At 45.7% G+C, this 72,089-nt stretch overlaps 1 protein-coding gene across 1 annotated transcript; it reads right to left on the bottom strand.

Moving 5' to 3' along the window:
• Window positions 1-12,559: 12,559 nt before the first annotated feature.
• On the bottom strand, window positions 12,560-53,727 carry LOC123755723 (putative uncharacterized protein DDB_G0271606). Its single transcript, XM_045738464.2, has 2 exons — window positions 53,339-53,727; window positions 12,560-15,452 (listed from the first exon to the last, which is right to left on the bottom strand). The coding sequence occupies exon 2, from the start codon at window positions 15,418-15,420 to the stop codon at window positions 13,474-13,476; it is 1,947 nt and encodes a 648-aa protein (XP_045594420.2). The 5' UTR covers window positions 15,421-15,452; window positions 53,339-53,727; the 3' UTR covers window positions 12,560-13,473.
• Between the last annotated feature and the right edge of the window lie 18,362 nt (window positions 53,728-72,089).

Below are 72,089 nucleotides of genomic sequence, written 5' to 3'. Positions count from 1 at the left end.
GACATCTGCTTGTAGTTTTTCAATGTCTTCAGCAGAGGTAATTTTCATGCTGATTTTTGTGTCATCTGCAAAGGACAACACGAAGCTGTGACTTGTATTTTTGTCTATATCAGATATGAAAATAAGGAACAGTAGCGGTGCAAGGACTGTACCTTGAGGTACAGAGCTTTTAACATAGCTTGGAATCGATTTTATCTGATTGACTGTTACTCTTTGTGTCCTGTTCGACAGGAAATTGAGTATCCAGCGTCCTACTTTTCCAGTTATTCCCATTGACCTCATTTTGTGAGCTATCACCCCATGGTCACATTTGTCGAACGCCTTTGCAAAGTCTGTGTATACAACATCTGCATTTTGCTCTTCTTCTAGAGCTTCTGTGATTTTGTCATAGTGGTTGAGTAACTGTGACAGACAGGATCTTCCCGCTCTAAATCCATGTTGTCCTGGGTTGTGCAATTCATTGTTTTCCATAAAACTAGAAATTTTCAGCGCGGACGGGGAGCGGCAGCCTGGTGGGCGTGGCTTCCCACAAGTGATTGCCCGCGAGCCGGAAGTTATTAGCAAGTCACACCTTCCGGTATAAGACTGGCGTCCCACCTGGCCGGTCAGCGGCTACTGTGGCAGGGTAACATGCCCACCTGGCCTGTCAGCGGCTACTGTGGCGGGGTAACATGCCCACCTGGCCGGTCAGCGGCTACTGTGGCGGGGTAACATGCCCACCTGGCCTGTCAGCGGCTACTGTGGCAGGGTAACATGCCCACCTGGCCTGTCAGCGGCTACTGTGGCAGGGTAACATGCCCACCTGGCCTGTCAGCGGCTACTGTGGCGGGGTAACATGCCCACCTGGCCTGTCAGCGGCTACTGTGGCAGGGTAACATGCCCACCTGGCCTGTCAGCGGCTACTGTGGCGGGGTAACATGCCCACCTGGCAGGTCAGCGGCTACTGTGGCAGGGTAACATGCCCACCTGGCCTGTCAGCGGCTACTGTGGCGGGGTAACATGCCCACCTCAACACCAGCCACACCCAGTATTACACCCACCTCAACACCTGCCACACCCAGTATTACACCCACCTCAACACCAGCCACACCCAGTATTACACCCACCTCAACACCTGCCACACCCAGTATTACACCCACCTCAACACTTGCCACACCCAGTATTACACCCACCTCAACACCTGCCACACCCAGTATTACACCCACCTCAACACCTGCCACACCCAGTATTACACCCACCTCAACACCTGCCACACCCAGTATTACACCCACCTCAACACCTGCCACACCCAGTATTACACCCACCTCAACACCTGCCACACCCAGTATTACACCCACCTCAACACCTGCCACACCCACCTCAACACCTGCCACACCCACCTCAACACCTGCCACACCCAGTATTACACCCACCTCAACACCTGCCACACCCAGTATTACACCCACCTCAACACCAGCCACACCCAGTATTACACCCACCTCAACACCTGCCACACCCAGTATTACACCCACCTCAACACCAGCCACACCCAGTATTACACCCACCTCAACACCAGCCACACCCAGTATTACACCCACCTCAACACCTGCCACACCCAGTATTACACCCACCTCAACACCAGCCACACCCAGTATTACACCCACCTCAACACCTGCCACACCCAGTATTACACCCACCTCAACACCAGCCACACCCAGTATTACACCCACCTCAACACCTGCCACACCCAGTATTACACCCACCTCAACACCTGCCACACCCAGTATTACACCCACCTCAACACCTGCCACACCCAGTATTACACCCACCTCAACACCAGCCACACCCAGTATTACACCCACCTCAACACCTGCCACACCCAGTATTACACCCACCTCAACACCTGCCACACCCAGTATTACACCCACCTCAACACCTGCCACACCCAGTATTACACCCACCTCAACACCTGCCACACCCAGTATTACACCCACCTCAACACCTGCCACACCCAGTATTACACCCACCTCAACACCTGCCACACCCAGTATTACACCCACCTCAACACCAGCCACACCCAGTATTACACCCACCTCAACACCTGCCACACCCAGTATTACACCCACCTCAACACCTGCCACACCCAGTATTACACCCACCTCAACACCTGCCACACCCAGTATTACACCCACCTCAACACCTGCCACACCCAGTACTACACCCACCTCAACACCTGCCACACCCCAGTACTACACCCACCTCAACACCTGCCACACCCAGTACTACACCCACCTCAACACCTGCCACACCCAGTATTACACCCACCTCAACACCTGCCACACCCAGTATTACACCCACCTCAACACCAGCCACACCCAGTATTACACCCACCTCAACACCTGCCACACCCAGTATTACACCCACCTCAACACCTGCCACACCCAGTATTACACCCACCTCAACACCAGCCACACCCAGTATTACACCCACCTCAACACCAGCCACACCCAGTATTACACCCACCTCAACACCTGCCACACCCAGTATTACACCCACCTCAACACCTGCCACACCCAGTATTACACCCACCTCAACACCAGCCACACCCAGTATTACACCCACCTCAACACCTGCCACACCCAGTATTACACCCACCTCAACACCTGCCACACCCAGTATTACACCCACCTCAACACCAGCCACACCCAGTATTACACCCACCTCAACACCTGCCACACCCAGTATTACACCCACCTCAACACCAGCCACACCCAGTATTACACCCACCTCAACACCAGCCACACCCAGTATTACACCCACCTCAACACCTGCCACACCCAGTATTACACCCACCTCAACACCAGCCACACCCAGTATTACACCCACCTCAACACCAGCCACACCCAGTATTACACCCACCTCAACACCAGCCACACCCAGTATTACACCCACCTCAACACCTGCCACACCCAGTATTACACCCACCTCAACACCTGCCACACCCAGTATTACACCCACCTCAACACCAGCCACACCCAGTATTACACCCACCTCAACACCTGCCACACCCAGTATTACACCCACCTCAACACCTGCCACACCCAGTACTACACCCACCTCAACACCTGCCACACCCAGTATTACACCCACCTCAACACCTGCCACACCCAGTATTACACCCACCTCAACACCAGCCACACCCAGTATTACACCCACCTCAACACCAGCCACACCCAGTATTACACCCACCTCAACACCTGCCACACCCAGTATTACACCCACCTCAACACCAGCCACACCCAGTATTACACCCACCTCAACACCTGCCACACCCAGTATTACACCCACCTCAACACCAGCCACACCCAGTATTACACCCACCTCAACACCTGCCACACCCAGTATTACACCCACCTCAACACCAGCCACACCCAGTATTACACCCACCTCAACACCAGCCACACCCAGTATTACACCCACCTCAACACCAGCCACACCCAGTATTACACCCACCTCAACACCTGCCACACCCAGTATTACACCCACCTCAACACCTGCCACACCCAGTATTACACCCACCTCAACACCTGCCACACCCAGTATTACACCCACCTCAACACCAGCCACACCCAGTATTACACCCACCTCAACACCTGCCACACCCAGTATTACACCCACCTCAACACCAGCCACACCCAGTATTACACCCACCTCAACACCAGCCACACCCAGTATTACACCCACCTCAACACCTGCCACACCCAGTATTACACCCACCTCAACACCTGCCACACCCAGTATTACACCCACCTCAACACCAGCCACACCCAGTATTACACCCACCTCAACACCTGCCACACCCAGTATTACACCCACCTCAACACCTGCCACACCCAGTATTACACCCACCTCAACACCAGCCACACCCAGTATTACACCCACCTCAACACCAGCCACACCCAGTATTACACCCACCTCAACACCTGCCACACCCAGTATTACACCCACCTCAACACCTGCCACACCCAGTATTACACCCACCTCAACACCAGCCACACCCAGTATTACACCCACCTCAACACCTGCCACACCCAGTATTACACCCACCTCAACACCTGCCACACCCAGTATTACACCCACCTCAACACCTGCCACACCCAGTATTACACCCACCTCAACACCTGCCACACCCACCTCAACACCTGCCACACCCAGTATTACACCCACCTCAACACCAGCCACACCCAGTATTACACCCACCTCAACACCTGCCACACCCAGTATTACACCCACCTCAACACCTGCCACACCCAGTATTACACCCACCTCAACACCAGCCACACCCAGTATTACACCCACCTCAACACCAGCCACACCCAGTATTACACCCACCTCAACACCTGCCACACCCAGTATTACACCCACCTCAACACCTGCCACACCCAGTATTACACCCACCTCAACACCAGCCACACCCAGTATTACACCCACCTCAACACCAGCCACACCCAGTATTACACCCACCTCAACACCTGCCACACCCAGTATTACACCCACCTCAACACCAGCCACACCCAGTATTACACCCACCTCAACACCAGCCACACCCAGTATTACACCCACCTCAACACCTGCCACACCCAGTATTACACCCACCTCAACACCTGCCACACCCAGTATTACACCCACCTCAACACACACCTACACTCTACATACCAAGTAATACAATACACATTCCTCCGTGTAGTCATGGAGCACAAATAGTTCTTTTCTTTTAATGTTATGGTCTGGAAAATCAACCTAAAAAAACTTGAACGTTGGTGTGCGTAGTGAGCACATGTGTGTAGTGTGTTAAGGTAGCGTGTAGTAGGTCTAGGCTTGTTAGGAGAGACTAGCGTCAATGGTACGGGGGTGCTGGGCTTTATTACTAGCACCCGGTACTGGTCTTTATTACTGGCACCCCGGTACTGGTCTTTATTACTGCCCCCCGGTACTGGTCTTTATTACTGGCCCCCGGTACTGGTCTTTATTACTGGCCCCCCGGTACTGGTCTTTATTACTGGCCCCCCGGTACTGGTCTTTATTACTGGCACCTGGTACTGGTCTTTATTACTGGCACCCCGGTACTGGTCTTTATTACTGGCACCCGGTACTGGTCTTTATTACTGGCACCCGGTACTGGTCTTTATTACTGGCACACGGTACTGGTCTTTATTACTGGCACCCCGGTACTGGTCTTTATTACTGGCCCCCCGGTACTGGTCTTTATTACTGGCACCCGGTACTGGTCTTTATTACTGGCACCCGGTACTGGTCTTTATTACTGGCACCCGGTACTGGTCTTTATTACTGGCCCCCGGTACTGGTCTTTATTACTGGCCCCCGGTACTGGTCTTTATTACTGGCCCCCGGTACTGGTCTTTATTACTGGCCCCCCGGTACTGGTCTTTATTACTGGCACCCGGTACTGGTCTTTATTACTGGCCCCCGGTACTGGTCTTTATTACTGGCACACGGTACTGGTCTTTATTACTGGCACCCCGGTACTGGTCTTTATTACTGGCCCCCCGGTACTGGTCTTTATTACTGGCACCCGGTACTGGTCTTTATTACTGGCACCCGGTACTGGTCTTTATTACTGGCACACGGTACTGGTCTTTATTACTGGCACCCCGGTACTGGTCTTTATTACTGGCCCCCCGGTACTGGTCTTTATTACTGGCACCCGGTACTGGTCTTTATTACTGGCACCCGGTACTGGTCTTTATTACTGGCACCCGGTACTGGTCTTTATTACTGGCCCCCGGTACTGGTCTTTATTACTGGCCCCCGGTACTGGTCTTTATTACTGGCCCCCGGTACTGGTCTTTATTACTGGCCCCCCGGTACTGGTCTTTATTACTGGCACCCGGTACTGGTCTTTATTACTGGCCCCCGGTACTGGTCTTTATTACTGGCACCCGGTACTGGTCTTTATTACTGGCACCCGGTACTGGTCTTTATTACTGGCACCCCGGTACTGGTCTTTATTACTGGCCCCCGGTACTGGTCTTTATTACTGGCCCCCGGTACTGGTCTTTATTACTGGCCCCCGGTACTGGTCTTTATTACTGGCCCCCCGGTACTGGTCTTTATTACTTGCACCCGGTACTGGTCTTTATTACTTGCACCCGGTACTGGTCTTTATTACTTGCACCCGGTACTGGTCTTTATTACTGACAAGACCATCTTGTGTGGTTCAAGAAATATAGATGACTCCATATGTAGGGAGGAGAAAAGCTCGGCCCCTGGCAGCAGCTGACTAAAGACCTACGTCAACCCACAACGTTGTGGTATCAGCGAACACAAACAAATAATGTACAAATAATTCCAGACATGCTTAAAACTGTGCAGATACTGCCACTTCCTCAAAGGAGGTAGTAAAGCTCATACAAACTAAGTACAAGGCAATAGCCTTAACATCACACATCCAACCCGTTCTCGCAAATTTAATAAGTCAATATTGACTTATTGTGTGCATAGGTGACATACTAAACATAATAGTTTCCCTTGAAAAGCTTCATAGAAAACACCGACCTTACCTAACCTACTTAGTATGTTAAAATAAGCATCTTATAGCTTCGTAATTACAATTGTTACTTAACCTATTATAGGTATAGGTTAGGTAATAATTGTTATTACGAAGCAATAAGATGCTTATCTTAACATACTAAGTAGGTTAGGTAAGGTCGGAGTTTTCTATGAAGCTTTTCAAGGGAAACTATTATGTTAAGTATGTCACCTATGCACATATTTAATAAGTCAATATTGACTTATTAAATTTGCGAGAACGGGTTGCTACATCATAGCTGCCATGGAAGACAAACAGATCTAATATACAAGGAGTCCGCGAAAGCTTTCGATAATGTGGGAACTTGGTGCTACTGCACACAAAATGTTCACAACAGGAATTACTGGCAAAGTACGGAGACTCATCTTTAACTTCCTAACCAACAGAGCCTTCAGTCTAAGAGTCAACACAGTCAAATCCGGATCATTCAAAGTGAGAAGCTCAGTCCCGCAGGGTGCTGTGCATTATCTTATACTGTGCATATAATCTCTATCTCAACAACTACCACCCCAGTCTGCGCCACCTGAACAATTACCACCCCAGTCTGCACCACCTGAACAATTACCACCCCAGTCTGCGCCACCTGAACAATTACCACCCCAGTCTGCACCACCTGAACAATTACCACCCCAGTCTGCGCCACCTGAACAATTACCACCCCAGTCTGCGCCACCTGAACAATTACCACCCCAGTCTGCGCCACCTGAACAATTACCACCCCAGTCTGCGCCACCTGAACAATGACCACCCCAGTCTGCACCACCTGAACAATTATCACCCCAGTCTGCGCCACCTGAACAATGACCACCCCAGTCTACACCACCTGAACAATGACCACCCCAGTCTGCACCACCTGAACAATGACCACCCCAGTCTGCACCACCTGAACAATTACCACCCCAGTCTGCGCCACCTGAACAATTACCACCCCAGTCTGCACCACCTGAACAATTACCACCCCAGTCTGCACCACCTGAACAATGACCACCCCAGTCTGCACCACCTGAACAATTACCACCCCAGTCTGCGCCACCTGAACAATGACCACCCCAGTCTGCACCACCTGAACAATTATCACCCCAGTCTGCGCCACCTGAACAATGACCACCCCAGTCTACACCACCTGAACAATGACCACCCCAGTCTGCACCACCTGAACAATGACCACCCCAGTCTGCACCACCTGAACAATTACCACCCCAGTCTGCGCCACCTGAACAATGACCACCCCAGTCTGCACCACCTGAACAATTATCACCCCAGTCTGCGCCACCTGAACAATGACCACCCCAGTCTGCACCACCTGAACAATTATCACCCCAGTCTGCGCCACCTGAACAATGACCACCCCAGTCTGCACCACCTGAACAATGACCACCCCAGTCTACACCACCTGAACAATTATCACCCCAGTCTGCGCCACCTGAACAATGACCACCCCAGTCTGCACCACCTGAACAATGACCACCCCAGTCTACACCACCTGAACAATGACCACCCCAGTCTGCACCACCTGAACAATAACTACACCAACCTGCACCACCTGAACAATGACCACCCCAGTCTGCACCACCTGAACAATAACTACACCAACCTGCACCACCTGAACAATAACTACACCAACCTGCACCACCTGAACAATAATTACACCAACCTGCACCACCTGAACAATGACCACCCCAGTCTGCACCACCTGAACAATAACTACACCAACCTGCACCACCTGAACAATAACTACACCAACCTGCACCACCTGAACAATAATTACACCAACCTGCACCACCTGAACAATGACCACCCCAGTCTGCACCACCTGAACAATAACTACACCAACCTGCACCACCTGAACAATGACCACCCCAGTCTGCACCACCTGAACAATAATTACACCAACCTGCACCACCTGAACAATGACCACCCCAGTCTGCACCACCTGAACAATGACCACCCCAGTCTACACCACCTGAACAATGACCACCCCAGTCTGCACCACCTGAACAATTACCAACCCAGTCTGCACCACCTGAACAATGACCACCCCAGTCTACACCACCTGAACAATTACCACCCCAGTCTGCACCACCTGAACAATGACCACCCCAGTCTGCACCACCTGAACAATTACCACCCCAGTCTGCACCACCTGAACAATTACCACCCCAGTCTACACCACCTGAACAATTACCACCCCAGTCTGCACCACCTGAACAATTACCACCCCAGTCTGCACCACCTGAACAATGACCACCCCAGTCTGCACCACCTGAACAATTACCAACCCAGTCTGCACCACCTGAACAATGACCACCCCAGTCTACACCACCTGAACAATTACCACCCCAGTCTGCACCACCTGAACAATGACCACCCCAGTCTGCACCACCTGAACAATGACCACCCCAGTCTACACCACCTGAACAATTACCACCCCAGTCTGCACCATCTGAACAATTACCACCCCAGTCTGCACCACCTGAACAATTACCACCCCAGTCTACACCACCTGAACAATTACCACCCCAGTCTGCACCACCTGAACAATTACCACCCCAGTCTACACCACCTGAACAATTACCACCCCTGTCTGCACCACCTGAACAATGACCACCCCAGTCTACACCACCTGAACAATGACCACCCCAGTCTGCACCACCTGAACAATGACCACCCCAGTCTGCACCACCTGAACAATGACCACCCCAGTCTGCACCACCTGAACAATGACCACCCCAGTATGCACCACCTGAACAATGACCACCCCAGTCTACACCACCTGAACAATGACCACCCCAGTCTACACCACCTGAACAATGACCACCCCAGTCTGCACCACCTGAACAATGACCACCCCAGTCTACACCACCTGAACAATGACCACCCCAGTCTGCACCACCTGAACAATGACCACCCCAGTCTACACCACCAGAACAATTACCACCCCAGTCTGCACCACCTGAACAATGACCACCCCAGTCTGCACCACCTGAACAATGACCACCCCAGTCTACACCACCTGAACAATTACCACCCCAGTCTGCACCATCTGAACAATTACCACCCCAGTCTGCACCACCTGAACAATTACCACCCCAGTCTACACCACCTGAACAATTACCACCCCAGTCTGCACCACCTGAACAATTACCACCCCAGTCTACACCACCTGAACAATTACCACCCCTGTCTGCACCACCTGAACAATGACCACCCCAGTCTACACCACCTGAACAATGACCACCCCAGTCTGCACCACCTGAACAATGACCACCCCAGTCTGCACCACCTGAACAATGACCACCCCAGTCTGCACCACCTGAACAATGACCACCCCAGTCTGCACCACCTGAACAATGACCACCCCAGTCTACACCACCTGAACAATTACCACCCCAGTCTACACCACCTGAACAATTACCACCCCAGTCTGCACCATCTGAACAATTACCACCCCAGTCTACACCACCTGAACAATTACCACCCCAGTCTGCACCACCTGAACAATGACCACACCAGTCTGCACCACCTGAACAATGACCACCCCAGTCTGCACCACCTGAACAATTACCACCCCAGTCTGCACCACCTGAACAATTACCACCCCAGTCTGCACCACCTGAACAATTACCACCCCAGTCTGCACCACCTGAACAATAACTACACCAACCTGCACCACCTGAACAATAACTACAACAACCTGCACCACCTGAACAATGACCACCCCAGTCTGCACCACCTGAACAATGACCACTCCAGTCTGCACCACCTGAACAATGACCACACCAGTCTGCACCACCTGAACAATGACCACACCAGTCTGCACCACCTGAACAATGACCACACCAGTCTGCACCACCTGAACAATGACCACACCAGTCTGCACCACCTGAACAATAATTACACCAACCTGCACCACCTGAACAATTACCACCCCTGTCTGCACCACCTGAACAATGACCACCCCAGTCTGCACCACCTGAACAATGACCACACCAGTCTGCACCACCTGAACAATGACCACACCAGTCTGCACCACCTGAACAATAACTACACCAACCTGCACCACCTGAACAATAACTACACCAACCTGCACCACCTGAACAATAACCACCAACCTGCACCACCTGAACAATAACTACACCAGTCTGCACCACCTGAACAATAACTACACCAACCTGCACCACCTGAACAATAACTACACCAGTCTGCACCACCTGAACAATAACCACCAGTCTGCACCACCTGAACAATAACTACACCAACCTGCACCACCTGAACAATAACTACACCAACCTGCACCACCTGAACAATAACTACACCAGTCTGCACCACCTGAACAATGACCACCCCAGTCTGCACCACCTGAACAATAACTATACCAACCTGCACCACCTGAACAATGACCACACCAGTCTGCACCACCTGAACAATAATTACACCAACCTGCACCACCTGAACAATAACTACACCAACCTGCACCACCTGAACAATAATTACACCAACCTGCACCACCTGAACAATAACTACACCAACCTGCACCACCTGAACAATAACTACACCAACCTGCACCACCTGAACAATAACTACACCAACCTGCACCACCTGGACAATAACTACACCAACCTGCACCACCTGAACAATAACTACACCAACCTGCACCACCTGAACAATAACTACACCAACCTGCACCACCTGAACAATTACCATCCCAGTTCACCACCTGATCACCACTCTAGCCTCATTCCACCTGAATCTAAATTGTCATCTAAATCTTGAATTCTAAATCTAAATTCTCGTTGCTGGACCAGTCCAGCAACGAGGCCTGTGTAATTTTTTGTGTAATATTATACATTATTTGCATAGGCCTAGCCAGCAATGAACTACATTCAGGCTCACTAAATGATGAGAGTCCACTGGCAAAGGCTAATTTTTTATGGGAATGAATTCTCTATTATTGTACTTGCTTCAACCTTCAATTTTGTAACATTGTGCGAGTTATGCACAAAAATTAAACATAAAAAGTATATAAATATACAATAAAAAGCGTCTTGTAAAATATATGTCAGGCTGCGATCATCCAACAGCCTGATTGACCAGTCCAGCAACGAGGAGGCCTAGTCGAGGATCAGGCCGTGGGGACGCTAAGCCCCAAAATCATCACAAGGTAACCACAAGGTAGGGTACAGTACTTGGAAAATATACAGCAACTTCTCTACAATGTTCCTGTTATCCTCGTTATCTTTACGACAATTGTGACTGTTACACAGTCATCCTCGTAACAGACAGACAGGTACCATCAAGCCATCCACTCATAATTGATGGTACCAGAAACAAGTTCAACGAGCCACTGAGGGCTGCCTCCCAGAAAACAAAGAGAACCGACTTATCTAGGCCTAAAGTCCTAACCACACATATCCTAACACTAAATTAACATATCTTAGGCCAAATATTGTCCACATATGCACTGTGTTAGGCCAAGGTTACAGTATGTTTGGATAGGCCCTAGATAGGTTGGCTTGGTGGTGTCTTATTTTGAGCCACTTTCCCATACTAACCATGAAATATTTTCTCCTTACTCTTGTACATTTTCTTGGATACAATTACACTTATTTAACGTCAAGCTTCATACCATACTTCTACTTTGTCTTCAGCAGGCATCTGCAAAGTACTACTTTTTAACTTCCAAGACTTTTGTAAAATCTAAATATATAATTTACATGCAACATGTTCTCATTCCCGGCTGCAATTCATACATCAAGCTGTGAGCAGTTGCATGTAACAGCCTGGTTGACCAGACTACCTTACATTACTGCCAGCATTGCTACACGAGGTACAGGCAAAAAGATATCTGCACCATGTGCAAAATTGGTTAACATGTGTGAACAGCATTTAAAGGCAAAAATGTTACACAGAGAATATGTAAGGTCGGTTCTAGACTGTGCCTGTGTGGAATCACCATTCTTTAGGTTTCTCTTTTTTATATTTTTAGCAAAGTCCAGTACCAGAGATATGAGAGTGGGTTTATGAGAACATATTAAGAAAATCCAACCTCAACACAATGAGAGAGAGAAAGACTAGAGATCATATGATCAGAATGCAATAGATACCAAAGGAAATGTGTAGATGAAATGGATAAGATGGTCTTTTTCAGATGGGGGGTCTCCAGAACAAGATGACATACACACTGTATCAGGAAATACTAAAGTTCCAGACACAAAAATCCAGCTAATATATAAAGTCCCCTGGAGCTAAATCTACTTCCCCAATAACACAAGTAAGGACATCAGTCAGTCTCCTTCACCATATTCACATGCTCCATATTCACTCCACCTCTGTAGCATCCTTCATATCTCCTCCATGTAGTACTGTATTTACTTTCTCCTCCTCCTCCTCCTCCATCTCTCTCTTTCAATACACAATTATATTCTTAAAAACAAAAAAAGTTTCTTTAAAAAAAAAAAAAATTACTAATTTTCAATAACTACCATACTTTTGTGACTTAAACTATACTTATACTTATACTATACCCTTCCATACTTATACAATATACTGTATTAGGGTTGAACTAGAAAGACTAAAGATTTTGTCCCCATTGGGTTACTCTGCCGATAAAAAAAACCTTAGCATTATAATCACACATCATTGCTGTCAGTTTCAAGTCAATAAAATAAGGACTCAAGATATTGCTTGGAAAAAAAATGAACTACACTGAGGCAACATTACTAATTTTCAATAACTACCATACTTTCTGACTTAAACTAAAGCATTTCAAGCATTAGTGTATGAGGCATTGGACAAAACCTTTACAGAAGAATGTAATAATAGGAATAAACCTGACAAAACAATAAGGTATTCTTATCAGGAATACCTAAATAGGGAACAATTACTTACCTTATGTAGACAACTTGTCCGTTGTTGACAACTCTTCTCCATCCGAAGGGTACAACGAGAGGCATAAAATTCTTGTTGTCTGCAGTTGTGTGCACTGTTGGGGTGCCTGCAGGTAAATTTCCACACATGGCATTTACAACTCCTACAGGGCCACCTGAGCATCCCATCATATTGGCATGATTCATGTTAGCACTAGCCATCTTTGTTCCTACAGGTACCATGGTCATGTTACCTTGCATAGCACTGTTCATCATCACTGCTTGCTGCTGATGATCAGGAATCATAGTTCCAGTCATCATGTGCTGCTGCTGTTGCTGTTGTTGTGGATGATGATTTTGTATCCCCATTATGTTGCCACAGTGGCCACTATTTTGCCCTCCCATCACTAGGTTACTTTGACCCACCACACCTTGCCCATGCCCTGTGTGGTATTGACCACTCATCACATTTAGGTTTCCACCTTGTTGCTGTGCAATATTCATAGGCTGCCCCTGCATCATGTTCATGTTGTGACCTTGCATAGTATTAATCCCAGACTGTCCAGCTACCATGTTCATGCCTTGGCCTGACATCATGTTGACATTTGGAGTACAAGTGTTTTGACCTTGCATGACTTGTCCATGCATTGTATTGCTCCCCTGTCCCTGAACCATCCCCCCAGTTTGCATCATGCATGGCCTTTGCATATTGTTTACACTCATTCCAGGTCCCTGCTGCATCACATTCATATTCTGGCCTTGCACATACTGGTATTGCTGTTGCATTATTTGTAACTGTCCCCCTTGCATTTGCACATGCTGTACTGTATTCACTTGATGGAAGGCCTGCACAATGTTTTGATTGTTGTACACACCTGTTTGATTCACCCCACTCGGATTGTTCCCACCAGATGACTGACAGGCCATGTAGTTTGGGTAACAATTGTAACTGTTTGGATTCATTGTTTGCATATGGTTGTTCATATACTGTGGGTTGTTCATTAGGTTGACTTGATATTGCTGACTGTTACTGAGCTGATTATTTGTTTGTTGTTGTTGCTGATGATGCTGCTGTTGTTGTTGTTGAGTATGTTCCGTTTGACTATCAGAGCTTAAACTGCTGCAACTAGATTCTGCAGTTTCTGACCTCACTGAATCACACCGGGAGCTAGTTCTTGGACGAGCGACTACCATATTATTATTTATCATTGGAGCACTGTTGCAGCTGTTATTGGTCACTATCTGATTATTCATCATCTGAGTGTTACCAATCATTGTAGGATTGCTGCTCATATTTGCATTATTGACTTGCATCATCACACCATTTTGCACATACCCATTCATGGTGCCCATCACATTGACTTGATTTTGTAGGTGTTGTGGTTGTTGTTGATGGTGCTGCTGTGGTTGTTGCTGCTGCTGCTGTGGTTGTTGCTGCTGCTGTACCTGTTGTTGCTGTTGATTTACTGCTCTTGGGTGCTGGTGCTGCTGTTGTAGATTGTGTTGCTGCATTTGTTGTGACTGCTCCGAGGCATGCACAGTAACAGTGGTGACATAGTTACCACCAGGCAAGTATTGCAGCTGTTGTGGTGCCTGACTTGTTGGAAAACAGTTATTGGCTCCATCCAACCCATTCATTTTATTCATAAGGAACTGTTGTTGTTGCTGCTGCTGCTGTTGTTGCTGCTGTTGTTGCTGCTGCTGTTGCTGTAGGCTGTCATTCATCTGCATACTGTAACTAGGTTGCTGCTGTTGGTGCAACGGGTTAGCAACTCTGAAGCCATTGACCATGTGGGGGTTGGTGGGCTTGACCGGATGAGGTGTGATCATGGGACGTTGTGGTCCCTGTGCACCTCCCGGCCCGGCCTGACCACCCCCCTCGCCTGCCACATACACCACCACATTGTGTGGTGGCTGCAGCTTACCACCACCACTCTCTGCTGGTGTTGCTGGTGCCTGGGACATGCTGCACTGACCCCATCTGCACCATCACGGGTCTGAAAAATAAAAGAGATTATAATTATTTTCTAAATAAGAAGAGTGCCAGAAAAGTACACTGTACTGTTAATCAAAACACCATACATGGAACAACACTTTATTTTGTGAAGTATTGTAGGCTATTAGTGTATAATATAATATACTGTATAGTCAATATAATGAGATTTACAGTACTGATAATGTAAGAAATTGCTATGATATATTGTTGTCCAAGGTTAACTAACACTAGAGCAGGTTTGAGCAGCATAAGATGTTGAGGCATACATTTGAATATGGGCAGTATGCTTATGATGTACTTGCTACTACTTGCTTATGCTCTCATAAAAAGACTACAAGTTCCAGGTGGGTGTTATCTTGAGGTTATCTTCAGATGATTTCGGGGCTTAGTGTCCCCGCGGCCCGGTCCTCGACCAGGCCTCCACCCCCCAGGAAGCAGCCCGTAGCAGCTGTAACTCCCAGGTACCTAATTACTCCTAGGTAACAGGGGCATCAGGGGGAAAATCATTTTGCCTATTTGTCTCCGCCTCCACCGGGGATCGAACCCGGAACCTCAGGACTACAAATCCGAAGCACTGTCCACCCAGCTGTCAGGCGGCTGATGTATTGTCAGGCGTCAGGGTGTATCTACTGTACAGAACCAAGTCTGAAGACACTCTGTCACCAGTCTCCAGACAATAACATATATCACTAATTTGTAAGATGATTTCACAAGAATAACTATGTTCAGTATACTTTAGGAGCTTGCCAATTTACATTCCAGAAACCCAGTGTAACCTTTTTTGTTCCATGCCCAACCTGTGCACTTAAAAAGATTTAATGTCCCCTTGGTTGAGGAGCTTCAAAAAAAAAAATCTCCATGATCAGGAGACTCTGGAGAACCAAGTTGCAATTTCCCAGCCTATTTAAACCTCGAAAGTCAAACTTGTACAAAAGAATGCAATAAAATGTATGATTTCAATTACAATAGATAAAATATATTGTATTGCAATACAGTAGATACTGAAAAATAACAATAATAAATGACAATACAACAACACCCGCACCCATGGGTGTTGGTGTTTTGCACCTGCAAGATACCGTAAGATTTTAAGGGTTGACGAATGTTAATCTTCTTGTTTGATAAACTGTTCACTCGAGACAGATAAGCAAGTCCCAGCTGTGTCTGGTTACAAGTGACAGGATGAACACCCCAGTGGTTTTCTTCCTATTGGGGAGTGACATGGTGCTATGGCGGTGTGTCCACTTAAAGGATGAGTGGCACTGCCCAATAAACTTGCCCCTCAGGGCAAAACTAAAATTAAATTAATACAACAACAGTAAATGACAATAAATAAAATAAATTTTTGTTAGAATAAATAAATTCTAATACTGTACATGACATCGAGCTTGGGGCATCCAAAACATAAATTTAACTCGATTCTGGAAAATAAAAATTAATATCAATGTGATCCATGCACTTGGTGTCTGCTGCAAAGCATTTTTGAGGTGGTAATGTGGTTAATTTCAACCCTTTAAGGGCACAATACATATATAGCTGGGGCGAGTAACTATTGCGGGACGGCGCACAACAGTATGTATGGTTGGGAGTACCGCGCAAGATTTAAAAATCCTGCAGCTATATAGGGTTCACATCAGCTTCCTCAGGGCTCTTGCAAACAAACGCCATTTAAAAAAAAATTGTGGGCAACATTCCCAGATGTGAGAGCCTCAGTACTGACTGAGCAACCAAGCCTGGCACACACAGTATGAGCTAACAGCACTGCTGTTCAGCTTGTGACCACAGCATTGCATAAAAATGTAAAAAACATATGTAACTGCTATTATTTAGCGATGATATTATTACAGAAGAGTCTGTGATGAAGACACTACAATGTTCAGATATCAGTGAACACAATTCTGTTCAAGATGTTCAAAGCACTAGGCAGGCATCCACAGCATACTGCCATTGTTTGGTCGATCTAAGAATCTTAAAATGACTTCTCATATTCCTTTACAAAATATACTTGTGTAAAATTATTCATTTACAGGATTTAGTGACCAGGATTCTGATAACAGCAGCATTGTGGTGAGAATTAGCAATATGCATAGTATGCTGGGGAAGAGCAATGTTGGTGAGGGAGGTCACGTCATCAGCCAACTGTGTGGTGGCTGCTATTATTGTTTGGACCTTACAAGCAAATTTACATGGAAAAGAAGAATAAAGTTGTGAGAAGTACTTTAAGAACATGCAAAAAAAAAATTCTTCAGCTCAGCAATCACCTCTTAACCCTTAAACTGCACATATACGACAGGTCCCGATGACACCATAAGTTAAATTGTTCAAACTTGTTCAAACGCTTTCAAATTTTTTGTGCATAATCCACTAGGCAAACACTCCAACTTTGTCTAAATGATCATCAACATAACTTGAAAAACAAGAAAATTAAAAATAATTACCAAATTTAATATTGAAAATTTCAGATTTTCAGATCAGCTGCAAAAATATTAAATATCACCAATTGTTCATTAAGTGTTATTATGCTCTCAGAATAGTATATGATCTTCATTTTAATAAATTTAGAATATAGATTTTCAGTTCAGTTTACTAAAAAAAAAAAAAAAAATTGTCAATATGGCATTTGAAATATTCACCAAATTCAGACAACCAGCAGCTGAGCAGACAGAACACTGGACGCGTGATCCTGTGGTCCCGGGTTCGATTCCGGGTGCCGGCAAGAAACAATGGGCAGTTTCTTTCACCCTGATGTCCCTGTTACCTAGCAGTAAATAGGTACCTGGGAGTTAGTCAGCTGTCACGGGCTGCTTCCTGGGGGTGGAGGCCTGGTCGAGGACCGGGCCGCGGGGACACTAAAGCCCCGAAATCATCTCAAGATAACCAAGATAGATAACAAAATTTATAACTCAAAACATTTAGAGATTATGAAAAATCCATTCTAATAGGATTATAGAACAGACTGCGGTGCACACTATATGTAAAAATGGTGAGAATCGGCCAGAAACTGGATTTTTTTTTAAGCTGACCCAATGTTGAAACTCTAGTTTTAGAGATAGGTAATTGAAGTTGAAGATACAGTATCGACAATGTATAAGGTAGTTCTAATTCATTAATTTACTTGTATGTCTTAACAAACATTGTTTGGCATTCGTGAAATATGTGAAAGTTGTAGGTCAATATGTGTTGAAATGAAGTCAAGAAAAAATAACCCTCCCAAAAAAAAACTAAATATAGGGATAATTATAATAATTATAATAATTTAGGGGATATGTTTAGGGTATACTTTATATAAAAGTCAAAAAGCCCTAATCTGGTCCCCAATCATCAAAACAATCTAAAGAAACGAGGAAAATAGAGTTTGAAATTTGTGAAAAAATCAGCCCAAAAAAATTCAAAGTACAAAGCTGTGCCAGTTATGACTGATTTATTTGTTGACCAATTTAAATCTATCTTCACATAGTTATGGAAGGGTATGCATTCTCCCACATGTAGACGTTACAACAAAATTGGATAATAATAATAATAATAACAAAATCTCCCCTAAAAAAAAAAATTGTGGACATTGGTGAAAGTAACAGGTATTAATTACCACTGGACAATGTATTTGTATGATATATAAAAAATAGAGCATAATAACATACATACTCATTATTATGTGTTACTATCTTGAGGTTATCTTGAGATGATTTCAGGGCTTTTAGTGTCCCCACGGCCCGGTCCTTGACCAGGCCTCCACCCCCAGGAAGCAGCCCGTGACAGCTGACTAACACCCAGGTACCTATTTTACTGCTAGGTAACAGGGGCATAGGGTGAAAAACTCTGCCCATTGTTTCTCGCCGGTGCCTGGGATCGATCCCAGGACCACAGGATCACAAGCCCCGCGTGCTGTCCGCTCGGCCAACCGGCTCCCGGTAATTATGTATTACGTATTATGTAATTATTATGTATTAATATATAATTATGCATATAAATTATAATTATGTATATAATTATGTAGTTATGTATATAATTATGTAGTTATGTATATAATTATGTAATTATGTATTATGTATTACAGTAATTATGTATTACTCAGCAATGCTATAAAGGCACAAGCTGCATATCCACTTTGTGGGCACTTCTAACTACTATTCTTCTTCTTTGTGCATCAGACAGGTGCTTGCATCTCCTTATTACTGCATTATCCCTCAGTTCCAGTTAATAGGAGTTGTTCTCCTTATCAACAAAACGTTCTTCTTTAGAATTTTTTTTTTAAATCCATTTCTGAAAATATTGGGATTAAACTTTCACAACGCTGAAGCCAATAAGTTGGAGATTTGTTTAACATTTAATATTAATTTTCTCATAATTCAAATATATTTTCACCCAACTCCAGCTTATACCCTCATTTACAGCCCAGGCTGTAGCAGTGTAAGGGTTAAGAAGTCGCCATCAAATGCCTCAACAATCTTTGAGAAAATATCTGACCCAAAATTATAAACTTCTGCAGCAGCTAAAACTTCCTGCATAAACTTCCTGCAACAGGTACTCTGAGAGAGAACTCTATCAACATCAGAGGCCTGAGACTGTTCAACACGCTTCCACTACACATAAGGGGCATAACTGGCAAACCCCTCACAGTGTTCAAGAGAGAACTGGATAAACACCTCCAAAGGATACCTGATCAACCAGGCTGTGACTCATACGTCAGGCTGCGAGCAGCCGCGTCTAACAGCCTGGTTGATCAGTCCAGCAACCAGGAGGCCTGGTCGACGACTGGGCCGCGGGGACACTAAGCCCCGGAAGCACCTCAAGGTAGCCTCAAGGTAGGTAGCTAGTGACAGTAATGATGACCCACTGGTGTTTGCCACTAACCCATCATTTCCCACATCAAATAGCCAATGACACTGAAAATAACCAGCCACCCTCTCCCACCTGTGCATCGCCACCCTCCAATACATTGCATTGCTATTTCTTGCCATCTTCTCCAGCAATCAGAACTCATCACTTCTCAAAAAGAGCTAACTTTGACCAGCAGGATAAGCCTATTATTCAAGGTAAGTAATATGCTGTATTTGTACGAGTCCCGAATTATTGGTTTTGTGATGATTTTTGGTGGGTTAGGAATGCATTCCCTATTTATAGCATTTATAAATACAGTGGTACCTCTAATGACGATCGCCTCAAATGGCGAACATTTTGGGTAACGACCAGCCCGATCGCCGACAATTCGTCTCGTATGGCGACCGCTCGTTTGAATAACGATGACACCACATGATGGGGTCGCTCTGCTTCTTGCACATTCTCGGATGCCTCCGACAATGCAAATAAATTATGTTGTTTTTGTTTAAAGATGCTAATGATGCTGGGATATAGAGGGTGTGACTGCTGAGATGTTGCAAAGCATTGACTTTTTTGTATAAAAAAGGAATGAAATGTTTTGAAATACAACAAATGTCAAAAAGGTTTGTTCGGTGGTCAGCAAGTAGGCTGCTCCATGTTTCTTAAATAAAAAAATGAAAATAAAAAAAAATAAAAATTGTGAAAAACAGGACAAATGTCAAAAAGGTTCGTTCGGTGGTCGGCAGGTAGGCTGCTCCATGCTTCTTAAATAAAAAAATGAAAAATAAAAAAACGGTTGAAACAATTTGAAAAACAGACAAATGCCATAAAGCTTCATTCAGTGTTTGTCGGGTAGGCTGCTCCATTATTGAGACGTAAATGAAAAATACAAAACAAATGGAACACATTTGAAACAAAGAAAGATTGCTATAATGGAGCAGCCTACCCAACAAACACTGAATGAAGCTTTATGGCATTTGTCCGTTTTTCAAATTGTTTCAACCATTTCTTTTTATTTTTCGTTTTTTTTTATTTAAGAAACATGGAGCAGCCTACCTGCCGACCACCGAACGAACCTTATGCTATAAGACAAATGAAAAAAAATATTGAACAAATTTGAAGAAAGAAAAATGTCATAAAGGTTTGTTCAGTGTATGTAAGGTAGGCTGCTCCATTATTTAAAACATTGAATATCATATTGATGTTTTTCGGTGGTACCGTAGAACGGATTAATTTTATTTCCATTATTGTCAATGGGGACAGTCGTTTTGTATGACATCTGTTTCACATGACGATCACGGCGCCGGAACGGATTAAATTTCGTTATTCGAGGTTCCACTGTACTAAACCTTTATAGCATTCAGCTTTTATAAAATCAATCAACTTTTAATACTCTTGAACTCTGTTACTTAACTAACTCAATGTCAATAGTTAACTTTCACAACCTGGAAATAAATCCACTGTGAAGATTGAAACTAGTATTTTTCCTGATTATATATACCTTAACACTGATTGGCCCCAAGCCAGAAGAAACTATGTTCCAATCCAGGTATTTGGTGTAAATTACTTAATTTAACTATAATTGTCAGACAAGTTCTATATTTCCATGTATCATCAGTACAGGCGGGTGTCGATACCTCATTCTCCGATACGAGTGATATCCAAAGTTTGTGTCTATAGAAAACTTAAAAACATGCGCCTTTACAGTTGGTGGTCTGGTTAACCAGGCTGTTCGATCCGGTTGATCGCAGTGTGATGTATGAATCACAGTCTGGTTGATCAAGTATCCTTTGAAGGTATTTATGAAGTTCTGTTTTGAACATTGAAAGGTCAGCCAGTTATATCTCTTATGTGTAGAGGGAGCATGTTCAAAATCTGTACACTTAAATAATTCTTTGAAACCAAGAGGTATGGTACAATGTTAAAAATAGCCCCATTGGAAAGTAGAGATGCACCAAGTGAACATTATGAGTAAGACTTTTCGATAACTTTCCTCTAAATATAAGATTACAAACTGATCCCTAACAATGCTCTAGAGCAGCGATTCCTAGCCAAGATTCTACGTGCCTGTATCCAGGTTTCCGTGAGAATTTGCAAAAGCATGCGAAAGAGTACTACTGTATTTGCCACTTTTTTTTTTACTGAGTAAAAATAAAATTATTTAGCTTTTAACATGAACTTTAATACAACAACAAAGCATTTATAAAGCTTTGCTTGGTTAGATATTTTCATAATACTGTAGTTGGGGCACTCCATGTCACTTCACCTAGGTGGTTTACAGCACTCGTACTTACATACTTTTCAAAACGCTTGTGCTCTCTAGAGTGGAGTACTGCTGCACAATGACAGCCCCTTTCAAAGCTGGAGAAATTGCTGACCTGGAGAGCATGCAGAGATCCTTTACTGCTAGAATCCACTCGGTAAAACATCTAAACTATTGGGACCGACTAAAGAGCCTAAATCTGTACTCCCTTGAGCGCAGGCGGGAGAGATACATAATAATTTACACGTGGAAAATATTAGAGGGGCTGGTCCCAAACCTGCACACAGAAATAACATCACATAAGACCAGAAGACACGGCAGGATGTGCAGAATACCCTCGTTGAAAAGCAGAGGTGCAACAGATACTCAGAGAGAACTCTATCAACATCAGAGGCCCGAGACTGTTCAACACGCTTCCGCTACACATAAGGGGCATAACTGGCCGACCCCTCACAGTGTTCAAGAGAGAACTGGATAAGCACCTCCAAAGGATACCTGATCAACCAGGCTGTGACTCATACATCAGGCTGCGAGCAGCCGCGTCCAACAGCCTGGTTGATCAGTCCAGCAACCAGGAGGCCTGGTCGACGACCGGGCCGCGGGGACGCTAAGCCCCGGAAGCACCTCAAGGTAACCCGCTTCAAATTTGATGCTATTTGGTACACTGATAGAGCTCAGCGAGAGAAATTGAATGACTTGTCTCACATATGTAGCTAAAATGGTACTGGAGATACGCAACCTCGAATTTTTCAAAAAGAGTAAATTTTCCAAGAACATGCTTTATTTCAGGAGAATGTATCTCAGCACCTAAGGCACATACAGAGTTAATACAAATACAATTTTAAAGTTATTGGGTAGCTCTCCAACTTTTATTCTATGCATATTTTAGATCAGGGTTCAAATAAAAAAAAAAAATGACTTTTACCTTAACCTTTTAACTTGGAAAGTTCATTTGACATCAACCTGGATTTTTGGAAACTCAAACCATTAATTGGTATAAATGTGTATATTAGTAGAAATATAACTCATTCTCTGGATAATCCTCTAGATTAAAGAGCTATATTCATTTTAATGGACCAAATTTAAGCTGAAAACCTTGACCTTGAGTATATAAACAAACTTTGGAGAGCCATAACTCTTGAACCATTTGAACTAAAGTGATGAGACAAATGTTGTTCTATTTCTCTCACTAATTTATATATATACTAAAATTTGTTTAAACACAATCATTCCACTGTATTTAATCAATGTTGTATACAGTATTTTCAGGTCAATAAAATGTTCCTGAATTAGAATGTCCTTAATCTTGGCCACTTCTGCTGCGCACCTTTAACAAAACACGAGCACATTTTTAAAGACATTCATCCCTTAATTATAGATCTGATACAAAAATCCATCACTTAAACTCACAACAGACCACAAAGTACAATATGTAAAAACTGTCAATGGAAGTTAGCAAAATCTCTGGATCCACAGTGCAATATACAGTTAAGAATCTGAGGCTGAAACCATAGAAGATAATGCAGCATGATTTGAGGCTGAAGATACAGACGATAATGCAGCTGATCAGTATGAGCTTGCTCAAATGAATAAGCTACTGGCCAAAATACAAAATGCCCTAATAAAAGCAAGGAGAGTACAGTACCTCACAGCCCACATTATGCAAAGAAGAAACTTAAGAGTGGAAGGAGCTTTGAAAAGGAATCTCAAACGCTTTGCTAAGCATTCAATTTCATTCACAAACTATAATAATACCAACCACCCCTCCTGAAATTAAAGTACTTACAGTAACTACTTGATTGAAAGTACCCATATGTCCCAATGGACCACCAGTAAACCACTTTTTGGTCTACTGTATTAATTTTATAGTCTGAAAAAATATGTCTAAAAACCAAGCTTAAATATTCCTAGGCCTAATATAGCTGGCCTCAGGCCGGGCTCACCGAGTAGAATAACTCCAGAACCCTCTCCAAGTATGTGCCAGGTATAGCACATTTATGTATTTATACTAAATATACTTGTTCCTGAAAATTGTATATACCAACATAGATGGAGTGAGATCAAAAACTTTGGAGTTGCAAGATATAATCCAGCTTAGGGTCCCAGATATTGTTGCATTATCAGAAACGAAACTTGAAGGAAATATAATAAATGAAGTCATATTCCCAAGAGGCTACTCAGTTTGGAGACGTGACAGGAAAACTAGGAAGGGAGGAGGAGTGGCTGTACTGGTGAAAAAACACCTGAAGGTAAAAGAGTTAATATTTGAAAACCCTCGAGATATTGACATAATGGCATTGCAGGTCTGGAATCAGGATGATAACCTGATAATTGTAAATGCCTACAGCCCACCAGCAAGCAACACGTGGACAAAGGAAGAACTGGATGACAAACGAGAGGGCCTCATAATGGTCATGAGAGATATTATTGTACAAGCAGATAAAGATAAATCACGACTGTTGATACTGGGGGACTTCAACTTTAGAGCAATAGACTGGGAGGCCTATGAAGCAAGAACGGAGGACTTTTGGACATGCAGATTTGTGAACCTCATTCTGGAGACATTCTTGTATCAACACATAAAGCAAGCCACAAGAATGAGGGAAGGAGATATACCGTCAGTACTGGATCTAGTATTCACCAGGAAAGAAGAAGAGATTTTTGACATCCAGTACCTTCCTCCCTTGGGAAAGAGTGATCACGTCCTGTTAGACATTAAATATGCTTTAAGATATCATCTAGAAGAAAATGGGGACATTGAAACAGTTGATAAACTCGATTTAAAGAGAGGCAACTATGGGGAACTTCGAAATTTTTTTAATGAGTGTAATTGGACAGAATTGTTGCTAGGCAGGGAAGTAAATGAAATGTATGCCAAATTTTTAAAACTATACGAGGAAGGCACACAAACATTCATACCAAAACAGAGATGCAGGACCAGAAAACAGGATTGGTTCGACAGAAATTGTGAGAGGGCAAGAGACCAAAAGACACAAAAATGGAATCAGTATAGGAAGAGGCCAAACCCCCAAACATACCAGCGATACAAAGATGCGAGAAACAATTATACAGCAGTAAGGAGAGAGGCAGAAAGAAATTTTGAAAAAGGGATAGCAGATAAATGTAAAACAGAACCGGGCCTATTCTACAAATTCATAAACAACAAATTGCAGGTAAAGGATAATATCCAGAGGTTGAAAATGGGAAACAGATTCACGGAAAATGAAAAGGAAATGTGTGAAACATTAAATGAAAAGTTCCAAAGTGTGTTTGTACAAAATGAAATCTTCAGAGAACCAGACACAATAAGAATTCCAGAGAACAACATAGAGCGGATAGAGGTGTCTAGAGATGAAGTGGAAAATATGCTAAAGGAGCTCGGGAGGAACAAAGCAGCTGGCCCAGATGGCGTTTCACCATGGGTTCTGAGAGAATGTGCATCTGAGCTCAGCATTCCACTTCACCTGATCTTTCAGGCATCCCTGTGTACAGGAATCGTAGCAGACGTGTGGAAACAGGCTAACATAGTTCCAATCTACAAAAGTGGCAGCAGGGAAGACCCCCTCAATTATAGACCTGTATCATTGACAAGTGTAATAGTGAAAGTATTGGAAAAGCTAATCAAAACTAAATGGGTAGAACACCTGGAGAGAAATGATATAATATCAGACAGACAGTATGGTTTTCGATCAGGAAGATCCTGTGTATCGAATTTACTCAGTTTCTATGATCGGGCCACAGAGATATTACAGGAAAGAGATGGCTGGGTTGACTGCATCTATCTGGACCTAAAAAAGGCTTTCGACAGAGTTCCACATAAGAGGTTGTTCTGGAAACTGGAAAATATTGGAGGGGTGACAGGTAAGCTTCTATCATGGATGAAAAATTTTCTGACTGATACAAAAATGAGGGCAGTAATCAGAGGCAATGTATCGGAATGGAGAAATGTCACAAGTGGAGTACCACAGGGTTCAGTTCTTGCACCAGTGATGTTTATTGTGTACATAAATGATCTACCAGTTGGAATACAAAATTATATGAACATGTTTGCTGATGATGCTAAGATAATAGGAAGGATAAGAAATTTAGATGATTGTCATGCCCTTCAAGAAGACCTGGACAAAATAAGTATATGGAGCACCACTTGGCAAATGGAATTTAATGTTAATAAATGTCATGTTATGGAATGTGGAATAGGAGAACATAGACCCCACACAACCTATATATTATGTGAGAAATCTTTAAAGAATTCTGATAAAGAAAGAGATCTAGGAGTGGTTCTAGATAGAAAACTATCACCTGAGGACCACAAAGATTATTGTGCAAGGAGCCTATGCAATGCTTTCTAACTTCAGAATTGCATTTAAATACATGGATGGCGATATACTAAAGAAATTGTTCATGACTTTTGTTAGGCCAAAGCTAGAATATGCAGCTGTTGTGTGGTGCCCATATCTTAAGAAGCACATCAACAAACTGGAAAACGTGCAAAGACATGCTACTAAGTGGCTCCCAGAACTGAAGGGCAAGAGCTACGAGGAGAGGTTAGAAGCATTAAATATGCCAAAACTAGAAGACAAGAAAAAGAGGTGATATGATCACTACGTACAAAATAGTAACAGGAATTGATAAAATCGACAGGGAAGACTTCCTGAGACCTGGAACTTCAAGAACAAGAGGTCATAGATTTAAACTAGCTAAACACAGATGCCGAAGAAATATAAGAAAATTCACCTTCGCAAATAGAGTGGTAGACGGTTGGAACAAGTTAAGTGAGAAGGTGGTGGAGGCCAAGACCGTCAGTAGTTTCAAAGCGTTATATGACAAAGAGTGCTGGGAAGACGGGACACCACGAGCGTAGCTCTCATCCTGTAACTACACTTAGGTAATTACACTTAGGTAATTACTAGATAATATAAGCCTAGAATTATTAAGATAGGTTAGGTCCTATATTTATGTTGACCTTAAAAGTTTCTGGTTTGTCCAAATTCAATATACAAGTCAACTTTCTGGGGGTCCATCACTACATATTGGCACTTTCCACCAAACAGTTACCAAGTACTGTACAGTACTGTATTTTCATTTTAGGAGGGTAGACTGGATGATAGAGATAAAAAAAATTCAACAATTATATGAGAAGTTCAATAGAGAAACAGAAATGAAAAAATAACAATTCTGACACCCCTACCAAAAACATGGAATAGAAATAAAATCATGAAGGAATTTAAGTGTTCTGAGTACATGACCAGGCAAGCAAAGTGTTTGGTGGCAGAATTTGGAGGAGTTTCAACACTAAATCCACAACTGGGGAAACGTCTGCCCAATGCTGCTGCAGCTAAAGTAATTGAATTCTATTGTTCTCTAGAAGTGAGCAGAGAAATGCCAGGAATGAAAGACTGTTTCCTTAAAAAAGAGCTGATGAAAATTGGGAAAGAAGGCAAAAATGTTTAGTATTGAATAATTTGGTAAAAGCATATGCAAATTTCTATTAGAAATATCAAACAATGAGAATAAATTCTCAAAGTTTGCTCATCAGAATCACCTAAAGGTAGATAGGTAGGCTACAATGTTATTTTGGTAGGAATAAATACATGGTGAGCATATATTTATGCACATATATCTGTACTGTATGTACTTATATTGAAATATATAGTTAGTCTTAATGAACACCACCTTTGACACATCAACACAACCTGTTAGTATGAAAAAATAAATAAATAAATAGAGAGAAACAATTAAAATAAATTGACAAAGTTATTCCCATGTGGGACCTCACCAGATTTCTACCAAAAAACATAACTTTTCTGAGCCACTACAACTAAACCACAAGAGGCAGAGACTTTCTATCTGGGTTTCATGTCTCGTGAATGCCAATTAACACTGTCCAAAGAAAAATCATTATTTTTTTTGGCACCCCATGGAGTTGTCAACATTTAACAGGTGACCAGTGCAGTGTTAATTTTACACAGTCAAAAAACAAACTATAAATCGAACAATCCTAGGCCTCATATAACACACAGTGTATGTACTATACTGTGATTACCCTGAAAATGGCATTTCATTACATTCAACATCTAAAATTAAGGCCTAAGATACTGTGTATTAGGCCTAGGATTTCTAGGTGAGGCAAGTTAAGCTTGGTTCTATATTCATATTGCAGTTAAAACCAGTTTCCCATTTATCCAAATTTAAAAATACAAAATGTCAACTTTCTGGGGGTGCTTCTCTATATATTGTACTTTTAATCAAATAGTTACAACAAGTTACTATAATTAATATAGTTACTATAATTTTAACAGGATGGACTACAAAATACAGTAGCTTCATGTGTGTGCAAGTGCAGAGTTTTATATTTACTGTATAATTAAAAATCAGCATTGAATGTAGTGAAATGCCATTTTCTAGGTGAGCCCCAAGAGGCTCCCTGAAGCTATTTAAACTGATACTGTATGTGCTATATTAGTTTGGGGTTACAAGTCAGAGTCCTGTGTCTACCAGGGACCACGAGCCAGGACCTGGCTTGTGGTCCCTGGTCCCTGGTCACGAGCTCACATGTCACCGGGTGTACTCTTCAGCATTGGGTGCATGAGCACTTTACATTTAAAGTATGTCAAAATTGCCATCAACCACGGAATGACCCAGAAAGGTAGGCGAACCAAAACAGAACACTATCTTGTTACACTTTGTAATCTAAGTCCTAAAACTGCAAAATATCTCCCTTAAAAAGAAGACAAGCAAGCAACACTTCATGCAACTAGCACTCCCGCTCGTTAGCACTACTCCCCAAAGTGGCAGCCCACCACTCCAGTTCTTGAACGATGAAGGCCACCAACTGGAGGGAAGGAGGGTGTCAGGGAGCTTCCAGGGCTCACCCAGAAAATGGCATTTCATTATATTCAATACTGGGTTTTCTGTGGGGAGCCCAGTTGGCTCCCTGAAGCTAACTACTGTATGCACAGATAAGTTAAACAGGGATTAATGCTGGAGGCAGCAGCACCACAGGTCTCAAGATGAATAAGAAACAGACGGCCATAACAGGTGAACCAAGGCCAGACACGGCCATGAAGGAACCAGAACGTTCACAAGATACCTGGCGGCCAGGACCCTGTTTGACCTCCAAAACCCCCAAGACATTGTCAAAGACTGCTACTAGAGCTGCACACTTCCTATCATCATGGGCATGAGGGTAGACCACAGGCTGGCTAGACTTAATGACACTGGGGACAACCCGAGACACACAAGCCCTGTAACAAGGAACCATGGAAACCAGATCCACCCAGGAGTGCTTCCATCATTACAGAACCAGTGGCCTGCAGGTAGCAGCATAAAGTTGCCACCGGACACAACACATGATGCACCCCAGCCTAACCAACCAATCATACACCACCAACTGACCCCTCCAGAAGCCTGCCAATATCAATCTTTGCCAGAAAAGGAGAAGGATACAAACGAACAAAACGACCCCCAGAACCAAACTAGCAGAACCCCCGGCATCGGAGAAGAGCATGAAGCTCCTTAACTTGACCCATAGAGGCCATAGCCAACAAAAACGAGGCTTTCCAAAGGCAGTCACGAACCGAAGGAGGAAGTAGGAAGCGAAAATTATACCAATGCCTTACAAAGATATCTATATCCCTATATGCAAGTAAGACCTTGCATATAAAGCAAAACAATACACATCACACCTATCAAATCAACAAAACTACCATGAAGCATATTGAAGAAGAAAGGGTCCTAGAAATCAGAATTCACCAATTATTGAAAGTTGCACAAGTGGGAGCTGCAGTAAAAATAAGCCAACAAAACCTCCGAGCCAAAAAAGTATCTGAGCATGGAGGCATCTTCAAAAGGCCCTATCTGCAACAAAAATCATCCCAGAACCAAGTTATACTCTCAAACCACGAAAGGCTGAGGCTCACAGTACTAATACTGCAAACCAGACATGACAGGACAGATTTCATAGAAGCTTTCAAAATACGGGGCTATTATTCCACGTCATTTTTTTTCAAAAGGTCATGTGTAGCACATACAAGGGGGAATAGCTTTAAGCCAAACAAACCCAACAATGTAGGAGAGAAACAAACCAACAAACCTTTAGGCCCAACAATGTAGGTCAGAAACAGAGATACTTTCTACCCAAAGGGCCTTGAAACCATCTACCCGCCAAAGCCATAAATGCCAAGACTGATTTTGACTGCAGTTCAAAATCTAGTTTGAAAATTTTTTCAGAAAAATGGAGTGGGGGTGACTTGACAAACAGTTGACTTCCTATCTCCGTCATGGCCACAGGATAGTAGCCCTCAGGTCGTAAATAAAATCAAAGTAGTGTTCCATTGTTTATGCCTTACAGGTATCTTTTCTGTCTTAACGACTAATGAGCAGCAGTGTGCCGTGCAAAACAATTACCTCACCAACAAGAGACGGGAATCAGGTTTCTTCTTTATGATTTTGTATAATACCAGTTATTAAATATTTAAATGTATTTGTGACAAGTAAATATGAAACAGCTCAAATGCATAGTCATAATTTAATAAGAATGTAAAAAGTGAACACAGAATACCCTCACCACGCGTGACCGGGTGTACCCCTCACCACGCGTGACCGGGTGTACCCCTCACCACACGTGACCGGGTGTACCCCTCACCACGCGTGACCGGGTGTACCCCTCACCACGCGTGACCGGGTGTACCCCTCACCACGCGTGACCGGGTGTACCCCTCACCACGCGTGACCGGGTGTACCCCTCACCACGCGTGACCGGGTGTACCCCTCACCACGCGTGACCGGGTGTACCCCTCACCACGCGTGACCGGGTGTACCCCTCACCACGCGTGACCGGGTGTACCCCTCGCCACGCGTGACCGGGTGTACCCCTCGCCACGCGTGACCGGGTGTACCCCTCGCCACGCGTGACCGGGTGTACCCCTCGCCACGCGTGACCGGGTGTACCCCTCGCCACGCGTGACCGGGTGTACCCCTCGCCACGCGTGACCGGGTGTACCCCTCGCCACGCGTGACCGGGTGTACCCCTCGCCACGCGTGACCGGGTGTACCCCTCGCCACGCGTGACCGGGTGTACCCCTCGCCACGCGTGACCGGGTGTACCCCTCGCCACGCGTGACCGGGTGTACCCCTCGCCACGCGTGACCGGGTGTACCCCTCGCCACGCGTGACCGGGTGTACCCCTCGCCACGCGTGACCGGGTGTACCCCTCGCCACGCGTGACCGGGTGTACCCCTCGCCACGCGTGACCGGGTGTACCCCTCGCCACGCGTGACCGGGTGTACCCCTCGCCACGCGTGACCGGGTGTACCCCTCGCCACGCGTGACCGGGTGTACCCCTCGCCACGCGTGACCGGGTGTACCCCTCGCCACGCGTGACCGGGTGTACCCCTCGCCACGCGTGACCGGGTGTACCCCTCGCCACGCGTGACCGGGTGTACCCCTCGCCACGCGTGACCGGGTGTACCCCTCGCCACGCGTGACCGGGTGTACCCCTCGCCACGCGTGACCGGGTGTACCCCTCGCCACGCGTGACCGGGTGTACCCCTCGCCACGCGTGACCGGGTGTACCCCTCGCCACGCGTGACCGGGTGTACCCCTCGCCACGCGTGACCGGGTGTACCCCTCACCACGCGTGACCGGGTGTACCCCTCACCACGCGTGACCGGGTGTACCCCTCACCACGCGTGACCGGGTGTACCCCTCACCACGCGTGACCGGGTGTACCCCTCACCACGCGTGACCGGGTGTACCCCTCACCACGCGTGACCGGGTGTACCCCTCACCACGCGTGACCGGGTGTACCCCTCACCACGCGTGACCGGGTGTACCCCTCACCACGCGTGACCGGGTGTACCCCTCACCACGCGTGACCGGGTGTACCCCTCACCACGCGTGACCGGGTGTACCCCTCACCACGCGTGACCGGGTGTACCCCTCACCACGCGTGACCGGGTGTACCCCTCACCACGCGTGACCGGGTGTACCCCTCACCACGCGTGACCGGGTGTACCCCTCACCACGCGTGACCGGGTGTACCCCTCACCACGCGTGACCGGGTGTACCCCTCACCACGCGTGACCGGGTGTACCCCTCACCACGCGTGACCGGGTGTACCCCTCACCACGCGTGACCGGGTGTACCCCTCACCACGCGTGACCGGGTGTACCCCTCACCACGCGTGACCGGGTGTACCCCTCACCACGCGTGACCGGGTGTACCCCTCACCACGCGTGACCGGGTGTACCCCTCACCACGCGTGACCGGGTGTACCCCTCACCACGCGTGACCGGGTGTACTTCTCACCACGCGTGACCGGGTGTACCCCTCACCACGCGTGACCGGGTGTACCCCTCACCACGCGTGACCGGGTGTACCCCTCACCACGCGTGACCGGGTGTACCCCTCACCACGCGTGAGCGGGTGTACCCCTCACCACGCGTGACCTGGTGTACTCCTCACCACGCGTGACCTGGTGTACCCCTCACCACGCGTGACCTGGTGTACTCCTCACCACGCGTGACCTGGTGTACTCCTCGCCACACGTGACCGGGTGTACTCCTCGCCACACGTGACCGGGTGTACTCCTCGCCACACGTGACCGGGTGTACTCCTCGCCACACGTGACCGGGTGTACTCCTCGCCACACGTGACCGGGTGTACTCCTCGCCACACGTGACCGGGTGTACTCCTCGCCACACGTGACCGGGTGTACTCCTCGCCACACGTGACCGGGTGTACTCCTCGCCACACGTGACCGGGTGTACCCCTCGCCACACGTGACCGGGTGTACCCCTCGCCACACGTGACCGGGTGTACCCCTCGCCACACGTGACCGGGTGTACCCCTCGCCACACGTGACCGGGTGTACCCCTCGCCACACGTGACCGGGTGTACCCCTCGCCACACGTGACCGGGTGTACCCCTCGCCACACGTGACCGGGTGTACCCCTCGCCACACGTGACCGGGTGTACCCCTCGCCACACGTGACCGGGTGTACCCCTCACCACGCGTGACCGGGTGTACCCCTCGCCACGCGTGACCGGGTGTACCCCTCGCCACACGTGACCGGGTGTACCCCTCGCCACACGTGACCGGGTGTACCCCTCGCCACACGTGACCGGGTGTACCCCTCACCACACGTGACCGGGTGTACTCCTCACCACACGTGACCGGGTGTACCCCTCACCACACGTGACCTGGTGTACCCCTCACCACACGTGACCGGGTGTACTCCTCACCACACGTGACCTGGTGTACCCCTCACCACACGTGACCTGGTGTACCCCTCACCACACGTGACCGGGTGTACCCCTCACCACACGTGACCTGGTGTACCCCTCACCACATGCTAAGATAATTACGAGAGCCAACACAAACTACTATGAAAATATTGTAACTAATCAAATAAAGGGTAACATGAAGACACGGAGCACTATTTCCCCAGATACCTGTATTAGCATCAAAGAAGAATTTCAACAAGACACCAATATTCTTAGCAATGATGATGGAGAACTATCAGTCTCTGACACATATTAAATTCAATAATTTTCTCTCATGCTCTGGCACATCCCTTGCAAAAGAAATCCCAGCATCCCAAACCAGTGCTAATGACTACCTCTCTAGAGTGGAGTACTGCTGCACAATGACAGCCCCTTTCAAAGCTGGAGAAATTGCTGACCTGGAGAGCGTGCAGAGATCCTTTACTGCTAGAATCCACTCGGTAAAACATCTAAATTACTGGGACCGACTAAAGAGCCTAAATCTGTACTCCCTTGAGCGCAGGCGGGAGCGATACATAATAATTTACACATGGACAACAGTAGAGGGGCTGGTCCCAAACCTGCACACAGAAATAACACCACATGAGACCAGGAGGCATGGCAGGATGTGCAGAATACCCCCGTTGAAGAGCAGAGGTGCAACAGTTACTCTGAGAGAGAACTATTAACATCAGAGGCCCGAGACTGTTCAACACGCTTCCACTACACATAAGGGACATAACTGGCCGACCCCTCACAGTGTTCAAGAGAGAACTATCAACATCAGAGGCCCGAGACTGTTCAACACGCTTCCACTACACATAAGGGACATAACTGGCCGACCCCTCACAGTGTTCAAGAGAGAACTATCAACATCAGAGGCCCGAGACTGTTCAACACGCTTCCACTACACATAAGGGACATAACTGGCCGACCCCTCACAGTGTTCAAGAGAGAACTATCAACATCAGAGGCCCGAGACTGTTCAACACGCTTCCACTACACATAAGGGACATAACTGGCCGACCCCTCACAGTGTTCAAGAGAGAACTATCAACATCAGAGGCCCGAGACTGTTCAACACGCTTCCACTACACATAAGGGACATAACTGGCCGACCCCTCACAGTGTTCAAGAGAGAACTATCAACATCAGAGGCCCGAGACTGTTCAACACGCTTCCACTACACATAAGGGACATAACTGGCCGACCCCTCACAGTGTTCAAGAGAGAACTGGATAAGCACCTCCAAAGGATACCTGATCAACCAGGCTGTGACTCATACGTCAGACTGCAAGCAGCCGAGTCCAACAGCCTGGTTGACCAGTCCAACAACCAGGAAGCCTGGTCGAAGACCGGGCCACGGGGACGCTAAGCCCCGAAACCATCTCAAGGTAACTTCAAGGTGAGGTGGCACTGTCAGGTCCTGTGATACTGGCAACAGCACTGTCACGTTGTGTGATGCAGCCTAACATGTTTTATTATTATATATATATATATATATATATATATATATATATATATATATATATATATATATATATATATATATATATATATATATATGATATAGGACGTGTTGCAGTGGCATGTGAAACGAGGCAACATGAGTGGCAGTGACATGTGAGTCAATATGGGGCAGTGACATGTGAGTCAATATGTGGCAGTGACATGTGAGTCAATATGGGGCAGTGACATGTGAGTCAATATGGGGCAGTGACATGTGAGTCAATATGGGGCAGTGACATGTGAGTCAATATGGGGCAGGGGCAACATGTGTGGCACTGACATGTATTGCGAAGCAACATGTATTCACCTAGTTGTGCTTGCGGAGGTTTAACTCTGCTCTTTCGGCCTGCCTCTCAACTGTCAATCAATCATCTGTTTCTACTATTTCCCCCCCCCCCTAGGAAGCAGCCCGTGACAGCTGACTAACTCCCAGGTACCTATTTACTGCTAGGTAACATGGGCATCAAGGTGAAAGAAACGCTGCCCATTTTTGTTTCTCGCTGGCGCCGGGAATCGAACCTGGGTCACAGGATTACGTGTCCAACGTGCTATCCATACAGACACCGGCCCCACGCAGTGACATGTGAGGCAAGGCATCATAAGTTGCAGTGACAAGTGAGGCAAGGCATCGCGTGTGGCAGTGACATGTGAGGCAAGGCATCGCGTGTGGCAGTGACATGTGAGGCAAGGCATCGCGTGTGGCAGTGCCATGTGAGGCAAGGCAACATAAGTTGCAGTGACATGTGAGGCAAGGCATCGCGTGTGGCAGTGACATGTGAGGCAAGGCATTGCGTGTGGCAGTGCCATGTGAGGCAAGGCAACATAAGTTGCAGTGACATGTGAGGCAAGGCATCGCGTGTGGCAGTGACATGTGAGGCAAGGCATCTCGTGTGTCAGTGACATGTGAGGCAAGGCATCTCGTGTGTCAGTGACATGTGAGGCAAGGCATCTCGTGTGTCAGTGACATGTGAGGCAAGGCATCTCGTGTGTCAGTGACATGTGAGGCAAGGCATCGCGTGTGGCAGTGCCATGTGAGGCAAGGCAACATAAGTTGCAGTGACATGTGAGGCAAGGCATCGCGTGTGGCAGTGACATGTGAGGCAAGGCATCGCGTGTGGCAGTGCCATGTGAGGCAAGGCATCTCGTGTGTCAGTGACATGTGAGGCAAGGCATCTCGTGTGTCAGTGACATGTGAGGCAAGGCAACATAAGTTGCAGTGACATGTGAGGCAAGGCAAGGCATCTCGTGTGGCAGTGACATGTGAGGCAAGGCATCTCGTGTGTCAGTGACATGTGAGGCAAGGCAACATAAGTTGCAGTGACATGTGAGGCAAGGCAAGGCATCGCGTGTGGCAGTGACATGTGAGGCAAGGCATCGCGTGTGGCAGTGCCATGTGAGGCAAGGCAACATAAGTTGCAGTGACATGTGAGGCAAGGCATCGCGTGTGGCAGTGACATGTGAGGCAAGGCATCTCGTGTGTCAGTGACATGTGAGGCAAGGCAACATAAGTTGCAGTGACATGTGAGGCAAGGCAAGGCATCTCGTGTGGCAGTGACATGTGAGGCAAGGCATCTCGTGTGGCAGTGACATGTGAGGCAAGGCATCGCGTGTTGCAGAAAGGAGACGAGAGAGATACCAAATAATATACACATGGAAGATACTGGAGGGTCAGGTCCCAAATCTACACAGTAAAATAACAACGTACTGGAGTGAACGATATGGAAGAAAATGCAGAATAGAACCAGTGAAGAGCAGAGGTGCCATAGGCACAATCAGAGAACACTGTATAAACATCAGAGGTCCGCGGTTGTTCAACGTCCTCCCAGCAAGCATAAGAAATATTGCCGGAACAACCGTGGACATCTTCAAGAGGAAACTAGATTGTTTTCTAAGAGAAGTTCCGGACCAACCGGGCTGTGGTGGGTATGTGGGCCTGCGGGCCGCTCCAAGCAACAGCCTGGTGGACCAAACTCTCACAAGTCAAGCCTGGCCTCGGGCCGGGCTTGGGGAGTAGAAGAACTCCCAGAACCCCATCAACCAGGCATCATGTGCGGCGAGGTGTTGCGGGATGGGGGGGGGGGGTTTGGAGGAAAGTAAAGGAAGGAGGAAGAGGGGAGAAGGAAAGGAAGAGAAAAGAGGGGACACAGGTGGATAAGGTTGAGGGGGAACTCGTCCGTCTGGCAACAGAAAACGAGGGGCGTATGGGAAGAGGGGAGGTAGGAGGAGGAGAAGGAAAGAAGGAGATGAGGTGTTATTATCGATGTTAATTTTACTTTACATATTTAAGTATAAGCTGCCACCACCTGTCATTGAAACTAAATTTTAATTCCACTTAAACAATGCGATAGGAACACTGCTTAAGAATATCTGAGGACCCCGCAACCTGAGAGAGGGGAGGCGCGCCTCTAAGCCGCACCCCTACTCACTGGTCTCCACTCACCTCACCTGCTTCATACCTGGTTGATGGGGTTCTGGGAGTTCTTCTACTCCCCAAGCCCGGCCCGAGGCCAGGCTTGACTTGTGAGAGTTTGGTCCACCAGGCTGTTGCTTGGAGCGGCCCGCAGGCCCACATACCCACCACAGCCCGGTTGGTCCGGCACTCCTTGAAGAAAACCATCCAGCTTCCTCTTGAAGATGTCCACGGTTGTTCCGGCAATATTTCTTATGCTCGCTGGGAGGACGTTGAACAACCGCGGACCTCTGATGTTTATACAGTGTTCTCTGATTGTGCCTATGGCACCTCTGCTCTTCACTGGTTCTATTCTGCATTTTCTTCCATATCGTTCACTCCAGTATGTTGTTACTTTACTGTGTAGATTTGGGACCTGGCCCTCCAGTATTTTCCATGTGTATATTATTTGGTATCTCTCTCGTCTCCTTTGTAGAGAGAACATTTGGAGAACTTTGAGACGATCCCAATAATTTAGGTGCTTTATCTCGTCTATGCGTGCCGTATATGTTCTCTGTATTCCCTCTATTTCAGCAATCTCTCCTGCTCTGAAGGGGGAAGCGAGTACTGAGCAGTACTCAAGACGGGACAACACAAGTGATTTGAAGAGTACAACCATTGTGATGGGATCCCTGGATTTGAAAGTTCTCGTAATCCATCCGATCATTTTTCTGGCTGACGCAATATTTGCTTGGTTATGCTCCCTAAACGTTAGGTCGTCAGACCTTATTATTCCCAAATCCTTTACATGCTGTTTTCCTACTATGGGCAGATTTGTGTTTTGTATCCTGTATTATGTTTAAGGTCCTCATTTTTACCGTACCTGAGTACCTGGAATTTATCACGGTTAATCATGTTATTTTCTGATGCCCAGTTGAAAACTGTATTAATATCAGCTTTAAGTTTTTCAATGTCTTCAGCCGAGGTAATTTTCATACTGATTTTTGTGTCACCTGCAAAGGATGATACGAAGCTGCGACTTGTATTTGTGTCTATATCTGATATGAGAATAAGGAACAGCAGCGGTGCAAGGACTGTACCCTGAGGTACAGAGCTTTTAACTGCGCTTGGACTCGATTTTATATGGTTGACCGTTACTCGCTGAGTCCTGTTTGACAGAAAACTGAGTATCCAGCGTCCTACTTTACCGGTTATTCCCATAGACTTCATTTTGTGTGCTATCACGCCATGGTCACATTTATCGAAAGCCTTTGCGAAATCCGTGTGTACCACATCTGCATTCTGCTTTTCTTCTAATGCCTCAGTGACTTTGTCATAATGGTCAAGTAACTGTGAGAGGCATGATCTTCCCGCTCTAAATCCATGTTGGCCTGGGTTGTGAAGGTCATTGGTCTCCATGAAACTAGTGACCTGACTCCTGATCACTCTCTCAAATACTTTTATTATGTGGGACGTTAGTGCAACTGGTCTATAATTCTTTGCCAATGCTTTGCTCCCTCCCTTGTGTTGAGCGGCTATGTCTGCTGCTTTAAGCGCATCTGGTATCTCCCCCGTGTCCAAGCTCTTCCTCCACACTATACTGAGAGCCTGTGCTACCGGCACTTTGCATTTCTTTATAAATATTGAATTCCATGAGTCTGGACCTGGGGCCGAGTGCATTTGCATATTGTCAATTTCTCTTTCAAAATCTGCCACGCTCGTGTTGATATCAGTTATATTTACAGGTGTTTGGATATCCCGCATAAAGAAGTTGTCTGGATCTTCCACTTTCATGCTGTGCATCGGAGTGCTAAACATGTCCTCATACTGCTTTTTTAGGATTTCACTAATTTCTTTGTCATCCTCGGTGTATGAACTTTCACTTGTACGAATAGGTCCAATACTGGCAGTGGTTTTTGCTTTTGATTTCGCATATGTGAAGAATTTTTTTTTCCTGAATTGCTTTTTGTTTTAGTTGCCTTTTCGTCACTCTGATGAGTGTTTAAATTTCTGCTCCATTTCTTCAATCTCACTGTTTAAATTATTCTTTCTTTGTATGGAGAGTCGTGTCTGCTTAAGCATTTCCGTTAATTTCTTCCTTCTTTTGTAGTGTCGTCTGCGTTCTCTTTCTACGTTGGACCTCTTTCTGGCTTTCCTCAAAGGAACATGTTTCAGACAGACTTCATAGGCTTCAGAAGTCAGTTTTTCTATTCCTTGTGTAGGATTTTTATTACTTAGAACATTTTCCATTTGAATGTTTGCAAGTTCCATGTTTATTTTCTCCCAGTCTATCCTCTTATTATTAAAATTGAGTTTATTGACTAACCCTTCTCGCTTGTTGTTGCTCTTGGGCCTACTACCGTTATTAATGTTAGTTTGCACTTCAATGAGCTTGTGGTCCGAGTACGTAGTGTCTGAGACAGTAATGTCTCTGATTAGCTCATCATTGTTCGTGAATATCAGGTCCATGAGGCGAATATGAGGCGACTCAACATGTGTGGTAGTGACAGGTGAGGCAACACGGGTGACAGTGCCATGTGAGGTGAGGCAACAGGAGTGACAGTGACATGTGAGGCGTGGCAGCAAGTGTACCAGTGCCATGTAAGGCGAGGCAACATGTGTAGCAGTGCCATGTGAGGCGAGGCAACATGAATGGAAGTGACATGCGAGGCGAGGCAGTGCCATGTGAAGCAAGACAACTTGTGTGGCAGTCATATGAGGCGAGGCAACATGTGAGGCACTGACATGTGTGGCAGTGACATGTGAGGCGAGGCAACTTGTGTGGCAGAGTCATATGAGGCGAGGCAGCATGTGTGGTAGTGCCATGTGAGGCGAGGCAGCATGTGTGGCAGTGTCATGTGAGGCGAGGCAGCATGTGTGGCAGTGCCATGTGAGGCGAGGCAGCATGTGTGGCAGTGCCATGTGAGGCGGGGCAGCATGTGTGGCAGTGACATGTGAGGCGGGGCAGCAAGTGTGGTAGTGCCATGTGAGATGAGGCAGCATGTGTGGCAGTGCCATGTGAGGCGAGACAGCATGTGTGGCAGTGACATGTGAGGCGAGGCAACATGTGTGGCAGTACCATGTGAGGCGAGATGACATGTATGACAGTGACATGTATGGCCAGGCAACATGTGTGGCAGTCACGTGAGGCAGCATGTGTGGCAGTGCCATGAGGTGAGGCAGCATGTGTGGCAGTGCCATGAGGTGAGGCAGCATGTGTGGCAGTGACATGTGAGGTGAGGCAGCATGTATGGCAGTGACATGTGAAGAGAGGCAACATGTGTGGCAGTGACATATGGCGAAGCAACGTGGGACAGTGACATGTATGGCGAAGCAACATGTGTGGCAGTGTTATGTGAGGCGAGGCAGCATGTGTGGCAATGACATGTGAGGCGAGGCAGAATGTGTGGCAGTGCCATGTGAGGCGAGATGACATGTATGACAGTGACATGTATGGCCAGGCAACATGTGTGGCAGTGACATATGAGGAAACATGTGTGACAGTGCCATGTGAGGGGAGATGACATGTGTGACAGTGACATGTGAGGTGAGGCATATGTGTGGCAGTAACATGTGAGGCGAGATGACATGTGTGGCAGTGACATGTGAGGCGAGGCAATGTGTGGCAGTGACATGTGAGGCGAGGCACATGTGTGGCAGTGACATGTGAGGCGAGGCACATGTGTGGCAGTGACATGTGAGGCGAGGCACATGTGTAGCAGTGACATGTGAGGCGAGGAAACACGTGTAGCAGTGCCATGTGAGGCGAGGCACATGTGTGGCAGTCACGTGAGGCAGCATGTGTGGCAGTGCCATGAGGTGAGGCAGCATGTGTGGCAGTGCCATGAGGTGAGGCAGCATGTGTGGCAGTGACATGTGAGGTGAGGCAGCATGTGTGGCAGTGACATGTGAAGCGAGGCAACGTGCCTGACAGTGACATGTGAAGCGAGGCAGCATGTGTGGCAGTGCCATGTGAGGTGAGATACCATGTGTGGCAGTGACATGCGAGGCGAGGCAACGTGCCTGACAGTGACATGTGAAGCGAGGCAACATGTGTGGCAGTGACATGTGAAGCGAGGCAACATGTGTGGCAGTGACATGTGAGGCGAGGCAGCATGTGTGGCAGTGGCATGTGAGGCGAGGCAGCATGTGTGGCAGTGACATGTGAAGCGAGGCAACGTGCCTGACAGTGACATGTGAAGCGAGGCAGCATGTGTGGCAGTGCCATGTGAGGTGAGATACCATGTGTGGCAGTGACATGCGAGGCGAGGCAACGTGCCTGACAGTGACATGTGAAGCGAGGCAACATGTGTGGCAGTGACATGTGAAGCGAGGCAACATGTGTGGCAGTGACATGTGAGGCGAGGCAGCATGTGTGGCAGTGGCATGTGAGGCGAGGCAGCATGTGTGGCAGTGACATGTGAAGCGAGGCAACGTGCCTGACAGTGACATGTGAAGCGAGGCAGCATGTGTGGCAGTGCCATGTGAGGTGAGATACCATGTGTGGCAGTGACATGCGAGGCGAGGCAACGTGCCTGACAGTGACATGTGAAGCGAGGCAACATGTGTGGCAGTGACATGTGAGGCGAGGCAACATGTGTGGCAGTGACATGTATGTAGAGACGTGTGTGGCAATGACATATGGTCAGGCAGCGTGTGGCAGTGAGGTGTGAGGCGAGGCAGCATGTGTGGCAGTGGCATGTGAGGCGAGGCAGCATGTGTGGCAGTGACATGTGAAACGAGGCAATAAGTGTGGCAGTGACATGTTGAGACGTGTGTGGCAGTGACATCTTGAGACGTGTGTGGCAGTGACATATATGTTGAGACGTGTGTGGCAGTGACATGTTGCGAGGCTGCGTACGGGAAAGACATGCGAGGCGAGGCAACTCATACAAAAGATTACATGGATGGTGAAATCTGGATTCCAAATTATAATTTATATAGATGTGAAAGAAAAACTAGGTCAAATGGAGGAGTAGGTCTGTATATTGAAGAAGACCTGGTATGCACAGAACTACTAAACTCAACTAATGAGGTGGTAGAGGTACTTGGAATTAAGGTAGAGAAACTGAACCTAATTATTATTCTAATATATAAACCGCCATATACAACGGTTGAGGAATTCACAGAGCAGATGCACAAAATAGAGAACATCCTTGATAACCTAGCAAACCCAGCTCCAGATATTATCTTCCTTGGAGATTTCAATTTACCAAGTCTAAGATGGAGAATGGCAAACAAATATCATAGCAGGGAATGACCCGGGAAATAACCAACCACAGGTCAGAGAACTTTTAAGATTCTGTGACAAATTCTCGCTCAATCAACAGATTACAGGACCAACTAGGAATGAAAACACACTAGACTTGTTATTCACAAACAATGATGAACTAATCAGAGACATCACAATCCCAGATACTTCATATTCAGACCAGAAGCTCATTGAAGTGCGAACTAGCATAAATAACGGTAGTAGGTCTAAGAGACCCAACAAGCGAGAAGGAATATTCAATCAATTCAATTTCAACAATAAGAGGATTGACTTGGAAAAAATAAATATAGACCTTGCAACCATTCAGTGGGAGACGGTCTTAAGCGACAAAACTCCCACACAGGGAATAGCTCAACTGACAGCTGAAGCTTACCAGGTCTGCTTGAAGCACGTGCCTGTGAGGAGGGGCAGAAAGAGGACCACTCTAGAAAGAGAACGCAGACGACTGTACAGGAGAAGGAAAAAAAATAACGGAAATGCTTCAGCAGACACAACTATCACAAGCAAGGAAAACAAGCCTAAGCAGGGAGATTGAGGAAATAGAACAAACGTTGAAGCGATCATATGAGGCTGAGGAAATGGAATTGAAACAGAAAGCTATACAAGAGATAAGGAAAAATCCAAAATATTTTTTCACATACGCAAAATCAAAATCCAAAACCTCGACCAGTATTGGACCGTTAATTACTACTGAAGGTACGTACACAGAGGACAACAGAGATTAGTGAAATTCTAAGAAGCCAGTATGAGGATATGTTTAGCACACCAATAAACAACATGAAAGTTGATGACCCAGACAGCTTCTTTATGGATGACATTCAAGCTGCAGATAATATAACGGATATTAACACAAACTCAGAAGACTTTGAAAGAGAATTTGACAATATGCCTATGCACTAGGTCCTGGGCCTGACTCATGGAATTCAATATTCATAAAGAAATGTAAAGTACCAGTAGCGAGAGCACTCAGCGTAATATGGAGAAAGAGCCTAGATACAGGGGAGATACCAGCAGCACTTAAATCTGCAGATATAGCTCCGTTGCACAAGGGGGGGGAGTAAAGTCTTGGCAAAAAATTATAGGCCAGTTGCACTAACATCACACATAATAAAAGTGGGTTGAAAGAGTGATTAGGAGTCAAATTTATAGTTTTATGGAAAACAATGAATTGCACAATCCAGGACAACATGGATTTAGAGCGGGAAGATCCTGTCTGTCACAGTTACTCAACCACTATGACAAAATCACAGAAGCCCTAGAAGAAAAGCAAAATGCAGATGTTGTATACACAGACTTTGCAAAGGCGTTTGACAAATGTGACCATGGGGTGATAGCACACAAAATGAGGTCAATGGGAATAACTGGTAAAGTAGGACGCTGGATACTCAATTTCCTGTCGAACAGAACACAAAGAGTAAGTCAATCAGATAAAATCGAGTCCAAGCGATGTTAAAAGCTCTGTACCTCAGGGTACTGTCCTTGCACCGCTACTGTTCCTTATTCTCATATCTGATATAAACAAAAATACAAGTCACAGCTTCGTGTCGTCCTTAGCAGATGACACAAAAATCAGCATAAAAATTTCCTCTGCTGAAGACATTGAAAAACTACAAGCAGATGTCAACAAAGTTTTCGATTGGGCAGCAGAAAATAACATGATGTTTAACAGTGATAAATTTCAGGTACTCAGGTACGGCAAAAATGAGGATCTGAAACATAATACAGGGTACAAAACACAATCGAATCTTCCCATAGTAGAAAAACAGCATGTCAAGGATTTGGGAATAATGATGTCCGACGATCTAACGTTTAGGGAGCATAACCAAGCAAATATCGCGTCAGCCAGAAAAATGATAGGATGGATTACGAGAACTTTCAAATCCAGGGATCCCATCACAATGGTTGTACTCTTCAAGTCACTTGTGTTGTCCCGTCTCGAGTACTGCTCAGTACTCACTTCCCCCTTCAGAGCAGGGGAGATTGCTGAAATAGAGGGAATACAGAAAACATATACGGCACGCATAGACGAGATAAAACACCTAAATTATTGGGATCGTCTCAAAGCTCTCCAAATGTACTCTCTAGAAAGGAGACGAGAGAGATACCAAATAATATACACATGGAAAATACTGGAGGGTCAGGTCCCAAATCTACACAGTAAAATAACAACGTTCTGGAGTGAACGATATGGAAGAAAATGCAGAATAGAACCAGTGAAGAGCAGAGGTGCCATAGGCACAATCAGAGAACACTGTATAAACATCAGGGGTCCGCGGTTGTTCAACATCCTCCCAGCTAGCATGAGAAATATTGCCGGAACAACCGTGGACATCTTCAAGAGAAAACTGGACTGTTTTCTAAGAGAAGTTCCGGATCAGACGGGCTGTGGTGGGTATGTGGCCCTACGGGCTGTGGTGGGTATGTGGCCCTGCGGGCTGTGGTGGGTATGTGGTCCACCAGGGCTGTTGCTTGGAGCCGCTCCAAGCAACAGCCTGGTGGACCAGACTCTCACAAGTCGAGTCTGGCCTCGGGCCGGGCTTGGGGAGTAGAAGAACTCCCAGAACCCCATCAACCAGGTATCAACCAGGTATCAACATGGGTGGCAGTGACGTGTGACGCGAGGCAACATGTGTGGCAGTGACGTGTGACGCGAGGCAACATGTGTGGCAGTGACGTGTGACGCGAGGCAACATGTGTGGCAGTGACGTGTGACGCGAGGCAACATGTGTGGCAGTGACGTGTGACGCGAGGCAACATGTGTGGCAGTGACGTGTGACGCGAGGCAACATGTGTGGCAGTGACGTGTGACGCGAGGCAACATGTGTGGCAGTGACGTGTGACGCGAGGCAACATGGGTGGCAGTGACGTGTGACGCGAGGCAACATGGGTGGCAGTGACGTGTGACGCGAGGCAACATGGGTGGCAGTGACGTGTGACGCGAGGCAACATGGGTGGCAGTGACGTGTGACGCGAGGCAACATGTGTGGCAGTGACGTGTGACGCGAGGCAACATGTGTGGCAGTGACGTGTGACGCGAGGCAACATGGGTGGCAGTGACGTGTGACGCGAGGCAACATGGGTGGCAGTGACGTGTGACGCGAGGCAACATGGGTGGCAGTGACGTGTGACGCGAGGCAACATGGGTGGCAGTGACGTGTGACGCGAGGCAACATGGGTGACAGTGACGTGTGACGCGAGGCAACATGGGTGGCAGTGACGTGTGACGCGAGGCAACATGGGTGGCAGTGACGTGTGACGCGAGGCAACATGGGTGGCAGTGACGTGTGACGCGAGGCAACATGGGTGGCAGTGACGTGTGACGCGAGGCAACGTGGGTGACAGTGACGTGTGACGCGAGGCAACGTGGGTGGCAGTGACGTGTGACGCGAGGCAACGTGGGTGGCAGTGACGTGTGACGCGAGGCAACGTGGGTGGCAGTGACGTGTGACGCGAGGCAACGTGGGTGGCAGTGACGTGTGACGCGAGGCAACGTGGGTGGCAGTGACGTGTGACGCGAGGCAACGTGGGTGGCAGTGACGTGTGACGCGAGGCAACGTGGGTGGCAGTGACGTGTGACGCGAGGCAACGTGGGTGGCAGTGACGTGTGACGCGAGGCAACGTGTGTGGCAGTGACGTGTGACGCGAGGCAACGTGTGTGGCAGTGACGTGTGACGCGAGGCAACGTGGGTGGCAGTGACGTGTGACGCGAGGCAACGTGTGTGGCAGTGACGTGTGACGCGAGGCAACGTGTGTGGCAGTGACGTGTGACGCGAGGCAACGTGTGTGGCAGTGACGTGTGAGGCGAGGCAACGTGTGTGGCAGTGACGTGTGAGGCGAGGCAACGTGTGTGGCAGTGACGTGTGTGGCGAGGCAACGTGTGTGGCAGTGACGTGTGAGGCGAGGCAACGTGTGTGGCAGTGACGTGTGTGGCGAGGCAACGTGTGAGGCGAGGCAACATGTGTGGCAGTGACGTGTGAGGCGAGGCAACATGTGTGGCAGTGACGTGCGAGGGGAGGCAACATGTGTGGCAGTGACGTGCGAGGCGAGGCAACATGTGTGGCAGTGACGTGCGAGGCGAGGCAACATGTGTGGCAGTGACGTGTGAGGCGAGGCAACATGTGTGGCAGTGACGTGTGAGGCGAGGCAACATGTGTGGCAGTGACGTGTGAGGCGAGGCCACATGTGTGGCAGTGACGTGTGAGGCGAGGCCACATGTGTGGCAGTGACGTGTGAGGCGAGGCCACATGTGTGGCAGTGACGTGTGAGGCGAGGCCACATGTGTGGCAGTGACGTGTGAGGCGAGGCCACATGTGTGGCAGTGACGTGTGAGGCGAGGCAACATGTGTGGCAGTGACGTGTGAGGCGAGGCAACATGTGTGGCAGTGACGTGTGAGGCGAGGCAACATGTGTGGCAGTGACGTGTGAGGCGAGGCAACATGTGTGGCAGTGACGTGTGAGGCGAGGCAACATGTGTGGCAGTGACGTGTGAGGCGAGGCAACATGTGTGGCAGTGACGTGTGAGGCGAGGCAACATGTGTGGCAGTGGCGTGTGAGGCGAGGCAACATGTGTGGCAGTGGCGTGTGAGGCGAGGCAACATGTGTGGCAGTGGCGTGTGAGGCGAGGCAACATGTGTGGCAGTGACGTGTGAGGCGAGGCAACATGTGTGGCAGTGACGTGTGAGGCGAGGCAACATGTGTGGCAGTGACGTGTGAGGCGAGGCAACATGTGTGGCAGTGACGTGTGAGGCGAGGCAACATGTGTGGCAGTGACGTGTGAGGCGAGGCAACATGTGTGGCAGTGACGTGTGAGGCGAGGCAACATGTGTGGCAGTGACGTGTGAGGCGAGGCAACATGTGTGGCAGTGACGTGTGAGGCGAGGCAACATGTGTGGCAGTGACGTGTGAGGCGAGGCAACATGTGTGGCAGTGACGTGTGAGGCGAGGCAACATGTGTGGCAGTGACGTGTGAGGCGAGGCAACATGTGTGGCAGTGACGTGTGAGGCGAGGCAACATGTGTGGCAGTGACGTGTGAGGCGAGGCAACATGTGTGGCAGTGACGTGTGAGGCGAGGCAACATGTGTGGCAGTGACGTGTGAGGCGAGGCAACATGTGTGGCAGTGACGTGTGAGGCGAGGCAACATGTGTGGCAGTGACGTGTGAGGCGAGGCAACATGTGTGGCAGTGACGTGTGAGGCGAGGCAACGTGTGTGGCAGTGACGTGTGAGGCGAGGCAACGTGTGTGGCAGTGACGTGTGAGGCGAGGCAACGTGTGTGGCAGTGACGTGTGAGGCGAGGCAACGTGTGTGGCAGTGACGTGTGAGGCGAGGCAACATGTGTGGCAGTGACGTGTGAGGCGAGGCAACATGTGTGGCAGTGACGTGTGAGGCGAGGCAACATGTGTGGCAGTGACGTGTGAGGCGAGGCAACATGTGTGGCAGTGACGTGTGAGGCGAGGCAACATGTGTGGCAGTGACGTGTGAGGCGAGGCAACATGTGTGGCAGTGACGTGTGAGGCGAGGCAACATGTGTGGCAGTGACGTGTGAGGCGAGGCAACATGTGTGGCAGTGACGTGTGAGGCGAGGCAACATGTGTGGCAGTGACGTGTGAGGCAACATGTGTGGCAGTGACGTGTGAGGCAACATGTGTGGCAGTGACGTGTGAGGCAACATGTGTGGCAGTGACGTGTGAGGCAACATGTGTGGCAGTGACGTGTGAGGCAACATGTGTGGCAGTGACGTGTGAGGCAACATGTGTGGCAGTGACGTGTGAGGCAACATGTGTGGCAGTGACGTGTGAGGCAACATGTGTGGCAGTGACGTGTGAGGCAACATGTGTGGCAGTGACGTGTGAGGCAACATGTGTGGCAGTGACGTGTGAGGCGAGGCAACATGTGTGGCAGTGACGCGTGAGGCGAGGCAACATGTGTGGCAGTGACGCGTGAGGCGAGGCAACATGTGTGGCAGTGACGCGTGAGGCGAGGCAACATGTGTGGCAGTGACGCGTGAGGCGAGGCAACATGTGTGGCAGTGACGCGTGAGGCGAGGCAACATGTGTGGCAGTGACGCGTGAGGCGAGGCAACATGTGTGGCAGTGACGCGTGAGGCGAGGCAACATGTGTGGCAGTGACGCGTGAGGCGAGGCAACATGTGTGGCAGTGACGCGTGAGGCGAGGCAACATGTGTGGCAGTGACGTGTGAGGCGAGGCAACATGTGTGGCAGTGACGTGTGAGGCGAGGCAACATGTGTGGCAGTGACGTGTGAGGCGAGGCAACATGTGTGGCAGTGACGTGTGAGGCGAGGCAACATGTGTGGCAGTGACGTGTGAGGCGAGGCAACATGTGTGGCAGTGACGTGTGAGGCGAGGCAACATGTGTGGCAGTGACGTGTGAGGCGAGGCAACATGTGTGGCAGTGACGTGTGAGGCGAGGCAACATGTGTGGCAGTGACGTGTGAGGCGAGGCAACATGTGTGGCAGTGACGTGTGAGGCGAGGCAACATGTGTGGCAGTGACGTGTGAGGCGAGGCAACATGTGTGGCAGTGACGTGTGAGGCGAGGCAACATGTGTGGCAGTGACGTGTGAGGCGAGGCAACATGTGTGGCAGTGACGTGTGAGGCGAGGCAACATGTGTGGCAGTGACGTGTGAGGCGAGGCAACATGTGTGGCAGTGACGTGTGAGGCGAGGCAACATGTGTGGCAGTGACGTGTGAGGCGAGGCAACATGTGTGGCAGTGACGTGTGAGGCGAGGCAACATGTGTGGCAGTGACGTGTGAGGCGAGGCAACATGTGTGGCAGTGACGTGTGAGGCGAGGCAACATGTGTGGCAGTGACGTGTGAGGCAACATGTGTGGCAGTGACGTGTGAGGCAACATGTGTGGCAGTGACGTGTGAGGCAACATGTGTGGCAGTGACGTGTGAGGCAACATGTGTGGCAGTGACGTGTGAGGCAACATGTGTGGCAGTGACGTGTGAGGCAACATGTGTGGCAGTGACGTGTGAGGCAACATGTGTGGCAGTGACGTGTGAGGCAACATGTGTGGCAGTGACGTGTGAGGCAACATGTGTGGCAGTGACGTGTGAGGCAACATGTGTGGCAGTGACGTGTGAGGCAACATGTGTGGCAGTGACGTGTGAGGCGAGGCAACATGTGTGGCAGTGACGCGTGAGGCGAGGCAACATGTGTGGCAGTGACGCGTGAGGCGAGGCAACATGTGTGGCAGTGACACGTGAGGCGAGGCAACATGTGTGGCAGTGACGCGAGGCGAGGCAACATGTGTGGCAGTGACGCGTGAGGCGAGGCAACATGTGTGGCAGTGACGCGTAAGGCGAGGCAACATGTGTGGCAGTGACGCGTGAGGCGAGGCAACATGTGTGGCAGTGACGCGTGAGGCGAGGCAACATGTGTGGCAGTGACGTGTGTGAGGCGAGGCAACATGTGTGGCAGTGACGTGTGAGGCGAGGCAACATGTGTGGCAGTGACGTGTGAGGCGAGGCAACATGTGTGGCAGTGACGTATGAGGCGAGGCAACATGTGTGGCGAGGCAACATGTGTGGCAGCGACGTGTGAGGCGAGGCAACATGTGTGGCAGCGACGTGTGATGAGAGGCAACATGTGTGGCAGCGACGTGTGAGGCGAGGCAACATGTGTGGCAGTGACGTGTGAGGCGAGGCAACATGTGTGGCAGTGACGTGTGAGGCGAGGCAACATGTGTGGCAGTAACGTGTGAGGCGAGGCAACATGTGTGGCAGTGACGTGTGAGGTGAGGCATGTGTGGCAGTGCCATGTGAGGTGAGGCATGTGTGGCAGTGACATGTGAGGGCGAGGCCACATGTGTGGCAGTGACATGTGAGGGCGAGGCCACATGTGTGGCAGTGACATGTGAGGGCGAGGCCACATGTGTGGCAGTGACATGTGAGGGCGAGGCCACATGTGTGGCAGTGACATGTGAGGGCGAGGCCACATGTGTGGCAGTGACATGGGGAAGCAACGTGGGACAGTAACAAGTGAGGCGAGGCAACATATGTGGCAGTGACGTGTGAGGCAAGGCAACATGTGAGACAGTGACAAGTGAGGCGAGGCAACATATGTGGCAGTGACGTGTGAGGCAAGGCAACATGTGAGGCGAGGCAACATGTGTGGCAGTGACGTGAGGCTAGGCCACATGAGTGGCAGTGACATGTATGCCGAGACAACATGTGGGGCAGTGACATGTATGGCGAGACAACATGTGGGGCAGTGACATGTATGGCGAGACATGTGGGGCAGTGACATGTATGGCGAGACATGTGGGGCAGTGACATGTATGGCGAGACATGTGGGGCAGTGACATGTATGGCGAGACAACATGTGGGGCAGTGACATGTATGGCGAGACAACATGTAGGGCAGTGACATGTATGGCGAGGCAACATGTGTGGCAGTGTCATATGACGCGAAGCAGGATGTGTGGCAGTGATATGGTGAAGCAACGCGGGACAGTGACATGTATGGCGAGGCAACATGTGTGGCAGTGACAGGTGAGGCGAGGCAACATGTGTGGCAGTGACAGGTGAGGCGAGGCAACATGTGTGGCAGTGACATGTGAGGCGAAGCAACATGTGTGGCAGTGATATGGTGAATCAACGTGGGACAGTGACATGTATGGCGAGGCAACATGTGTGGCAGTGACAGGTGAGGCGAGGCAACATGTGTGGCAGTGACAGGTGAGGCGAGGCAACATGTGTGGCAGTGACATGTATGGCGAGGCAACATGTGTGGCAGTGACAGGTGAGGCGAGGCAACATGTGTGGTGAGGCAGCATGTGTGGCGAGGCAGCATGTGTGGCAGTGTCATGTGTGGCGAGGCGTCATGTGTGGCAGTGTCATGTGTAGCAGTGTCATGTGTGGCGAGGCGTCACGTGTGGCAGTGTCATGTGTGGCGAGGCGTCATGTGTGGCGAGGCAGCATGTGTGGCAGTGTCATGTGTGGCAGTGCCATGTGTGGCGAGGCAGCATGTGTGGCAGTGCCATGTGTGGCGAGGCAGCATGTGTGGCAGTGCCATGTGTGGCGAGGCAGCATGTGTGGCAGTGTCATGTGTGGCGAGGCAGCATGTGTGGCAGTGCCATGTGTGGCGAGGCAGCATGTGTGGCAGTGTCATGTGTGGCGAGGCAGCATGTGTGGCAGTGTCATGTGTGGCGAGGCAGCATGTGTGGCAGTGTCATGTGTAGCGAGGCGGCATGTGTGGCAGTGTCATGTGTGGCGAGGCGGCATGTGTGGCAGTGTCATGTGTGGCGAAACAGCATGTGTGGCAGTGTCATGTGTGGCGAGGCAGCATGTGTGGCAGTGTCATGTGTGGCGAGGCAGCATGTGGCAGTGTCATGTGTGGCGAGGCAGCATGTGTGGCAGTGTCATGTGTGGCGAGGCGGCATGTGTGGCAGTCATGTGTGGCAGTCATGTGTGGCGAGGCAGCATGTGTGGCAGTGTCATGTGTGGCGAGGCAGCATGTGTGGCGAGGCGGCATGTGTGGCAGTGTCATGTGTGGCGAAACAGCATGTGTGGCAGTGTCATGTGTGGCGAGGCAGCATGTGTGGCAGTGTCATGTGTGGCGAGGTAGCATGTGTGGCAGTGTCATGTGTGGCAGTGTCATGTGTGGCGAGGCAGCATGTGTGGCAGTGTCATGTGTGGCGAGGCAGCATGTGTGGCAGTGTCATGTGTGGCGAGGCAGCATGTGTGGCGAGGCAGCATGTGTGGCAGTGTCATGTGTGGCGAGGCAGCATGTGTGGCAGTGTCATGTGTAGCGAAGCGGCATGTGTGGCAGTGTCATGTGTGGCGAGGCAGCATGTGTGGCAGTGTCATGTGTGGCGAGGCAGCATGTGTGGCAGTGTCATGTGTGGCGAGGCAGCATGTGTGGCAGTGTCATGTGGGGCGAGGGAGCATGTGTGGCAGTGACATGTGAGGCGAGGCAACATGTGTAGCAGTGAGATGTGAGGCGAGGCAACATGTGTAGCAGTGACATGTGAGGCGAGGCGAGGCAACATGTGTTACAGTGACATGTGAGACGAGGCAACATGTGTGGCGAGGCAACATGTGTGGCAGTGTCATGTAAGGCGAGGCAACATGTGTTACAGTGTCATGTGAGGCGAGGCAACATGTGTGGCAGTGACATGTGAGACGAGGTAACATGTGTGGTAGTGACATGTGTGGCGAGGCAGCATGTGTTACAGTGTCATGTGTGGCGAGGCAACATGTGTGGCAGTGACAGGCCAGGTGAGAGGCAGTGTAACAAGTGTATGGAGTGTTGAGGGTGTAGACCACAGTATAGGGAGGTGAGGAAGGAGTGTGAGTGGTGGTGGTGGTGGGCGTGAGGGCGGACAGGTTAGTACTATAGTTACCTGGGGTTGCTCAGCTGGTGTGGTGCATTAATGGTGGTGATGGTGGGGCTCCCAGCTCCAACACACGCCCGCTCCTCCCCACACTTCTCTCTCCCTCCCCCACTGTCACAGCAACCACGACAACCTTAACTTGTGGCTCAACATAACACATCACAACCCGCTCCCGAGGCTCCCAACTCACTCATAATCGCCTTCAGGTAAGCACATAATTAATATTTGCATATTTCACACTTCTGCACAAGAGCACGACACTGGTATCACCGGGGGTATCTCAAGAACGCACCGGGACGCGGGACGACGACGCCTCAGGTGATCATCATGACACCAGATACGCGCACCTTAACTGAAATAAAGCCCGTCCACAACTGTGCAGGAGAAGATGGCAGCTGATTACCCATAATGCCATCTGCGCGCCACCCGCCCGTTCCCGCCACGCTCCGCGCAGCAGACGAATTTTTTTACCGCGCGCGCCACCTTCAAACTGTGTTCTGGCCGCCTGCCTCCCCTCCTGCAGAGTGGCATGCTCTCCTTGTGTCATGCATTCCGTGTCATGCCTCCAGTGTCAACGCGCACCACCTTCAAGCTGTGTCCTGGCCGCCTGCCTCCCCTCCTGCAGCTTGACATGCTCTCCTTATATTCACCTAGTTATGCTTGTGAGAGTTGAACTCTGCTCTGTCGGCCCGCCTCTCAACTGTCAATCAGTCAACTGTTACTAACTACTAATTATTTTTTTTCACACACACATACACCCACCCACCCAGGAAGTAGCCCGTAACAGCTGTCTAACTCCCAAGTACCTATTTACTGCTAGGTCACAGGGGCAGCAGGGTGAAAGAAACGCTGCCCATTTGTTTCTGCCGGCACCGGAAATCGAACCCGGGTCACAGGATTACAAGTCCCGCGCGCTGTCCACTCAGCTATCATCCCATGGGATGATAGCTGTCTACTCGTCCCATGTCATGCCTCCAGTGTCAGCGTGCACCACCTTCAAAATGTGTCATGGCTACCTGTCTCCCCTTCTGAAGCGTGACATACATCCCTTGTCGTTCACCTGACTTACCTAGGGGCAACTAACCCTATTGGTCTCTACGAGGACAGGAAGCCGGCGGCTTGTCAAAGGTCCCCCCATTTGCCTTGATCTTTTCCAGGAATAATTTGAAATTCAGCACAGTTTTGGCAGTTACGGTTTCGTCGGGTAGGCGGCTCCTTAGGTTAATAACCATGTGGTGAAAAAGCATATCTTGTTCTCAGTCCTACATTGTGGCTTGTTAAGTTTCAAGCCATTGCTTCGTGTTTGTGTTACATCTGACCTTCTGAAGAAAATATCCAGATCAACATCCTCCAACTTGTTCAGCATTTTAAAAGTCTTAGTGATATCCGCCCTGTCATGCCTGGTTTGCAATGTTGTTAGCCTTGTGGTCTTCAAGCATTCCTGATACAAGGAACGATTCCAGACTTAGCTCTGGAATGACTTTTGTTGCCTGGTGTTGCACCTTCTCCAAAGCAGATATGTCCTTCTGAAAATGAGATCTCTATACTTGGATACAGTAAAAAAAATGATAATGCAAATACACCAGAGAGTTATACAGCTAAACCATTACTTTCTTTTCCTTGTAGTCGAAAGTATGCTTGATTATCCCACGAGTTAAGTTAGCTTTTCTGACAGCTGCAGCCACCTGTTGTGCAACTGTTAATGAGTGGAGAATCTTGATTCCAGGTCCCTTTCTTCATCAATCTGCTGTAATATAATGCTATTAATTTGGTAAGTCGTGGCGTGGGTTGTTATGCCCCACATGCATGGTCTTGCATTTGTCCATATTAAAAGGCATTTGCCAGTCTCCTAAGCATTTGTTGAGTGCATGTAGATCTCCTTGAAAGGCTTCAATATTGTTAACATTTCCCATTTTACCATAAATCTTTGTGTCATCTACAAATATGATGATGTGGTTTGTACTATTCTCATCCATGTCATTGATATATATATACAACAAAAAGGGTAGGTCCCAAAATGGACCCCTGTGGCATCCCACTTATCACATTTTTCCATTCAGATTCGTTTCCATTTAGCACGACCCTTTGTTTTCTTTCCTTCAACCATTGTTTTATCTGTTCTAATATTTTACCATTTATTCCATGGGTCTGTAATTTCCTTTCGAGTCTTTCATGTGGTACCTTATCAAAGCTTTAGCAAGTATACATCCACCGGAAGGCCTTTGTCTGAGCTGCTGTTTACCGTTTCCATTAATGTGAGCAAGTTTGTAAGGCAGGATCTGTTTTTAACAAATCCATGTTGTGTCGATTGTACAAGGCTGTTCACTGAAAGATGGTGAATGATTCTCGCGAGGATTCTCATCATGAGCTTGCAGATGTGTGATGTCAAGCTGATCGACCGGTAATTTTTTGCTGAGCTCTTCCTGCTTTTTTTTTAAATAGGGATAATATTTACTTATTTCCAATCTAGGGGAACTGCCCCTTGTTCCACAGATTTTATGAAAAGTAGTTTCAGCGGCTGGCATAGTTCTTCTGCCAGTTCCTAGACTTTGGATTGGATTCCATCCACACCTGTGGCTTTTGAATCTTTTAGTTTGTCAATGTTTTTCTAATTATTTCGCATGTTATAGGCATATCCCTAAATTCATTTTCCTCTCCTCCTTCAAACATTTGTGTGGGTGATGGGATGTCATCCATCCTTTCAAGTGTGAACATTGATGTAAAATAATCATTTAGTGTGTTTGCTGCCCTTGTATCATCCATTATAGCTTAGTTAATCTGATCTATTGAGGGTCCAACTGAGTCCTTTCTTTTGGTTTTATCTCTTATATAGACCTAGAACGATTTTGGATCTTTCTTTATGTTTTGAGCAATTTTTCTTTCGTTTCTTTTGACTGATCTGATTTTCTGAGTGACCGAGTTTAGTGCCCTTTTGTATAACTTAATCAATGACGTACATCGTGGTTTTATATATATCTCTATTATTTTTTGTTTATTTATATTTACCAATGTTCGTTTTACGACCTGTGTCATCCATCTAGTTCCCTTTCTTGCCTTGCTTCTTTTCGACACATATTCTTGAAAGAGTTCCGGGATGACTCTCCTGAAATTTTGCTATGATGCTTCCATGCCATGTTCGCCCATCAGCTCCTTCCAAGAGATGGCTTGCAGTTCTTCTCTCATTCCTTGATAGTCACCTCGCTGGTTATCTTGAAATTCGTCATCTTTGACCTTTATGTGGGTTTCTATATTCGTAGTCCGTCTTAAAATATGGTGGTCGCACGAAGTGGTTAGCTTTCCCCCCACATGAATTTGATCAGTCATACCCTCTTCTGTAGTCAGCACAAAATCTAGTATACTGTTATCACGTGTGGGCTCTACCACAGTTGTATGAGGAAGGAGTCCTGCACAAGGCCGAGAAATTGTTCACCTTCTGTTTGAGATGTTAGGTTGATCCAATCTTTGGTCTCGTGGTTAAAGTTCCCCATTATTAGGGTTTGGGTTTCAGATGCTGCATTGATCACATTAAGTAGATCTGTAATTTTCCCTGCCGCTGCTATGTTAGCCTTGTAGCATACTCCCATTGTCATTTTACTACCATCCTAAGTTAATATGTTGCACCATTCAGACTTTTTGGAATCCATGGTGTTCAGTTCCTCATAGTTGGTATCATCCAGGTCCTCTTTGACATACAGTATCACCCCCCCCCCCTCCGGCCCCCTGCTCTTGTTGTTCTGTCCTTTCTGAATGGTGGGTGGTGTCCTGGCAGATAGAATTGTCCTTCTATTATATGCACTCTCGGCCCCATGTTTCACTGATGCCAATCATGTCTAGATTTGCAGCCTCAGTACACGCACATAATGAGTCATATTTAGTTACTAGGCTTCTGGCATTTGTGTTGAGACAACTTAAACTCCGAACATTATTCCTGGAGGGGGCCATGCCTCCGGTGTCAGCGTGCACCACCTTCAAACTGTGTCCTGGCCGCCTGCCTCCCCTCCTGCAGCGTGGCATGCTCTCCTTGTGTCATGCATCCCACGTTATGCCTCCAGTGTCAGCGCGTGCCACCTTCTCCTGGCCGCCTGCCTTCCCTCCTGCAGCTTGACATGCTCTCCTTGTATCATGCATCCCGTGTCATGCCCCCCACCAAGTGTCATGATCCACTTATATCATGCATTCCGTGTCATGCCTCTGGTGCATACCTCCAGTGTCATGCCTTCCATGTCACGTCTTTTGAGTCATGCCTCATCTGTTGCGCCCTGTACTTAACTATTTGTACTCACCTAGTTGTGCTTGTGGGGATTAAGCTCTGGCTCTTTGGGCCTGCCTCTCAACTGTCAATCAACTGATTATTATTTTTTTCACATACACACGCACACACAGGAAGCAGCCGGTAGCAGCTGTCTAACTTCCAGGTGACTATTTACTGCTAGGTGAATAGGGCCATCAGTGTGAAAGAAACTCTGCCCATTTATTTCCGCCTCCGCCGGGGATCGAACCCAGATCCTTAGGACTATGAATCCTGATCGCTGTCCACTCAGCCGACAGGCCCCTCAATAATGTTAAATTACTAACCTGTTAAAATTACTGTACTTGTAAAATACTAAATTAATCACAGGTTAAATTACTAACCTGTGTCATATCACATGTGTTATGCCTCCAGTGCCATGCTTCATGTGTCATACCTCATGTGTAATCCATCCATATCTTGCTCCACTTTTGTCATGCCTTATGTACCAAGCCCGTCCTCTCAAGTTGCCACAACAGACTTAAAATGCTATTCTAAAACACCCAAACTTAATATTACTAGCCTAACTGAACTTAATTAACTGGTCCGTCTAATTACCACAAGCTACACAAGCTTCACAAAGCTTCCTGGCAATACGTTAGTAATGAATAAATATGATATATTTACTCATTATAATGTTGGTGCTGAATGTACAACACGAAAAAACATAATTTTAATCTGAAAAAGTATCTTTTTATAAAGAAATTAGACGAAAATAAAAAGCTGGTGACGCCAAATCAAGTTGACGATCCAAGCTTCGGTTAGGTTAGGTTAGGTTAGGTTAGGTTAGGTTTGGTTTGGTTTGGTTTGGTTAAGTTAGGTTAGGTTAGGTTAGGTTAGGTTAGGTTAGGTTAGGTTAGATTAGATTAGATTAGATTAGGTTAGGTTAGGTTAGGTTAGGTTAGGTCAGCCTAACGTAACATATCATATTTATTCATTACTAATATATAATTATATTACATACATATATAAAACGCTAAACTATAATGCAAATCCTGATCTCAAAAGCTTCATAGAAGGATGTAACAGAACCCATGAGCACCACACCAGAAATAAATACAGTTTTGATATTCCTAGAGTACGACTTAATCAAACTAGAAATGCTCTACAAATCAAGGGGCCCAGAATGTGGAATGACCTTCCCAACCATGTTAAAGACTGTACCTCTCTCAACCAGTTTAAATAAAAAACGAAGCTATACCTAATAAATTCCCTATAACCTACCTTGCCCTTCTATTGTCAACCAATGTCTGTTTTTTTTAAGAGCGCTGTTTGTTGACATAATTGTATTTGTGCTGCTTTTTCATCTATGTTTTCATTTTTTGTTTTCATTCTACTCATTATGCTCAATTAGTATTAAGCTTGTCATTTAAGTTTATCATGCCCGAAACGCTTTGCGTAATAGTGGCTTTAGGCATTGTATGTACTAGCTCTACCTATAAGTCAACCAATCTTTATAAAAATTTATTGTATGTATGTACCTTACCTAAATAAAAATTATTATTATTATTATTATTATTATTATAACGAATTGCCAGGAAGCTTTGTGAAGCTTGTGTAGCTTGAACCTAACATTAACTAAGCAAACCTAATATAACCGAACTTTACCTAGCCTAACAGAATCTTACCAAACACAACCGAATCTTACCAAACCTAACCTAATCGAACATGAACTGAACCTAATCTACTTAAACATTACCCTACCTTAATGAACAAAACCACAAGGGCCGTGACGAGGATACCAACTTACGGCCCTTGTGGATTTATTCATTTGATGCATCGCACAATTGTGATTTCTGTGTGTAATTACCCTACCTTCCTTAACCTTACCAAACTGAACTTAATTTATTTATTTATTTATTTATTTATGCATATACAAGAATGTACATAAGGAATGTGAGGATACAAATATGGTAATTACAGTCTTGTAAAGCCACTAGCACGCGCAGCGTTTCGGGCAGGTCCTTAATCTAAGAAAATTTTAAGGAGGTAAATACTTGCAAAATTATAGACAAAAAATGATAACAGATTACATGAAATGAAAAAAAGATGAGAGAAAATTGTAGGTACAGTATATTAAAGCACATAGGTAGCTAAGATTGATTGCAATGACAGCTTGAATGGTAGTTGACAAAAAAATTGGTAGGCATAATACAGCAGAAACAATATAAGATTGGTTGCAATGACAGCTTGAATGGTAGTTGACAAAAATTGGTAGTCACAATACAGCATATGGCTAGCACATAAAAGAAGACAGCAATGAACACAATGATAAGGTTGTTTGAAATTACATAAAAATTAGGAGATTGGGTAACACTAGGTACAGAGCAAATTTAAAGCTCAGTGTAGGAAACTAAGAAGATGAAGTTAGGTACTTTTTGGTTTTGCTTTTAAATAAGGCAAAAGTTTTACAGTTTTTCAATTCACTAGGGAGTGAGTTCCATAAACTAGGTCCCTTAATTTGCATAGAGTGTTTACACAGATTAAGTTTGACCCTGGGGATATCAAAGAGATATTTATTTCTGGTGTGGTGATAATGGGACCTATTACATCTGTCCAGGGAGAGTTTCAGAGCATGGTTTGCATTTAAGAACAGGGTTTTGTAAATGTAGTTGACACAAGAGAATGTGTGGAGGGAGTTAATATTTAGCAAGTTTAGGGATTTAAACAAGGGAGCTGAGTGTTGTCTGAAAGCTGAGTTAGTTATCATTCTGATAGCAGATTTTTGCTGTGTGATGATGGGCTTAAGGTGGTTTGCAGTGGTAGACCCCCATGCAGAGATGCCATAATTAAGATAGGGGTAAATTAGTGCATAATATAGTGAGAGGAGAGCAGAGTTAGGAACATAATATCTGATTTTGGAGAGTATACCAACTGTCTTAGAGACTTTCTTAGTTATGTGTTGAATGTGGGTGCTGAAGTTGAGTCTCTTGTCTAGGAATAGGCCAAGAAACTTGCCATCATCTTTATTACTGATGTTAATGTTGTCTATCTGTAGCTGAATTGCATTTGATGATTTGCTTCCAAATAAGATGTAGTAAGTCTTTTCGATGTTTAATGTTAGTTTGTTCATTGACATCCATAAGTGGACTTTTTTTAATTCATTATTCACAACATTATTTAGTGTATGTGGGTTGAGGTTTGAATAGATAAGAGTAGTATCGTCAGCAAACAGTATAGGTTTGAGAATATTAGAGTCATTAAGCAGATCGTTTATATATATAAGAAATAGAAGAGGTCCTAAGATGCTGCCCTGTGGCACTCCAATGGTAATTGGTAGAGTGGATGAAGTTGTATCATTGATGGTTACATATTGGTGTCTGTCACTAAGATAGGATCGGATGTAGTCAAGGGCAAGGCCTCGGATTCCATAATGCTGGAGTTTAAGTAAGAGGTAGTTGTGATTAACAGTATCAAAGGCTTTTCTTAGGTCAATGAAGAGTCCAATCGGAAACTCATTTTTGTCAAGGGCTGAGTAGATAACGTCAAGGAGACTAATGATTGCATCGTTGGTGCTCTTTTGGGACCGGAAGCCAAACTGGCAGGGGCTGAGTATGTCGAATTTTACGAGGTAGGAATAGAGCTGTTTGTAAATAATTTTTTCAAATATTTTTGATAGAATGGGTAGATTTGATATTGGTCTATAATTGTTTATGTCCGCCGGATTGCCTCCTTTATGGACTGGCGTTACTCTTGCTTTTTTGAGGATATCAGGGAAGGTGTGACACTCTATAGATTTGTTGAACAGTAGTGCTATGGGTGGAGCAAGGGCATGGGAGGCTCTCTTGTACACAATGGATGGAATTTCACTGGTGTTCCCTGCCTTGGTTTTTAGAGAGTGTATGATGGACACAACATCTGCCGGGCTGATTGGTGAAAGGAGAAGAGAGTTTGGATAGCTGCCTGAGAGATATGTGTTAATATGTGTCTGAGTCTGTGGGATTTTACTGGCAAGATTAGCACCAACCGATGAAAAGAAACTATTAAATTCATTTGCCATTTAATCTAACCTAACCAAACCGAACCTTACCTAACTTAAACCCTAACCTAACCGAACTAACCTTACCTTACCTTACCTAACCTAACCTAACCTAACCTAGCCTAAACTAGGCAATATTTGTTTCTGTTTGGCAATAAATCCTCTAATCAAATAAATCTCAAAATAAACAATACCCAAATTTGTAACAAATTAGATGGAAAATTCCTTGGCGTTCTCATTGATCACAAGCTGAATTTCTAGGGACACATTCTAAATATATAAAAAAAAGTTTCAAAAACTGTTGGCATTCTTTCTAAGATCAGATATTATGTACCCCGCCCTGCCCTGGTTACTCTCTATTACTCCCTCATCTATCCATATCTCAACTATGGTATTTGTGCTTGGGGTTCTACTACCCAAAATCATTTACGTCCTCTAATTACTCAACACAAAGCTGCTATTAGGACAATATCCAACTCTGGCCCCAGACATCACTCGGTACCCTTACTCAAATCTCTGAATATGTTAGATATTAAGTCACTGCACATTCTCTCTTGTGTATTATACATATATAAAATGCTGAAATGTAATGCCAATCCTGACCTCAAAAGCTTCATTGAAGGTTGTAACAGAACCCATGAGCACCACACCAGAAATAAATACAGTTTTGATATTCCAAGAGTACAAATTAATCAAACTAGAAATGCTCTACAAATCAAGGGACCCAGAATGTGGAATGATCTTCCCAACCATGTTAAAGACTGTACCTCTCTCAACCAGTTTAAGATAAAAACTAAACACTACCTAATAAATTCCCTGTAACCTACCTTACCCGTCTATTGTCAACCCATGTCTGTTATTTTTTTTTTTTTTTAATCAACACTGTTTGTCAACCTATTGTATTTGTGCTGCTTTTTCAGTCATGTTCCCCCTTTTTTTTATCTTTATTTGTATTTGTTCTCAACACATTTTATTCTTTATGCTCAATTAGTATTAAGTTCTAGATATTAATGTTTTTCCTGCCCGAAACGCATTGCGTAATAGTGGGTTTAGGCATTGTATGTACTAGCTCTATCTATATATCGATCCATTAATGTAACATTACTTGTATGTATGTACCCTTCCTGAATAAACATATTTATTTATTTATTTATTTAAACTAACCGTACCAAACCAAAACTTAAGTTAACTTAACCTCACCATACCATACCAAACCAAACCAAACCTTACATAACCTTACCAAACCTAGGCTAACCTAACCGAGCACCCCATGCATAGAAAACATGAATGTTTGAGAGCCTGCTATGATTTATTGGTACAGGTACAGTACATCACATTTTGTCTGTTGAAAATTTTGACGTCAAAAGTGATGTATTATTCAAGAGGACAGGCTTTGCACTTGCCTCCTGTAATTACCTAAATAATTGTGATTACCTAAGTGTTGTTACAGAATGAGAGCTACACTCGTAGTGTCCTGTCTTCCCAGCACTCTTTCTCATATAACGCTTTGAAATTACCGAAGGTTTTGGCCTTCACCACCTTCTCGCCTAACTTGTTCCAACCATCTACCACTCTGTTTGTAAAAATGAATTTTCTTATATTTCTTCTGCGGCTTTGTTTTGTTAGTGTAAATCTATGACCTCTTGTTCTTGAAGTTCCAGGTTTCAGGAATTCTTCCATATCAACTTTATCGATCCCCGTTACTATTTTGAACGTAGTGATCATATTGCCTCTTTTTCTTCTGTCTTCTAGTTTTGGCATACAGTATTTAATGCCACTAACCTCTCTTCATAGCTCTTGTCTTTCAGTTCTGGGAGCCACTTAGTTGCATGTCTGCACCTTTTCCATTTTTTTGATGTACTTAAGATATGGGCACCATACAATCACTGCATATTCCAGGTTTGGTTTAACAAATGTCGTGAACAATTTTAGTATTTCGCCATCCATATATTTAAAAGCAATATTGAAGTGAGAAAATGTAGCATAGGCTCCTCATACGATGTTCTTTATGTGGTCTTCAAGTGATAGTTTTCTATCTAGAACCACCCCTAGATCTTTCTTTATCAGAATTCTTTAAAGATTGCTCACATAATTTATAGGTTGTGTGGGGTCTTTGTTCTCCTATTTCACATTCCATAGGTATTTATGCACATTAAATCCCATTTGCCAAGTGGTGCTCCATACACTTATTTTGTCCAGGTCTTCTTGAAGGAAATGACAATCATCTAAGTTTCTTATTTTCCCTTTTATCTTAACATCATCAGCAAACATGTTCATATAATTCTGTATTCCATCCGGTAGATCATTTATGTAGTCTCCGTGGTGTAGTGGTAAGACATTCGCCTGGCGTTCCGCGAGCGCTATGTCATGGGTTCGTATCCTGGCCGGGGAGGATTTACTGGGCGCAATTCCTTAACTGTAGCCTCTGTTTAACGCAACAGTAAAATGTGTACTGTACTTGGATGAAAAAACGATTCTTCGCGGCAGGGGATCGTATTCCAGGGACCATAGGATTAAGGACTTGCCTGAAACGCTACGCGTACTAGTGGCTGTACAAGAATGTAACAACTCTTGTATATATCTCAAAAAAAAAAAAAAAAAAAAAAAAAAAAAAAAATGTAGACAATGAACATTACCGGTGCAGAAACTGAACCCTGTGGTACTCCACTTGTGATATTTATCCAGTCTGATACATTGCCACTGATTACTGCCCCTCATTTTTCTGTCAGAAAATTTTTCATCCATGTTAGAAGCCTACCTGTCACTCCTCCAATATGTTCCAGTTTCCAGAACAACCTCTTATGTGGAACCCTGTCGAAAGCATTTTTTAGGTCCAAATAGATGCAGTCCACTCAACCATCTCTTTCCTGTAAAATCTCTGTGGCTCGATCATAGAAACTTAGTAAATTCGTTACACAGGATCTTCCAGATCGAAAACCATACTGTCTGTCTGTTGTTATATATTTTTTCTCCAGGTGTTCTATCCATTTAATTTTAATTATTTTTTCCAATATTTTTACTATTACATTTGTCAATGATACAGGTGTATAATTGAGGGGGATGTTCCCTGCTGCCACTTTTGTAGATTGGAACTATGTCAGCCTTTTTCTACACATCTGCTAGGACTCGGGGATACCTGAAAAATCAGTTGAAGCTCAGGTGCACAGTTTCTCAGAACCCATGGTGAAAACTCCATCTTGGCCAACTGTTTTGTTCTTACTTAGCTCCTTGAGTATTTATTTCACTTACTCTCTAGACACCTTTATGTGCTCTTAAGTTGTTCTCCAGAATTCTTATTGTGTCTGGTTCTCTGAAGATTTCATTTTGTACAAACATAATTTGGAACTTTTTGTTTAATGTTTCACACATTTCCTTTTAATTTTCTGTGAATCTATTTCCCATCTTCAACCTCTGAATATTATCCTTTACTTGTAATTTGTTGTTGATGAATTTATAGAATAGGCCTGATTCTGTTTTACTTTTGTCCGCTATACCTTTCTCAAAATTTCTTTATGCCTCTTTCCTCACTGCCGTGAAGTTGTTTCTCGCATCTTTGTATCGCTGGTATGTTTGGGGGTTGTGTAATGCCTCCAATGTTATATCTTTTGTGTCATACCTCTGGTACCATACCTCCCTTGTCATGCCTCCAATGCCATGCTTCCTGTGCCATACCTTGAGTGTCATGCATCGTGTGTCATGCCTCAAGAGACATGCCTCCTGCATCATACCCATATATCATCCTACATTTATTTTAGAATTCAACAATAATTTTATAATTTTGTAATTCCTGACATGCATCATGCCATACCCCATTGCATTTTGCACCATGCCACACCTTATGTGCCATGCTACCTGACACCTCATGTTTACCCAAGTTTACCTGAGAGCCACTACCACAAGTGGCTTTGACGAGTACAGAAAGCCGGTGGCTTGTCGAAGGCCCCCCCCTCCATTTGCCTGGATGATCTCTTCCAGCTGTACAGTACAGTACTTTAAATGTTAACAGAGTTTTGGCACTTACGGCTTCGGTCGGTAGGTGGTCCCATGGGTTTATTACCCTGTGGGTGAAGAAGCATCTCCTGTTTTCACGCCTACATTGTGGCTTGTTGAAGTTGAAACCGTTGCTCCTTGTTTGTGTTACATCTGACCTTTTGAAGAAATTTTCTGGATCAACATCCTCCAAAGTTACAATGACATCTGCCCTGTCCAATACCTTCAGTCTTACCTCAGTGACAGTCTCTATGTCTCTGAATGATTCCAATTCATCGTTCCTACCCATAACCATTGGTGTTTCACAGGACAGTATACTTGGTTTTCTCCTCTATCTCATCTACATTAATGACCTTTCGACACATTAATGGCCTCTTGACACCTCAAGCCAATTTTTACCTGATTTACCTGAGGGCCACTAACCCTAGTGGCCTTGATGACAGAAAGTCGGTGGCTTGTTGAAGGTCCCCCCCCACCATTTGCCTTGATGATCTTTTCCAGGTATATTTTAAACCCCAACACAATTTTGGTAGTTATGACTTTGGCGGGTGGATAGGAAGTTCCATGGGTTGATAACCCTGTGGATGAAAAAGCATCTCCTGTTTTCAGTCATACATTGTGGCTTGTCGAGTTATTTGAAACCATTACTCCTTGTTTGTGGTACATCTGACCTGAGGAAAATACCGGATCAACATTTTCTAACTTGTTCAGTATGTAAAAAGTTTCAATGAAATCTGCCCTGTCAGGCCTGGTTTGTAGTGTTGCTAGCCCTATAGCTTTCAAGCATTCCTGATACGAGAGATGAACGACTTTTCATCAAATGAATGATACGAGAGATGAATGAAAAGTCATTTAGCTCAGGAATGATGTTTGTTACCCGGTGTTGCACCTTCTCCAGAGCAGCTATGTCCCTCTGAAAATTATGTCTCCATGCTTGGATACAGTAATCCAAATGATAATCCAAATGCACCAGAGATTTATACAGTTGAAGTATTACCTTCTTTGCCTTATAGTCAAAAGTATACTTTATTATCCCAAGAGTTTGGTTAGCTTCTCTGACTGCTGCTCCCACCTGTTGACCATATTTTAATGAATGGTGGATTTTGATTCCATAGTCGTTTTCTTTATCAATCTGCTGTAATGTAATGCTATTTATTTTGTAGTCGTGGCATGGATTGTTATGCCCCACATGCATGGTCTTGCATTTGTCAATATTAAAAAGCATTTGCCAGTCTTCTGACCATTTGTGGAGTTTGTGTAGATCTTTTTGTAAGGCTTCAATATTGTTATCATTTCCCACTTTACCATAAATCTTTGTGTCGTCTGCATATTTGATGATGTTGTTTGTACTATTCTCATCTGTCATTGATGTATATGACAAAAAAAGTAGATCCCAAAATGGACCCTTGTGGCATCCCACTTATCACATTTTTCCATTTAGCATGACCCTTTGTTTTCTTTCCTTCAACCAATGTTTTATCCATTCTAATATTTTACCATTTATTTCATGGGCCTGTAATTTCCTTACCAGTCTTTCATGTGGTACCTTATGAAAAGCTTTTGCAAAATCCATGTATCCTACATCCACTGGAAGGCTCTTGTCTGAGCAGCTGGTTATCTTTTCCAAAAATGTGAGCAAGTTTGTAAGGCAGGATCTGTTTTTAACAAATCCATGTTGAGTCAATTGTACAAGGTTGCTCGCTGAAAGGTGGTGAATGATTCCCTCCCTGAATATTCTCTCCACGAGCTTGCATGTTACTTGTTACTCGAGACAAAAGACTTCTGGTTGATGTAGTATACTGTACTGTACATAGATTTTGCTAAAGCCTTTGATAAGGTACGACATTAAAGACGCAATGAAATTACAGGCACATGGAATAAATGGAAGAATAATAGATTGGATAAAATTAGGGTTAAAACAAAAGCAAAGAGTCGTGCTAAATGGGAATGAAACTGATTGGAGAAATGTGGTAAATGGGGTGCCACAGGGGTCCATCTTTGGGCCAACCCTTTTTATCATATGATTAAAATGACATAGATGAGAAAATTACAAACCACATAATCAAATTTGCAGATGACAAAGATTTATTGTAAAGTGGGAAATGATAATGATGTTGAAGAGATCTTCATGAACTACACAAATAATACATTTAATAATAATAATAATAATAATAATAATAATAATAATACTAATACTAATAATATATTAATATAATAATAATAATAATAATAAAAAATTTTATTCACAAGAAGGTACAATGGGACTGTGAGATTACATAAGATTGGTATTTTTACATTCTTGCGAAGTCACTGACATGCATAGCGTTTCAGGCAGGTCCTTAATCTAACATATCAGGCAAGATGAAAAGGTACAGTGTAGCAAAATTTTATATCAACATATAACTACAATATGAATTGATAGAGGTGATTGCACTGGTAAAGTTATGTCTTAAGTACTAATATTGGATTTTTTTTTTTTTACCCGACGGCTACTAAGACTAGTGGCCTCGATGAGGACAGGAAGCCAGTGGTTTGTCAAAGGTCCCCCGTGGTTTGTCAAAGGTCCCCAGTGGTTTGTCAAAGGTCCCCCTGATGATCTTTTCCAGCTGCATTTTAAAACCCAATAGAGGTTTGGTGTTTATGGCTTCGGCGAGTAGGCGGTTCCATGAGTTTACAACCCTATGGGTGAAAAAGCATCTCCCCTGTTTTCTGTCCTACATTGTGGCTTGTTGAATTTATAAATAAATAAATAAATAAATGTTTATTTAGGTAAGGTACATACATACAAGAAATTTTTACAAAGATTGGTTGACTTATAGATAGAGCTAGTACATACAATGCCTAAAGCCACTGTTACGCAAAGCGTTTCGGGCATGAAAAACTTAAATGACTAAAGCTTAATACTAATTGAGCATAAAGAGTAAAATGAAAACATGAAATGAAGACAGCTGAAAAAGCAGGACAAATACAATTCTGTCGACAAACAGCGCTCTTTAAAAAAAAAAGCAGACATTGGTTGACAATAGAGGGGTAAGGTAGGTTACAGGGAATTTATTAGGTATAGCTTCGTTTTTATCTTAAACTGGTTGAGAGAGGTACAGTCTTTAACATGGTTGGGAAGGTCATTCCACAATCTGGGTCCCTTGATTTGTAGAGCATTTCTAGTTTGATTAAGTCGTGCTCTAGGAATATCAAAACTGTATTTATTTCTGGTGTGGTGCTCATGGGTTCTGTTACAACCTTCTATGAAGCTTTTGAGGTCAGGATTGGCATTACAGTTTAGCGTTTTATATATGTATAATACACATGAGAGAATGTGCAGTGACTTAATGTCTAACATATTCAGAGATTTGAGTACTGTTGAACCTGTTGCTCCTCATTTGTGTTACAACTGACCTTTTGAAAAAAATTGTCTGGATCAACATCCTCCAAATTGTTTAGTATTTTAAAGGTTTCAAGGAGATCCACCCTATCGTGCCTGGTTTGCAGTGTTATTAGCCCTGTGGCCCTCAACCATTCCTGATATGAGAGATGACTAAGCTCTGGAATGATTTTTGTTGCCTGGTGTTGCACCTTCACCAGAGCAACTATCTTTCTGAAGATGAGGTCTCCAGCCTGGATGCAGTAATCCAGGTGGGGGCGCACCAGACACTTGTACAATTGAACAACTACTGTCTTTTCCTTGAAGAAATTTACAGTTGATTATTCCCAGGGTTTGGTTCTCTTTCTTTTTTTTTACTACTGCTCCAACTTGTGCAATTTTTAGTGAATGATGGATTTTGACTCCAAGGTCCTTTTCTTCATTTGTCTGTTGTAAGTTAGTGCTGTCAGTTTGGTAGTTGTGACATTGATTGTTATGCCCCACATGCAAGGTGTCGCATTTATCGACATTAAAAAGCATTTACCAGTCATCTGACCATTTGTAAAGTTTATGTAGATCTCTTTGCATGGTCTCAATATCACTTTCACTTCCCACTTTACCATAGATCCTAGTGTCATCTGCAAATTTGATGATGTGATTTGTAATATTCTCATCTATGTCATTGATGTATATGACAAAAATGGTTGGTCGAAAATGGACCCCACTTACCACATTTTCCCGGTCAGATTGATTCCCATTTTGCACGACCCTTTGTTTTATATGTTTTAACCATTGTTTTATCCATCCCAGTATTCTCCCATTTATTCCATGTGCCTGTATTTTTGTTTTCAGTCTCATGTAGTACCCTGTCAAAAGCTTTAGCAAAAAACATGTAAGCTACATTTACCAGAAGTCCTTTGTCTGAATAGCTGGTTACCATTTCCAGAAATGTGAGCACGTTAGTAAGGCAGGATCTATTTTTAACAAACCCATGTTGCATTGATTTTACAAGATGTGTGTTTTATATACAACATCTCTGTGAGATGTTGTATGATTTCCTCCCTTAGGATTCTCTCCATGAGCTTGCAGATGTGTGATGTCAAGCTGATCGGATGATAGTTGTCTGCCGAGCTCTTTCTGCCTTTTTTGAAAATAGGGGTAACATTTGCATATTTCCAATCCAGGGGAACTATTTATTTAAATTTTTATTTATTTATTTATTTATTTATATATACTGTATATACAAGGTACATTGGGTTGATAAGAGTACATAGCATTGATGATTTTACTTTCTTGTAAAGCCACTAGCACGCATAGTGTTTCGGGTAGGTCCTTAATCAAACAGATAAATTAAAGTACAGGGGTACCTCAGTTTTCGTAGTTAATCTGTTCTCAAAGACGGTACGAAAACCGAAATGAATTTTCCCATAAGAAATAATGTAAATTGAATTAATCCATCCCACACTCCCAAATAAATTAACTAAAAAATACATTTTATACAGAGTAATACTTTTAGGTACTGTACCTTTATTGAGGACTCTTGTTAGGGTATGGAAGAACAACATTATGATGCTTCTCAATCAAAAATCAAAATAAAATTTAAATCAAGATGTTTATTCTGGAAAAAATACATACTAGAAGATGAGTTACAAACATAATGTTAGATTTATTGATAGAGCTAGTATATACAATACCTAAAGCTACCAACACACACAGCGTTTCGGGCAAGGTGTGGGGAAAAACTCCACTTAGACTAAAGCTTAATACTAATTGAGATTAAAGTATGAATTGTGTTGCAAACAGAAAAGAGGTGGGGGTGGGGAGGGGGAACCATGGCAGAAATCAGCAATAATACAACTTGGTCAACAAACAGTATTGTTTGAAAACAGCAAGACATGGGTTGACAATTAGAGGGATAAGGTAGGTTAAATGGAGTTTATTAGGTAGTATTTAGTTTTCTCTTAAACTGGTTGAGAGAAGTACAGCATGTGACATGATTGGGAAGGTCATTCCACATTCTGGGTCTCTTAATTTGTAGAGCATTTCTAGTTTGGTTAAGGTGCACTCTTGGAATATCAAATAGGTATTTGTTTCTGGTGAGGTGCCCATGGGTTAATTGCTAATAGGAAGCAATTAAGGTCAAGATTGACATTACAGTTCAAGAGTTTTAAATATATAGAGTAAACATGAGAGGATGTGCAATGACTTAATATCTAACATATTCAAAGATTTAAGTAAGGGTACCGAGTGCTGTCTGGGGTCAGAGTTACATATTGTTCTAATAGCAGCTTTGTGTTGAGTAATTAGAGGACGTAAATGATTTTGGGTAGTAGAACCCCAAGCACAAATACCATAGTTGAGATAAGGAGAGATGAGAGAGTAATAGAGCGTCACCAGGGCAGGGCGAGGTACATAATAATCTGATCTTAGAAAGAATGCCAACAGTTTTAGAAACTTTTTTTGCTATATTTAGAATGTGTCCCTGGAAATTCAGCTTGTTATTGATGAGAACACCAAGGAATTTACCATCTACTTTGTTACTAATTTGGATATTGTTTATTCTTAGATTAATTTGATTTGAGGATTTATTACCAAACAAAATATAGAAAGTTTTGTCAGTGTTGAGGGTGAGTTTGTTGGCAGTTAGCTAAAGATGGACTTTATTTAGTTCAGTATTCACTGTCACATTTAGAGCAAGAGGGGTCAGGACTGGAGAAAATGAAGGGTGTATCATCAGCAAATAAAATTGGTTTGAGGTATTGACAGGCATTTGGAAGGTCATTAATGTAGATAAGAAAGAGGAGAGGGCCAAGTATGCTGCCCTATGGAACACCAATGTTGATGGGTAGGATGGGAGAAATGGAATTATTCACAAAAACATACTGGAGCCTGTCAGTATGGTAAGACAGAAGGTATTGGAGTGACCTCTGACTCCATGATGATGTAATTTAAGAAGAAGGTTTTGGTGGTTGACAGTGTCAAAAGCCTTACGCAGGTCCACAAATAACCCAATAGGGAACTCATTTTTATCAAGAGCTGCAGTTAGTTTAGTTCATTTATTATGCACCCCATACCCATCTTGTGGGCGGTAGTGGAAAGGGTTACAGAGGCACATAATGGGCTCAGGGACTGAACCCCACAA

The sequence above is a fragment of the Procambarus clarkii genome, chromosome 43 (genome assembly GCF_040958095.1).
Source record: "Procambarus clarkii isolate CNS0578487 chromosome 43, FALCON_Pclarkii_2.0, whole genome shotgun sequence".
Classification (NCBI taxonomy): domain Eukaryota; kingdom Metazoa; phylum Arthropoda; class Malacostraca; order Decapoda; family Cambaridae; genus Procambarus; species Procambarus clarkii.
Note: the sequence above shows the minus strand (reverse complement) of the source record. Positions and strands in the feature narration are given on the sequence as shown.

Coding starts and splice junctions, on each gene's coding strand:
- LOC123755723 (XM_045738464.2), bottom strand. CDS start 15,420: ATGTCCCAGGCACCAGCAACACCAGCAGAGAGTGGTGGTGGTAAGCTG.